Source organism: Schistocerca serialis, chromosome 12 (assembly GCF_023864345.2).
Source record: "Schistocerca serialis cubense isolate TAMUIC-IGC-003099 chromosome 12, iqSchSeri2.2, whole genome shotgun sequence".
Classification (NCBI taxonomy): domain Eukaryota; kingdom Metazoa; phylum Arthropoda; class Insecta; order Orthoptera; family Acrididae; genus Schistocerca; species Schistocerca serialis.
In genome coordinates, this window is record NC_064649.1 from 94,639,121 (window position 1) to 94,711,209 (window position 72,089).

The window sequence follows — 72,089 nt, forward strand, 5'->3', positions numbered from 1 at the left end:
ACCTATGGTACACCGCTGCAAGAAGGGGGGCAAGTTCCTTCGCGTACTCTGTGTAAAATTGAACTGGTATCCCATCAGGTCCAGAGGCCTTTCCTCTTTTGAGCGATTTTAATTGTTTCTCTATCCCTCTGTCATCTATTTCAATATCTACCATTTTGTCATCTGTGCGACAATCTAGAGAAGGAACTACAGTGCAATCTTCCTCTGTGAAACAACTTTGGAAAAAGGCATTTAGTATTTAAGCCTTTAGTCAGTCATCCTCTGTTTCAGTACCATTTTGGTCACAGAGTGTCTGGACATTTTGTTTTGATCCACCTACCGCTTTGACATAAGACCAAAATTTCTTAGGATTTTCTGCCAAGTCAGTACATAGAACTTTACTTTCGAATTCATTGAACGCCTCTCGCATAGCCCTCCTCACATTACATTTCGCTTCGCGTAATTTTTGTTTGTCTGCAAGGCTTTGGCTATGTTTATGTTTGCTGTTAAGTTCCCTTTGGTTCCGCAGCAGGTTTCTAACTCGGTTGTTGTACGACGGTGGCTCTTTTCCATCTCCTACGATCTTGCTTGGCACGTACTCATCTAACGCATATTGTACGATGGTTTTGAACTTTGTCCACTGATCCTCAACACTATCTGTACTTGAGACAAAACTTTTGTGTTGAGCCGTCAGGTACTCTGCACTCTGCTTTTTGTCACTTTTGCCAAACAGAAAAATCTTCCTACCTTTTTTAATATTTCTATTTACGGCTGAAATCATCGATGCCGTAACCGCTTTATGATCACCGATTCCCTGTTCTGCGTTAACTGTTTCAAATAGTTCGGGTCTGTTTGTCACCAGAAGGTCTAATATGTTATCGCCACGAGTCGGTTCTCTGTTTAACTGCTCAAGGTAGTTTCCAGATAAAGCACTTAAAAAAATTTCACTGGCCGGCCACCCGTTATGAACGTTTGAGTCTCCCAGTCTATATCCGGCAAGTTGCAGCAATCGTAACACACACCAAAAAAGCGAGACAAATGGTCATTTCTATGTACCTCATTTACATAAATAACATGACAGAATATAATTCACGAAGTACCTATATCAACTGCCGATTAGGCCTACTAGAAGAAAAAATTTTTATGAAACTTTCTGGCAGATTAAAAGTGTGTGCCAGATCGAGACTCGAACTCAGGACCTTAACAACATCCTTTCCTTCTACACTGCTAGTCTTGCAAGGTTTGGAGCTTTAGTGAAGACGATGTACTGGCTGAACTCCAGCTGTGATGACGGGTTCTGAGTCGAGCTTGGGTAGCACAGTTGGCAGAGCACTTAATCGCGAAAGGCAAAGGTCTCGTGTTTGATGGAAGACGTCTTCCTTCCTTGCTAAACCTGGTCTTTCTTCACGTATCTTTTGTTGCAATTTGTCTAGGAGGTTAGCATAGCATTCTCCAGTAAATTGCCAGGACGATTCACATGAGCGCAAACTCCACTGCAGAGTGTAAATTTCATCCTGGAAAAAGTTTTATCTTAGGAAATATTTTCACATTTCATTCATATGCTCCAGTTCCACAAACATGAGATCGAAAAGTAGTAGTGCGAAATTTGTATATAAATTTGGAATCGTCATGTTCTTCAATATAATATGTGCAATTTCCCCGTTTCTTATTATTCCTCGTTCTCAGAAACAATGTTGTCATAATTAATTCTGTAACTATTCCTGTCGTTATCAAAATTTATTCTCCAATTAACTTCACTAACCCTGCCTCCGGTTAGTCATCATTACGTGTTCGTAAAACGCATTTTCCGCGCTGTACTGAGAATAGAACTTAAGCGGTGACTGTACAACTGTCCCTTTGTAGTGTAGCGACGAGGCAAAAAATTTCTGTAAAACTTTCATTTTCTTGGATATACTAAAAAGATAATACGTAATATTTTTTGCCTGTTACTCTTGTTAGTCGTTTATTTCCACTCTGGTAGTCTGAATCTATGGACTTCGCTAATATAACAACGCTTATTACTGGCAGATCCAATCAACCAAATAAAGAAAGAGCAATTGGCATTCACCCGTTCAGGTTTATTCGGGTTAGTTCGTATATCCCCGCCCCTTTTGTCTGCGGGAATGTTTTTTTATTCCTTGATGCGTTGGGAATTCCCCTGGTAGAGACATCACGTATACTAAGCACGCATTCAGAAACCAACTTTGGATTCGTTCAGAAATAAACCTAGAATGTGTTCAAAAACTTTTAAAAACCAACAGGGATATGTTTCAAAATTATATGAATGATCCATAGACCAACGTACGATAGATGCTAGGTGCTTTGTGAAACAAGGTTTTATTCTTCAAGAATATGAATTTGGCGCCCCCTGAAATTACCAGATACCCCGGTTTGCCCCACACTACTTCCGGGCCTACAGTACTGGAATCCAGATGTCATTCAATTTCAAGCCCTCCTCCTTCCTACTGAAATTACTGGGCTATTCCACAATCCCAATGGCATCTCCTGTATGGTATCCCCTTGCATCTCCCAATACTTGAGTCCTGTCAAAATTGATGTGCTTGTCTCCTGGCTGCAAAGCATCTTCCGCAACAGCTGATAGTCCCACCTTCTGCAGTTGCTGTTATTTCTGTACTACCCATGTACACCTCCCCACAACTATACGGAATCCTTTAAATTACTGCTTTTTCAGCGTTTTGCGAACATTCTTGGCGAATTTTAGGCGATCATGTATCTTCCGAGGCAACGGCCTTGCCGCAGTGCGTACACCGGCTCCCATCAGATCACTACAGTTAAGCGCTGTCGGGCGTGGCTGGCACTTGGATGGGTGGCCAGCCGGGCCGCCTTGCGCTGTTGCGATTTTTCGGGGTGCACTCAGCCTGGTGATGCCATTTGAGGAGCTACTCGACCGAATAGTAGCGGCTGCGGTCACAAACAACCATCATAACGACCGGGAGAGCGGTGTGCTGACCATAAGCCTCTCCTATCTGCATCCTCAGCTGAGGATGACACGGCGGTCGGATGGTCCCGATGGGCCACTTGTGGCCTGCAGACGAAGTGCTATGTCTCTTCTGGGTAGGTTTGCCGATTAACGCGATGTTCCATTTTGTCAAAGAGGAAGAGGAGGAGGTGGAGGAGGGGGAAGGGGAGTGGGAGGGGGAAGGGGAGGAGGAGGGGGAGGGGGAGGGGAGGGGGAGGGGGAGGAGGAAGGGGAGGGGAGGGGAAGGGGGAGGGGAGGAGGAGGGGGGGCAGATTACTGTTAACAATCAGTTCGTTAGTGACAGAGCACAAGCTCGGATTAGAGAAGGATGGAGAAGGAAAGCGGCCGTGCCCTTTCGAAGGAACCATCCCAGCATTTACCTGAAGCTATTTATGGAAATCACAGAGTACTTAAATCAGGATGGCCGGATGCCGGTTTGAACCCTCTTTCTCCCGGATGCGAGTCAAGTGTGCTAACAATTGCGTTACCCTGGTCTGTTTTGTCAAGATGTTTACTATGCGGTCAGTAAAGCCAGGAAAACTTTCGATTTCACAGGCGCTTGTACTTTGCTATGACTTCTGTAACCATTCTTGAGCTTGGGTTGGTGATGAGTTTCAATTCCTCGTGAAGCAGCTCTGGTTCGCAAACGTTCCTTGCTCTATCCACCAACGTTTTTATGACTCCCCACTTTCTTCTCGTGACGACACTGAACATTGTGTTAGTCGACAAACCCACCGCGAAGATACCGGATGCCCCACAGTTGGCCAAGGACGCTCGCAAACCCCTGGAAAAAGCAGTAATTTATAGGATTCCGTATACTTATGGGGAGGGGTATGTGAATACTTTCGTGTCGTCACTGTAAGCTTATACCATGGGTGTCCGCCCCCAGTAGCTGAATGGTCAGTGTGACGGATTGTCAATCCTCTGGGCCCGGGTTCGATTTTCGGCTAGGTCGGGGAATTTTCTCCGCCCAGGGACTGGGTGTTGTGCTCTCCTCATCGTCATCCTATCATCGACTGCAGGTCGCCGAAGTGGCGTCAAATTGAAAGACCAGCACCCGACGAACGGTCTTCCCAACGGGGGGCCCTAGCCATACGAATAAATAAAATTATCCGTGGGAAGCAAGGAGAGGGTGTTGTTTGGTGGCAGCCAGTTTCTATAACACAAACTGCACGCGTATATTAATAGGGTTCTTTATTCACAAGAATGAGAAATTACTCATCTTTGAGCAATTCCATGTGGCACAAGCTCTTCTGTAATAGTCCACATTAGCCTCACTGTTGGTGACGTCCACTCTGCACACTACTCTGGTCGCTAAGTGCTGCCTGAGACGGAGACTCTGACTGCGCCTGCTAGTGACTGGGCTGCGCCTGAGGACTCGACTTGGTGAATCACTGGATGACTCACTGGCACCGAGTCTTCCGCTCCGTGGAGAGTGCGTTGGCGGCCCGTTGCCTGCGAGTCTGTCTCTGGCCTCTCTCCTGATAGGCACGTTGCTCGTGCCTGCTGTAGATCTTCTCACAACCTCTTTGCTGCATGGCATGCTGACGACAGCTTATGCCACCACACATACTACAAAAAAATGGCAAAAAAAAGTGACTAGAAGGGCACAAGGGCGACTGAAGAAGGGACAGATTGAGAGCTGTTGTGGAATATGCTTTGCAGCCAGGAGACCACCACATTCAAGTACTGGCAGCCACAAGCAGATACCACGGAAGGCTACATAGAGAGGACATAGTGGTTGTTAAACACCCCAGGAATTTTAAGTAGAAGTAGGGCGCGAAAACGAATTTCAGGAGGAAAGAGGAGAGTGTGAAATTGAATGACATCTGGATCCCGGTGGTGAAGAAGACGTGTACGAGTAATGACTGTTTCATAATGTGGGGCCACATTCATAACATATTTCTTTAAAATCTTTAAACTGATAAAACATAGCAGTAGGATTTTACCAGAAATAGTGGCCCTTAGACAATGTGTCTAATAGTGTACTTTAGATACGACACTGTGCCATCTTAGGCACTGTATAACATTAAAACACTTGATAATGGCATTTCAAGCCGAAATCATGATCGTGTAAATGTAACATTGCAAAAAAAAAAAAAAAAAAAAAAAAAATAAAAGGAAGAAGAAGTCTAATGGCGGTACTGACTTTAAAGACGTATCGGAGTCTTCCACCATGGAGTGTTGGCAACAGCGGACGACGACAATCGACAACAGCCAGTTTTACCCGATCATTCAACCCTACGCCACTGCATGGGATTACGCGTACACGGAATTGTGCAGCAGTCAGTAGCGAGCCGGGGAGTGGAACGGACACTGGCAGATGGTACGACTCCCCTTGAAATGCCTTCCGCTGGTGGGTACAAAACGTTGGGTTTTAACGTGAAATCCATTCTACCAAGGCGTAATAACCTGCAATATTTTATCAATATGCCACCTTTTTTCACGTTAATAAACTTTGTCAGAGACGAAAAAAGTGGTATGTGACACATAAAAAGCCTAGGATCACTGGGGTCGAACCTAACCAGACCTAACCTACGATTTCTAGACTTTTCGATTCGTAGTTTGATGCTTACATGTTGTAAGTAGGCTGTTTAGGTTTTTATGTTGGTAACGCCACTTAGCGCTCTGTATGAAAATAGTCTGTGCCTGGTTTGCATTGTTGGAATATTTGCTATTGTAGTGTTGGGCAGTTGGATGTGAACAGCGCGTAGCGTTGCGCAGTTGGAGGTGAGCCGCCCGCACTGGTGGGTGTGGGGAGAGAGATGTCAGAATTTTAAGAGCGGAAGATGTGGAATTGCGTCCGTCAGAAGAATGAAATTTGTAACACTGCATGTCATGAACTTTTGAACACTATTAAGGTAAATACATTGTTTGTTCTCTATAAAAATCTTTCATTTGCTAACTATGCCTATCAGTAGTTAGTGCCTTCAGTAGATAGAATACTTTATTTAGCTGGCAGTATTAGCGCTCACTACATTGCAATAGTTCGAGTAACGAAGATTTTTGTGAGGTAAGTGATTCATGAAAGATATAGGTTATTGTTAGTCACGGCCATTCTTTTGTAGCGATTATTGAAAGTCAGATTGCGTTCCGCTAAAAAATATTGTGCGTCAGTTTAGTGTTGATCAGAATAAGTAAAGAGATAAATGTCTGAGTACATTCAGTTCTGCTCAGCTGTTTGAAAATCAAATAACGTAAGGGGTTTACCAACACAGTAATTCACTAATTTTCCAAAGGGGACGTTTCACTGTCAAGTCACCGAATCTTTCTATTCGTTACGTGTGTACTACATAACTACAGTTTACTTACTGGTTATCCTTCGTCTCTTACTTGTATCGCCTGCCACATTGTGGCTCGCTGATTTCGAAACCGCTATTGCCGAGGCCAACCAACATGCCGCATACTGTTTTTATATGTACATGTTTTTTAATTACGCGATATCGCTGCAGCCGACAGCGCCTATCAATCGCGCTGCCAGTCTGCCGTGCGTGTGCGGTGCGCCGTGTGGTGAAGCACCCCCCTCCACACACCGCGGCCGCGACCTGCGGTCTGTCTGGCTGTGGCCGGAAGCTCTGTTGCGCGTGGCGCGTCGCCCGTGGCCTCTGCTGCCCTCTGTACCAGCCGTGATCCCCAGGGAGCTGGCCGTACGGTTCTGTCCGAAATATGCGCAGCTGCAAAATCCCTCTCGCCTAGACTGCCAGTGCTGACCTACTTTCTGAAACTCACTGCATTCTGTTAGAAAACTAAAAACTGTAGGACTAAATGTACAACAAACAACTGTTTCACGCTGTACATTAACGCAAGAACCATAAAACACAACAATAGAAATGACAGCTTCTTTTATGCTGACGAAAATGTTACAAAAAGGAGTTCCACAGGGGTCAACCTTGGGTCCAATAACGCTTCATATAAAAGAGAGTGACCGTCTACAAAAACAGCGTGCGTTGAAGATATACCTTAGACAAAAATAGAACAACGATGTACCACTAATGAATTATTCGAATGGGACCGAAGCCGGCAATTATAATGGACGCTACTGGCCATTAAAATTGCTACACCACGAAGATGACGTGCTACAGACGTTAAATTTAACCGACAGGAAGAAGATGCTGTGATATGCAAATGATAAGCTTTTGAGACCATTCACACAAGGTTGGCGCCGGTGGCGACACCTACAACGTGCTGACATGAAGAATGTTTCCAACCGATTTCTCATACACAAAGAGCAGTTGACCGGCGTTGCCTGGTGAAACGTTGTTGTGATGCCTCGTGTAAGGAGGAGAAATGCGCACCATCGCGTTTCCGACTTTGATAAAGGTCGGATTGTAGCCTCTCTACTTGGAGCGCTCCTCCGCTATAGACACCATTTTGAAGGCTACGTATAGCGCCGACACCCATCGGAATTTCATGAAACTATAGGTGCTGAGGCGGGAATATTCCACTACCTCCCACAAGAAATTTCGTATATTTTCATCTGAACTCGGCCGAGAAACGAAAAGTGGTTGCATTACGCCTATAGTAAATTTAAATGACTTCGCACTTTAGAAACATGCGTTGAATGTGTAGCAGGTAAATGTTACGCCCCGCCGAATTAGGCGAGGGAATGTCCTTTCAGATTAGCATGCTGCAAAGCAGATGGAGCACACAGTAGGGAATTTTCAGTTGCTGGTGGTCACACTGCCTAAAGAATTTTCTTTAGAGCTGTATTCTACAGTCTGAGCGAGGTGGCGCAGTGGTTAGACACTGGACTCGCATTCGGGAGGACGACGGTTCAATCCCGCGTCCGGCCATCCTGATTTAGGTTTTCCGTGATTTCCCTAAATCACTCCAGGCAAATGCCGGGATGGTTCCTTTGAAAGGGAACGGCCGACTTCCTTCCCCATCCTTCCCTAATCCGATGAGACCGATGACCACGCTGTCTGGTCTCCTTCCCCAAAACAACCAACCAACCTGTATTCTACATCTGTCGATCAGGCACGTCATTAAGCATCAGTGAGTAGTACATGTAGACTAATGGCCATTAAAATTGCTTCACCAGGAAGAAATGCAGATGATAAACGAGTATTCATTGCACAAATATATTATTCTAGAACTGACTTGTGATTATATTTTCACGCAGTTTGGGTACATAGACCCTGACAAATCAGTACCCAGAACAACGACCTCTAGCCGTAATAACAGCCTTGATACGCCTGGGCATTATATCAAACAGAGCTTGGATGGCGTGTAGAGGTACAGCTTCCCGTGCAGTTTCAACAAGATACCACAGTTCAGCAAGAGTAGTGACTGGCGTATTGTGACGAGCCAGTTGCTCGACCACCATTGACCAGACGTTTTCAGTTTGTGAGAGGTTTGGAGAATGTGCTGGCCAGGGCAGCAGTCGAACATTTTCATTATCCAGAAAGGCCCGTACAGGACCTGCAACATGCGGTCGTGCATTATCCTGCTGAAATGAAGGGTTTCCCAGGTATCGAATGAAGGGTAGAGCCACGGGTCGTAACACATCTGAAAAGTAACGTCCACTGTTCAAAGCGCCGTCAGTACGAACAAGAGACGACCGAGACGTGTAACAAATGGCATCCCATACCATCACGCCGGGTGATACGTCAGTATGGCGATGACGAATACACGCTTCCAATGTGAGTTCACCGCGATGTCGCCCAACACGGATGCGACCATCATGATGCATGAACCTGGATTCATCCGAAAAAATGTCGTTTTGCCATTCCTATACCCAGATTAGTCGTTGAGTACACCATCGTAGGCGCTCCTGTCTGCGATGCAGCGTCAAGGGTAAATGCAGCCACGGTGTCCGAAACGTCGTCGAACTGTTCGTGCAGATGGTTGTCGTCTTGCAAACGTCCCCATCTGTTGACTAAGGGATCGAGACGTGGCTACACGATCCGTTACGGTCATGCGGATAAGATGCGTGTCATATCGACTGCTAGTGATACGAGGCCGTTGGGATCCAGCACGGCGTTCCGTATTACCCTCTCGAACCCCCCGATTCCATATTCTGCTATCAGTCATTGGATCTCGACCGACGCGAGCAGCAATGTCGCGATACGATAAATGGCAATCGCGATAGGCTACAATCGGGCCTTTATCAAAGTTGGTAAAGTGATGGTAGGCATTTCTCCTCCTTACACGAGGCATCACAACAACGTTTCACTAACGCCGGTCAACTGCTGTTTGTGTATGAGAAATCGGTTGTAAACTTTCCTCATGTCAGCACGTTGTAGGTGTCGCCACCGGCGCCAATCTTGTGTGAATGCTCTGAAAAGCTAATCATTTGCATATCACAGCATCTTTTTGCTATCGGTTAAATTTCGCGTCTATAGCACGTCATCTTCGTGGTGTAGCGATTTTAATGGCCAGTAGTGTACATTACAATTGGCGGCTTGAGTCCCATTCGAATAATTCATTAGTGGTACATCTGTATCACGTCATCTTCATGGTGTAGCAATTTTAGTGGCCAGTAGAGCAATAATGGTGGGAAGTGTGGAGGAGGGAGGAGGATTTAGAGGGAGACAGTAGTGGGCGTAGGTTGCAGAGATTACTCAGAGATGAATAGGACTGAACTGGACGGAACAGTGTGGAGAGATGCGTCAAAACAGTGTTCCAGCTAAAGACCACAACAACAAAGGTAGGCCCTGAGCGTGTGGAGTAGTGTGTACGAGTTTTTGAAGAAGAGAGCAGGCCAGTGGCTCATGTCGAGGGTCGAGATGAAGGAGCAGTAAGCGGGCGCAGTGGGTGGGGGGGGGGGGGGGTAGAGAGGGGCAGAAGAGGGTTGAAGGGTGCGTCCGCGGATCGTTCATCTCTGAAGCAGCCATCAATCTCCCGCTGTATACAGCGCCGCCGCCTATCGCCGTGTAACAAATGCGATCACCCTGGCGCCTTGCCTCATACTCGAGCTGAGGGGTCGAAACCGAATTACTGCCAAGAGAGGGCGCAGGAGGGCAGAGGGGCAGAGAGGCAGGATCCTCTGTCTTAAAGCTGCAGTGCTAGCCCTGTCTGCAAGAGTTCACTCGTCCTTAGGATACGCGTTTTAGATTGTACTGTAAGGTGTCGAAGTTGAGTGACTGTATGAAGATAACAGACGACATTTCCGGTTGCTGCGATGAATGGCAGCTACTCCTAAAGGTGGAAAAATGCAAGTTAGTGCGGATGAGTAGGAAGATCAAACTGCATTACACAGTCAAGTCTTTTAAATATTTGGGCGTAAAGAGAGCAATGAGAGAAGCATTCAACGAATTCGAACATAAAACATTGGCAAACAATCTAAACAAGAACCCTAAAAAGTTTTGGTCATATGTAAAATCGGTAAGCGGATCTAAATCCCCTATTCAGTCACTCGTTGACCACGATGGCACCGAAACAGAGGACGACCGAAGAAAGGCAGAAATACTGAATTCAGTGTTCCGAAACTGTTTCACTGCGGAAAATCGTAACACGGTCCCTGACTTCAGCCGTCGCACGGACGCCAAAATGGAAAATATTGAAATAAACGATATCGGAATTGAAAAACAACTGCTATCACTTAGTAGCGGAAAAGCATCCGGACCAGACGAGATACCCTTAAGATTCTACAGTGATTATGCTAAAGAACTTGCCCCCTTTCTATCAGCAATTTATCGTAGATCGCTGGAAGAACGTAAAGTACCTAGCGACTGGAAGAAAGCGCAGGTCGTTCCCATTTTCAAGAAGGGTCATAAATCAGATGCGAATAATTATAGGCCTATTTCGCTTACGTCAATCTGTTGTAGAATAATGGAACATGTTTTGTGTTCTCGTATTATGACGTTCTTAGATAATACAAATCTCCTTCATCATAACCAACATGGATTCCGCAAACAGAGATCATGTGAAACTCAGCTCGCCCTATTTGCCCAAGAAATTCACAGTGCCGTAGACACTGGCGAGCAGATTGATGCCGTATTCCTGGACTTCAGGAAGGCATTTGATACGGTTCCGCACTTACGTTTAGTGAAAAAAATACGAGCTTACGGAATATCGGACCAGGTTTGTGATTGGATTCAGGATTTCCTAGAAGAAAGAACACAACATGTCATTCTTAACGGCTCAAAATCTGCAGATGTAAAGGTAATTTCGGGAGTACCGCAGGGAAGCGTGATAGGACCTTTATTGTTTACAATATACATAAATGACTTAGTTGACAACATCGGTAGCTCCGTGAGGCTATTTGCAGATGACACGGTTGTCTACAAGAAAGTAGCAACATCAGAAGACTCGTACGTACTCCAGGAGGACCTGCAGAGGATTAATGCATGGTGCGACAGCTGGCAGCTTTCCCTAAACGTAGATAAATGTAATATAATGCGCATACATAGGGGCAGAAATCCATTCCAGTACGATTATGCCATAGGTGGTAAATCATTGGAAGCGGTAACGACCGTAAAATACTTAGGAGTTACTATCCGGAGCGATCTGAAGTGGAATGATCACATAAAACAAATAGTGGGAAAAGCAGGCGCCAGGTTGAGATTCATAGGAAGAATTCTAAGAAAATGTGACTCATCGACGAAAGAAGTAGCTTACAAAACGCTTGTTCGTCCGATTCTTGAGTATTGCTCATCAGTATGAGACCCTTACCAGGTTGGATTAATAGAAGAGATAGACATGATCCAGCGAAAAGCAGCGCGATTCGTCATGGGGACATTTAGTCAGCGCGAGAGCGTTACGGAGATGCTGAACAAGCTCCAGTGGCGGACACTTCAAGAAAGGCGTTACGCAATACGGAGAGGTTTATTATCGAAATTATGAGAGAGCACATTCCGGGAAGAGATGGCAACATATTACTACCGCCCACATATATCTCGCGTAATGATCACAACGAAAAGATCCGAGAAATTAGAGCAAATACGGAGACTTACAAGCAGTCGTTCTTCCCACGCACAATTCGTGAATGGAACAGGGAAGGGGGGATCAGATAGTGGTACAATAAGTACCCTCCGCCACACACCGTAAGGTAGCTCGCGGAGTATAGATGTAGATGTAGATGTAACGTTGCAAAGCGATATGAGATGGAACGAGGACTTGGGAACTGTGGTAGGGGAGACGAATGGTCGACTTCGGTTTACTGGGATAATTTTAGGAAAGAGTGATTCACTTGTGAAGGAGACCGCATATAGAACGCTGCTGCGACCTATTCTTGAGTACTACTCGACTGTTTGGGATCTTTACCAGGTCTGATTGAAGGAAGATATCGAAGCAGTTCAGAGGCAGGCTGCTAGGTTTGTTACCAGTAGGTTCAAACTACACGGAAGTTTTACAGAGATGCTTCAGAAACTCAAATGGGAATTCCTGGAGGGAAGGCGACGTTCTTTTCGAGAAACGCTGTTGGGAAAAATTTAGAGAACTGGCATTTAATGGCGATTGCCGTACGATTCTACTGCCGGCAACATACAGTGGGCGTAAAGACCACGAAGATAAGGTACTAGAAATTAGGGCTTATACGGAGGCATACAAGCACTTGTTTTTCCCTCCCTCTGTCTGCGAGTGGAACAGGATAGGAAATCACAAGCAGTGGTACAGAGCACCCTCCGCCGCGCACCGTACGGTGGCTTGCGGAGTATCTATGTAGATGTACATTGAAAGTGTATGCCTATTGCTACATGTGGTCATGAGAATGCTTGAGGCGTGGCTACCGATATCTTTTTCCAAAAAAATTCTATAAAGCAATTTACTGAAGAGCAGTGTCGAACTTACGTAGCAACGGTTTACTAAGCCTGTCACCGTTTCGATTCCACAAGGTGTTACTCAACTGAGAATGCCATTTATTCGTTCACTTATCAAATAGTAAAAGTCTTAAATAATAAAATATTGCTAGATGGTATTTTTCGTGATCTTACCAAGACGCTCAATGATGTAGATATTGTTAATCTCTTACAAAAACTCAAACTTTATGGAACTGATGGCCTTGTGCATAGCTGGCCTGAATCGTACTAAACAAACACAACGCAATATGTTAACTGAATAATTCCAACAATGTCGGAAAGGTGGAAAAGTTTACTGACGTGGGAGAAATCACAAACTGAGTCCCACAGGGTTTAATTTTGGGTCCTCCCCTATTCCTTTATATGTGAATGACCTTCCACTTAACACAACACAAGGCTGGCCGGTGTGGCCGAGCGGTTCTAGGCGCTTCAATCTGGAACCGCGCGACCGCTACGGTCGCAGGTTCGAATCCTGCCTTGGGCATGGATGTGTGTGAAGTCCTTAGGTTAGTTAGGCTTAAGTAGTTCTAAGTTCTAGTGGACTGATGACCTCGGATGTTAAGTCCTATAGTGCTCAGAGCCATTTGAACCATAACACAAGGAAAATTGGTAGCAACTTTTTGCACGCGATACTAGTGTTACAATAAATCCCATTAGAGAGAAAGCAACAAAAGGATGTGGTAAATGGTATTTTCCAAAGAATTATAAAGGCGCTGTCAGGAAACTGACTCTCCTTGAATTTTGAAAAAAAAAAAAAAAACACACACACTGCATTCGGTTCAGTACAATAAACACTCATACCGACAATTGACGTGGCATATCAGCAGCAGTCAGTAACTATGGTAGAATGCTCCAAACTTTTGGGTGTACACAATGATGACCATTTGAACTAGAAGAAAAATATTTGTCCTCTCCTACCAAACTGATGAGAAGTCCTTGGGGGATATTGTCCCACTCACCTTTCAAGGCGATTTTCAGCTGTTGCAAGGCTCCGGGAGGGGAAGTTCGTTGTGCGACACGTCTGCCAAGAGCATCCCCAGCACGCCCTATGGGCTGTAGGTCCTGGGAGTACGTAGGCCATTCCATACGTTCAATATCTTCATTTTCCAGTGTGACCGATACCTCGGCGGTCCCGCGTGGGTGGGCATTGTCGTCCTTAAACAGAAAGTCGGGGCCTATCGAACCCGTAAAGCGACGGACACGATCCAGAATAATCTTCATGAAACACCTCGCACCTCGCGCTAAAATATGCACCGGTGTTAGGCCACTGTGCATAATGCCTATCAATACGATTATGCCTAGGCCATACCGATGATGTTCATGAACATACTGTTAGCTGCAACATGTTCCCCTCCTCTCCACGCTACTGATGGCCAGAATCACTTGCTATAGTGAAGAGGGATCCGTCGGAGAACATCACTCTGGACCACAACCAGTAAGCTCCCAACACCACCGACGATGGCGTGGTTGACCTATAGCTGGTAGGTTGTTGTGTAGCAATTGGAAGCTGTTCTTAGCAATTGTTTGGTGTTCCTTAACAGTTGTTATTATTAACATTAATGTGTTCATATGTGAGTGTGTTCATTAAAATTAACACTAATCACGTATACTTATCTCGTAAGCTTAATCACTGCAGATCATTTGGATAAAAGAATCTTAAACATGACCTATGGAACATGTCACTAACTAACTGACCAACCAACTAATCCTTAATGAGATTAACTGTACCTGCCTCGTAGGACAATGCTTGTAAGTTACTGTCCTAGATCCTACTGAAATTAATTTTGATCCTACAAGAAAGTCATTGAAACACGTGTAATTTAGGCACTAATGTGAGTTGAACTCGGCATTCTCTGAATGCACTTAACTTATTCTGTAGAAGATTAATCTTTAATTTGAATTTACTGACAGAATTACGCCTTGAAACTAAAAAGCCTTTTTTTATTGAACATGTGATTATGCGGCTTGTCCGCTCTGCATCTGGCGAAACGTCACCTTAGAAAAATTATTGAATTAGTGTGCTGATAAACCTCTTACATTATTTGATTTTCAAACTGCTGAGCAAATATGAACGTACTCAGACATTTCGCTCTTTACCTATTCTGATCAACACTAAACTGACACACAATATTTTTAGCGCAACGCAATCTGACTTTCAATAATCCCTATAAAAGAATGGCACTGACTAACATTAACCTATACCTTTCACAAATCATTTACCTCACAAAAATCTTCATTACTCGAACTACTGCAATACAGCGAGCGCCTCTACTGCCAACTAAATAAAAGATTGTAACTACTGAAGGCACTAACTACTGATAGGCATAGTTAGCAAATGAAAGATATTGATAGAGAACAAACAATGTATTTACCTTAACAGTGTCCAAAAGTCATAATATATATAGCAGTTCATCGCATCCATTCTTACAAATGTTTTGTTTCTGATGGACACACGTCCAGATCATCCACTCTCAAAAATCCGCCACCCAACCACAGACTGCACATAGCACAGCCAGTGACTTTCATACAGAGCGCTAGGTGGCGGTGGCGTTACCAATATAAGAATCTAAACAGCCTACTTACATAGCCCCCATGCTCCCCACAAAAAAATTTTACAAATTGTTTTGGGCACTGGCCAATACATATTTGTTAAAACTTTTTTCACAATTATAATAACAAAGATATCAAATGCACGCACTTATTGATACAAAGTTGGTCAAAAGCTAAAATTTTCTCACAGTCCATAAAGACAATCCTGATCATTCATCACAGTAAAATTGCATTGGTTTTCTCAACGTCTGAGCAGTAAAAGATAATGCACACGGAAGTAGTCGATTTCCATGCAGTCTGGAAGAAGTAGTGTTGTCCTTCAAACGGAAAGACAGTGCTGACTTTTGACATGCAGACAGGTAATGGGCCACAACAGAGCAAACCCACAGCAGAGTCAGTCAAAGTTTTGAAGAATACTGGTAGGTAGGTCATCACAGAGCAGACCCACTGTAGTCCTGGTAGAGATTATTGTATTGGGATGAGGCAATGCAGCAGCACAAAACAATTAATACAAACAGCAATGAGAAAAAATGCAAATTGGGAAAGCTAGCAGCAGTAAATCTAAATTAACAAAGCAAATGCAACATTACAACTAATATGAGCCAATGTGCAGCAACAAGAAAATTAAATCAGTAGTAAAACTGGCTTAACAGAGTAATACAAAATGAAATTTAGTAGCGCTATGCCTGGCAAACAGCAGCAGCAAATGCAATACTTATACTTAAATATGACATAGCTCAGGCAGAAACAATAGTACACTAAAGACAACAATGCAGATAAGGGAAATGTCTATTCACATCTTAATATCTATGTCATTAAAGTGGTGCTCCACAAGAAGTTATTCTACCAAAAAAATTACCAAGTAGTTGAAAAGAAAATTATGTATGCAGTAACTATTATTAATCCCTTCTTATTGTTCTTTCCTTTCCAAGTGCTCCTTTTTCGAAGAATGTGGATCATAAAATTATTATTTAATAGATCTGTTGACAGAAAGTGTTCACATTAGCAAATGCATTTAATTTTATTTTATATAACCAATGCTGTAACACAGCTGGAAACCAGATATCAAATGAAATAAGCAAATATCTAAAGCGAAGCATAATAATATCATTCAATAGTCATGTGGCATTTCATAAGTTAGTAGAAATTCTCTCAACTCTCGTAGAAAGACACTTGTCATAATCAGGTGTGCAGATGTAAGAATATTTCCCATCAGTTCTTAAGCATTTCAGTAAGTAACACAAAGTACAATATGTTTCCAAGTAATGAGCGTGTCGTATTTGCAATGCTTTCTACAAAGGGATGTCAATAGCGAGGATAATGGCCTCTTTTTTTTTTCTCCACCTGTGCCTCTGAACGGCACACACTAGTGGCATTTTTCCAGGCGACTGCCGCGCAGCTGGGTGCTTACAGTGCATTACGTCAAGGTGACCTACCTTCCTTACCGAAATATTTATGACATCAGTTTCCGCTACAGTGGCAGTCTGATACAAATAAGATTTCACAGGTCGAAATAGTTGTGTTACAAATCTGCAGAAACAAAATCTTATAAATATAACAGTGTCCAAAAAATTTTCGTCGGCATTGTGGTACATTCGCGCATTTACACACATTTCATAACTCTTAAAGTACGATTCTTGGTTTCCAACATCCTTTTTCACAAGTCAGAGTCCCTAACCACTACTCAGTATTCCTTACCTTATTACACATATACATATTCGTCAACACTTCTTCAATATTTCATCATAATAACTACGTAGCATAATCAAATTCCTCATATAGCATCAGCTTATTGATCATAAACATACCTCAACAGCATAATACACATTGTCATCGTACTAAGAACATCATAAAAACTCAGCCAAATCTCAAAAACATCGTAGATTTCAGCAATAAATTCAAAACCTAAAAAAAATTCTCTGCTCATTTCAATAGTGTCATCTACCTCAAACGTACTTTAAAAATCATGATCCCATACCAAATAAATCATTCAAAGCTCTCATAGTATCACAATGGTTCTGAAAAAATATGAACAGTCCACACACTACATACAAGCTCATAAGTGTGAAATTATCCAGCTGTGTAATTGCGTAAATGTATGTCACTGACGTAGTAAAAAAAATGTTTGTTTCTCTGTTAAATAATCAGATAGCTGTGTGATTCTGTGTTAGAGAAACATGGTACCGATGTGTAAAGTTGTATAAGCAAATACCATATTAGCTAGGGCTCCTTGTGCTTGCCAAACACATGGTACACAAAGTAAGCATGTACCCCCCTGAGAATTAATGTAATTATACCCTCAGGTGTTACAGATTACAGCAATGGAATGAAATGTATCACGGAAAACCTTCTTTGTAATTCAAAAATCTTAAAAAATAAATGGTTTAAGTACAAAATTAATCACTCAAATGCGTGTCCTGTAGCGCTAAATGTGCGTCTTGCTGTAAGATAATTCTGTGGAAGTGTCGTAGTTATCGTCCTCTGTAAGCAAAGTTCCGCTGAAGTCAATGTACTCACCTCATCATAAACAAAAGTGAAATGCTTTGCGTATAGATATCGTAGTTATTATGCTTATTGCCGTGATGAAGAAAGTACTGTACTGTAACATATTGTTGTACTACGGAAAAGGCTGTCTCATTGTAGCTATACCACAAAAGTTACTACTAAAACATGTTTTACTTTCCAGAATAATACATAAAGACTGTGCAGATATAAAACAGATACACAGCAAAAGCAACAATGTAAATTGTGTCACACATTAGTAGTGTTGTGACATAATCGTGTAGCTGTCAAAGAAATCAAATACTAAGTCATCTTTAATCTGACAGAAAGTACTTCAAATAAAGAATTTCTTTTCATCTAAATCAAAATGTTGCATTAAAATCTCATTAGCAGAATATGTTCTAAGTATGTAAGCCTTATAGTCGTTACATAATCGTGCAATTAACAAGCAAGAGTATACACACACAATAACACCATGTCCTCTGTTCACTATAACAATGCATTCGTAATTTCTGTTTAAATAAGTTCTCTTGGTTCTTGACTGGATATTTAACTTCAAACATTGTTGCATGTTAACAGATTCTAAGTCTGACAAAGCATACTAGTAACGTAAAGTGAAAAATTTTATAGCAAAGACTAAGTTAAAAAAACAGATTATCTCTCAATAAACGGTTTTACATGTGAAATGTGGTGCAATCCTTTACTTTTCCTAGTATGCAGAGTTTCAACTTCAACGCCATTATCATGTGGTATATGGTACATTGGTAAAGAATGCTCAAATTTTTCTCAAGGTTAGCGTCTACGTTATTTTTCTCTGAGCCAGCCGGCGCACGTGGCTGCCTCCGGTGCGAGTCATTATCTGCTAACTTCTACAAATTCACCTTGCCGAGACGGCCCAGCCCTGTTTGAATCCCGCCATTTCTGATGAAATTCAGGTCTGTCGCTATGATTATATCGTCTTTCGTCATGTCGGTAGTTCCTGTAGTTTCTTTCTTGTCGGTTTTGTGGTGGAGAATTTCTCCCAGAATCGTAACTGCACGCTGAACTGTTGCGTCTAAAGTTGTTCTGTCTCCCTTGATAATAATTGTTTTGATTCCCATATTGTCTGTTTCTCTGATTGTCTCTGTGATAGTCATTACTGCGGAGAGGTGATCTTTCCCTGTAATTATTACTATTTCTTTCATCGCGGAATTGTGACGGATGGGACCTGTAATTGTTGTGCTCCTGTTTTCCCGTTCCGCGATTGTCATTGTCAGTTTCCAATTCTTGTAACAGTCCCTGAAAAGCTTCAATGTCGGCTTTGCAACGTCCTGCCAAAATAATATGTCGCAAATGCTCAGGCAATTTGATTAAGCAAATGCGGATGAGTCCTGAAGGGCTGTAAGGGTTAGACAGGTACTGATTCTTGTGCAACATGTCTTCAAAATATTTCACAAGACTGGAAAATTCAGATTGTTCGAAATGTTTCATCATTATGATGCCATGTATTACTCGGTCTTGTGTGGCTTGAGACCAATATGCTGAGAGGAAGGCATGATAAAATTCTCCTTCACTGTGACAATCATGAATGACCGATCGCATTCTTACAGCTGGTTCATTCTCTAAGTAGCCACACATAAATTCTAATCTGCGCTCTAATGACCAGTTGGGAGGAAAACAATGAGAGAATTGGTGGAGCCACGCTTGTGGATGAATGTCGTTGCCGGAATTCTTAAATGTTTTGAATTTACGTGTAGTAATAAACAGCTTATAGTCAAAATCATCATGTCGGCGAGTCGCATGTCGGTCATTGTTACGTCGTTTCGGCGGTTCCATCTCAAAATTCGGTGTACCTTGCCAATTTCTTTCATAATTTCCGAAGTGCCCTGTGTTGTTATTTAGTGGCTGTTCCGTATTTCTATGTCCCTCTTCTCGTATTGGAGCACGAGTGTCCTCTGAAATATGTAATTTTTGTATTACCTGTGTCAACTGATCTTGTACTTCCCGGATTTCTCTTTGTTGTTGCTATTAATTTGATTCTGATTTTGTTTGAATTTCCTAATTTGTTCGTACTCTTCTGTGTCAGTGAAGGCTACAGGTCTTGTGTCATTCAGATCATCATCCATCTTTGTAGATAAGTTAGAGAACTGATCCGAAAGTTCGGCTACTTTCTCCGACAGTGAACTTATTTCCTCAGTGTGTTTTTCTGAACCAAGTTTCAGAGTGTCCATTTGTGTTGAAATCGTCTCTACTGTGTCCTTTAAGTTTTCCTGAGTTTTTGCAAGTTGCGTAACCGAATCGGTAGATGCAACTGAGTCAATTTTAGCTTGCAAGGTCTCATGATTTTCATGAACAATAGTTTGCAGTTCTTTTATGGCTTCTTCGTGATTCTGTAAGGCATTTTCATGCTGCGAAAAAATAGGTTGGAAATGCTCACAAATTTGTGTTTTTACGTCATTGCAGACTTTTTGACATTTCGATTCGATTTTATGTAACTCGGTAGTTAAATCTTCACGTGTTTGTTCAAGCGTGGTGTCTAACCTTTGAAGATTTTGTTCTTTTTGTCTAACTTTTGAAGATTTTGTTCCATTGTGTCTAACTTTTGAAGATTTTGTTCCATTGTGTCTAACTTTCGAAGATTTTATTCCATTGTGTCTAACTTATGAAGCTTTTGCTGTGTTTGTCCCATTTGTTGTATTAATTGTAATAACAATGCACTGGTGTCTGAAACATGTTCCTCAGTGCTTTTCGGCAGTGAATTTGCACCGGCAACATTCACATTTTGACAAGCAGAAAATGTATCTTGACTTATTTGAGAAAATGGTGAGGACCCAAAACCTGAATCTACAGTATTTGCGAGATTGTGTTCTGTCATTTCGGATTCCTGAGGCGAGTTGTTGCCGACCGACCGATCGATAATGCTTCCCTGTTCACTAATTGTTTCACTGTCTATGCCATTATTTGCCACCTGCTCCATTTCCCTATGCACAGTTACCAAATTACCATGTTGAATGTCTGTTAATTCATTACACAGTGGTGCTGATAAGCTACGCTCGGCGTCACTATTATTTCTCAAATTACTTTGAAGCCTAGTGTTACGTTTTTCACACGCCATTATTGTCACAATATTTCACACGATAACACAGAAAAGCACAATTTGAAGAGGAAAATACGGAATCACATTAACATAGCACTGAAAATAATATCTAGTTAATTGCAAGCGCAGCTGCGAAATACTTGGTGCAAATCTACATGCATGCTACAACTGTTTTACTGTACAACAATGAAAAACTACAACTACAAAGGAGATTCTCTCTACAATTATGCGCTAGCAATAAACAAAAAGCTACACTAATTACACAAACTATAAGGAAAAAAATCAGAAGATTCCAGTGAGGTATCCTCGGCTAAGGGTCGACATATGAAACGTCCCCTTAGAAAAATTAGTGAATTACTGTGCTGGTAAATCCCTTACGTTATTTGATTTTCAAACAGCTGAGCAGAACTGAACGTACTCAGACATTTCGCTCTTTACCTATTCTGATCAACACTAAACTGACACACAATATTTTTAGCGCAACGCAATCTGACTTTCAATAATGCCTACAAAAGAATGGCCCTGACTAACATTAACCTATACCTTTCACAAATCACTTACCTCACAAAAACCTTCGTTACTCGAACTACTGCAATACAGCGAGCGCCACTACTGCCAGCTAAATAAAAGATTCAAACTACTGATAGGCATAGTTAACAAATGAAAGATTTTGATAGAGAACAAACAATGTATTTACCTTAATAGTGTTCAAAAGTCATAATGTAAATAGCAGTTCATGACATCCATTCTTACAAATGTTTTGTTTCTGATGGACACACGTCCAGATCATCCGCTCTCAAAACTCCATCATCTCACTTCCCCACATCCACCACTGCTGGCGGCTCACCTCCAACTGCGCAACGCTACGCGCTGTTAACAGCCAACTGCCCAACACTACAATAGCAAATTCCAACAATGCCAGCCAACCACAGACTGCACACAGCACAGCCAGTGATTTTCATACAGAGCGCTAGGTGGCGGTGGCGTTACCAATATAAGAACCTAAACAGCCTACTTACACTAGTAGAATCGCACGGCGAGCAGTAGCTACTATCTGCTACCCTGAAAAGGAACAGGTTGGTATTTACACACGAAGCGCGTGGAGCGTTAGCTGCCGCAAGTGTGTGTTATTACAAGCTTCGGGGTCCATGGGAGGTAATATAGGGAGGGTTATTAGCTTGGATGTAAGAAACTATAAAAATCACGATATCTCAAGTTAAGAAGTGGGAACTACAATTAAACATAACTGTTTCCTCTTACTAAAGGCATCCGTTGTGTTATTGAACTTACAAGCGTAACGATCTCACATATTAGTTGTAATTAAAAACCGCACTAAGAAACACTTCGAAAGAGAGCGTAAGAGGCTACAAAGAAAGAATGTGGGAAACAAGGACGTCTGAATATGTGTCGAATCACACATTACCCTTATGGACTTCAAGATTCAAGTGTGAGAGCCGGAAACCCTAATGATCGACCACTGCACGGCCAAATTGTGGCGTTAATCTTGACTGATAATTAACACCAGTATGGAGCTCCGCAACACAGCTCCATGTGCTTGTCGTGAGGCCGCTGACAACAAGTACATCGCGATACTAAGTTCGTAACACCAAAAAACTCTGCATTGAGTGATAGCTTTTAAACTGTAGGTAAGCTGAAGGCCTATTCGTGGATACATTACACTTTCCCAACTGACGCCATATGAGGGAACGTCCAGCATTGTCCAACATAATCGTTACCAGTAGGTCATTTTTGGTCCTTTCTGCATGCCATCCTACCCACTGTCAATCCCGCCCCTGCAATTAGTAGGGGTTAGTCACTACAACAGTATCTCTGAACAAATAATGAATCACGTACAGAGTTTTGACAAAAATATGGAAACAAAGCGAGAAATTTGATTGAAATTGCTCCACACGCTTCTGAATTAAAGCCTCTATGTTACCCTCTTGTTACTGCTGCCACCACGGACGTGAGCAAAACGGCTCACCAAAATTTGATCGTAATGGTGTAGAACGGTACTGGACCGCGTAGAAGGGAAACAAACAAGTTCAAAAAAGGTTCAAATGGCTCTGAGCACTATGCGACTTAACTTCTGAGGTCATCAGTCCCCTAGAACTTAGAACTACTTAAACCTAACTAACCTAAGGACATCACACTCATCCATGCCCGACGCAGGATTCGAACCTGCGACAGTAGCAGTCGCGCGGTTCGAGACTGCAGCGCCTAGAACCGCACAGCCACTCCGGCTGGCAAAACAAACAAGAATTCACTTTATGGATTCCGCATGTCAGTAAGTAAAAACGGAACCCTTACAGGATTACTTTGTTGTTTGTTTGTCTGTCTATGTGTTATCTCCTTTTTCACAGAAAGGGCTGGAGCTATGTAGTAGACATTTATGTCAAATGCTTCAAAAGCTTCTAAGTGAGCGAGTAGCACTCGAATTTTTTTATATGGTAGATTACGTGACCAAAAAAAAAAAAAATGGTTCAAATGGCTCTGAGCACTATGGGACTTAACAGCTGTGGTCATCAGTCCCCTAGAACTTAGAACTACTTAAACCTAACCAACCTAAGACATCACACACATCCATGCCCGAGGTAGGATTCGAACCTGCGACCGTAGCAGTCGCACGGTTCCGGACTGCGTGCCTGGAACCGCGAGACCACAGCGGCCGGCTACGTGACAAAAGCCATACAAGCATGGAAAGGTGGCGGAGGACTTGGGGGGACAATTAGCAAACCACAGAACTTGTAGAACAGGATTTTCTTCCTCTCAGCGGCGCAAGTCATTAGTCACAGTTAGCGGCGAAAACGCGTGGTTTCATAGCTCGGCGGCAACACCCTTGCGTCATCAGTTAATTACGGCAGGCCACCGCATGTGGCCCCTCCCTGGGGAACTCCACGTGTGTGTGTGTGTGTGTGTGTGTGTGTGTGTGTGTGTGTGTGTGTGTGTGTGTGCGCGCGCGCGCGCGCGCGCGCGCGCGCGGTGTGTGTGTGAGGTTGGGCGACGGGCGTGCTGCCGTGTATCTACTCACACGAGCACACGCGCCGGGCCCCATGCAGTGGTTTCAGGCGCCGACACGGCTGCAATTGCAGATTCACTCGCGCCGTCCAGATACAATTATAACCTCTCTCCTCGTCGACAATTGTAACGACCGCGAAAATTCTTTGTTGCACGAGTGTTTTGTGATAACGCGCGACACCCCTTTATCAGTCGCCCTCCCCTCCTACCCTCCCTCCGCTGCCATAACCCCTCCCCCAACTCCAGGCTTCTCCCCCTCACGGCCACTGCCATCCCCACCACCTCTACGCGACCGTGACGTAATAGGGTCCGTCGTGTGGTGGGGGAAGGCGTTCCGCACCAGAGAACGGCAGTCGTGCGGTGGTGGGGGGAGGGGTAGGCGGGGCGAACACTGGGAACCGCGTGTTCGGGAGCCGACGAAAATTAGCTCCCGGCCTGCCCCTAAGTAGATTACGTACTCGCGAGCGCAGACGAGAAATTACTCGAACGTACGCCCGCGGGGGTTGATCTGAATAAAATTTGCGGACGAAATACGCGACCCGCATCGATCTCCGGCGACTGCACGCGTTGCGCTGCCGTTCTCACGTACACGTTCTAGTCGGCGTGTGGCGGGTGGGGGAGGTGTTGGGAACCAGGATTTTTAATTACTTAGTCGGCGCAGGGTTTCGCGAGGAGGGGTTTTTGCGTCACGCAAAACAGGTGCCGTGGGGTCGGTTGTTTTTCTCTCGCAAATTGTTTTCCGCCGACTCCGGAATTGCGTGTGAGTGGATTAGCTTCGTCACGCAATGCAGGGGATTGAAGAGGGGCTCCCCGATATTGCGAAATCACGTAGTCAGCTGTATGCCGTAGACGAGGACAGAAACGCCGCTTAAACGTTGCGTGATTCTGTAAAAGTAGTCAGATTACGGAAAATTTCTGTAGTGAATATTCTAAGTTTGGATGGCTATAGATTCACACCTGTTGTACCTTGTTCAGTCTTGCTCTGCAGATGACGAAGGAATTGAAGAAATGTATGATGAAATTAAAGAAATTTTTCAGATAGTGAAGGGAGACGAAAATTTAATAGTCATGGGTGACTGGAATTCGAGTGTAGGAAAAGGGAGAGAAGGAAACGTAGTAGGTGAATATGGATTGGGGCTAAGAAATGAAAGAGGAAGCCGCCTGGTAGAATTTTGCACAGAGCACAACTTAATCATAGCTAACACTTGGTTCAAGAATGATAAAAGAAGGTTGTATACATGGATGAAGCCTGGAGATACTGACAGGTTTCAGATAGATTATATAATGTTAAGACAGAGATTTAGGAACCTGGTTTTAAATTGTAAAACATTTCCTGGGGTAGATGTGGACTCTGACCACAGTCTATTGGCTATGAACTGTAGATTAAAACTGAAGAAACTGCAAAAAGGTGGGAATTTAAGGAGATGGGACCTGGATAAACTGACTAAACCAGAGGTTGTACAGAGTTTCAGGGAGAGCATAAGGGAACAATTGACAGGAATGAGGGAAAGAAATACAGTAGAAGAAGAATGGGTAGCTTTGAGGGATGAAGTAGTGAAGGCAGCAGAGGATCAAGTACGTAAAAAGACGAGGGCTAGTAGAAACCCTTGGGTTACAGAAGAAATATTGAATTGATGAAAGGAGAAAATATAAAAATGCAGTAAATGAAGCAAGCAAAAAGGAATACAAACATCTGAAAAATGATATCGACAGGAAGTGCAAAATGGCTAAGATGACATGGGAGATATGATACTGCGTGAAGAATTTGACAGAGCACGGAAAGACCAGCTTGTGAAAGTTAGGAGAAATTAGGGCTCTTACAAAGGCTTATAGACAGTCGTTGTGTCCTAGCTCTATTTGGAGTGGAACAGGAAAGAAAATAACAAGTAGTGTTGCAAAGTATCCTCCCCCATGCACCATACAGTAGTTTGATGCCAATGGACGAGGATGTGTATGTAGATACGAGGGACGGGTAGTGACACCGCAGAAAATCGGGAGATGTGCGACGCCCTGTTGCAGTCTACTGTGCGATGACAGCAGGGGTGACGCGAAGCGACCGCTCGCTCGCATTAAAGAGAAGCGGAGAGCAGCAGGCGCCACCTGGTGGAAGTTTTCGAGTTCCACAAGACGGGTCGCGCGGAGCGAGTGGCGGGGGGGGGGGGGGGGGGGGGAAATGGAAAAATAAACAGAAAAGGAGTAAAGCAAAAGGTCGCAGGCGGAGTCGAGTCTGCGCCGCCGTCGCTGTCGCCGTGGTCGGGACGCGAGCGACGCGTCGCAGCGGTGATGAAGCCGTGGTCGGGCCCTCAGCCCTTTATGCCCGCGAGAGCAGCCCGGCCTGGGATCTGTTCTAATTACGGCCGAGAGCATCTGGCAGCCGCCGTCCGCCACCCACCCCGCCCTGTCACCGTCTCTGTGGAGCGGCGGCGAGTGGAGGCAGGAAAAGAAAAAAAAAGGGGGGGGGGAGGCAAAATAAAAAAGAGGAGAAGAGGCCAGGGGAAGTAGCGAGGACATATCTTACCCGCATTCCTGCCCGCCCCTCCACACATCTCTATCTGTGCTCCTCCTCCCTCTCTTTCTTTTATTCCTACGTGTGTGTCTGTGTGTATCTCTCCGGTTGTACGATAAATCCGGGGACCGTAGGCAGCCCGCCCCCACGACCGGCGCGTCAACAGAATGGAGGGCAGAGTGCGTACCATCCCAGGGGACACACGCTGCCATATGCGCTCCGGGGCCTTCCGCCACGTGACCGCAAAGCGCCTTCCGCTGCTTGCACCGAACAGTCTGTTCCTAAACTTCTCGCTCCCTCTCTCTCTCTCTCTCTCTCTCTCTCTCTCCCTCTCCCTGTCTCTCTCTATACGAGGCCCTCTCAATAACTACTGCCCCACATTTTCTAAAAAGCCATTAATATAGACTACTGGCCATTAAAATTGCTACACCAAGAAGAAATGCAGGTGATAAACGGGTATTCATTGGACAAATATATTATACTAGAACTGACATGTGATTACATTTTCACGAAATTTAGGTGCATAGATACTGAGAAATCAGTACCCAGAACAACCACCTCTGGCCGTAATAACGGCCTTGATACGCCTGGGCATTGAGTCAAACAGAGCTTGGATGGCGTGTACAGGCACAGCTGTCCATGCAGCTTCAACACGATACCACAGTTCATCAAGAGTAGTGACTGGCGTATTGTGAAGAGCCAGTTGCTCGGCCAGCATTGACCAGACGTTTTCAGTTGGTGAGAGATCTGGAGAATGTGCTGGCCAGGGCAGCAGTCGAACATTTTCTGTATTCACAAAGGCCCGTACAGGACCTGCAACATGCGGTCGCGCATTATCCTGCTGAAATGTAGGGTTTAGCAGGGATCGAATGAAGGGTAGAGCCACGGGTCGTAACACATATGAAATGTAACGTCCACTGCTCAGTGTGCCGCCAATACGAACAAGAGGTGACCGAGACGTGCAACCGATGGCACCCCATACCATCACGCCGGATGATGTGCCAGTATGGCGATGAGGAATACACGCTTCCAATGTGCGTTCACCGCAATCTCGCCAAACACGGATGCGACCATCATGATGCTGTAAGCAGAACCTGGATTCATCCGAAAAAAAATGACATTTTGCCATTCATGCACCCAGGTTCGTCGTTGAGTACACCATCGCAGGAGCTCCTGTCCGTGATGCAGCGTCAAGGGTAGCCGCAGCTACGGTCTCCGTGGTGATAGTCCATGCTGCTGCAAACGTCGTCGAACTGTTCGTGCTGATTGTTGCTGCCTTGCAAACGTCCCCATCTTTTGACTTGGGGATCGAGACGTGGCTGCACGATCCGTTGCAGCCATGCAGATAAAATGCCTGTCACCTCGACTGTTAGTGATACGCGGCCGTTAGCATCCAGCGCGGTGTTCCGTATTACCCTCCTGAACCCACCGACTCCATATTCTGCTTACAGTCATTGAAACTCGACCAACGCGAGCAGCAATGTCGCGATACGATAAACCGCAATCGCGACAGTCTACAATCCGACCTTTATCAAAGCCGGAAACGTGATGGTACGCATTTCTCCTCCTTACACGAGGCATCACAACAACGTTTCACCAGGCAACGCCTGTCAACTGCTGTTTGTGTATGAGAAATCGGTTGGAATCTTTCCTCATGTCAGCACGTTGTAGGTGTCGCCATCGGCGCCAGCCTTGTGTGAATGCTCTGAAAAGCTAATCATTTGCATATCACAGCATCTTCTTGCTGTCGGTTAAAGTTCGCTTCTGTATCACGTTATCTTCACGGTGTATCAATTCTAATGGTCAGTAGCTTATACCGAGTGATCAAAAAGTCAGTATAAATTTGAAAACTTAATAAACCACGGAATAATGTAGATAGAGAGGTAAAAATTGACACACATGCTTAGAATGACATGGGGTTTTATTAGAACCACCCCATATTGCTAGACGAGTGAAAGATTTCTTGCGCGCGTCGTTTGGTGATGATCGTGTGCTCAGCCGCCGCTTTCGTCATGCTTGTCCTCCCAGGTCCCCAGACCTCAGTCCGTGCGATTATTGGCCTTGGGGTTACCTGAAGTCGCAAGTGTATCGTGATCGACCGACATCTGTAGGGATGCTGAAAGACAACATCCGACGCCAGTGCCTCACCAAAACTCCGGACGTGCTTTACAGTGCTGTTCACAACATTATTCCTCGACTACAGCTATTGTTGAGGAATGATGGTGGACATATTGAGCATTTCCTGTAAAGAACATCATCTTTGCTTTGTCTTACTTAGCTACGCGAATTATTGCTATTCTGATCAGATGAAGCGCTATCTGTCGGACATTTTTTTAACTTTTGTATCTTTTTGGTTCTAATAAAACACCATACCATTCCAAGCATGTGTGTCAATTTGTACCTCTCTATCTACATTATTCCGTGATTTATTGAGTTTTCAAATTTATACTGACTTTTTGATCACCTGGTATATATATATATATATATATATATATATATATATATATATATATATACGAGGGCCTCTCAATAAATAATGCCCCACATTTTTTAAAAAGCCATTAATATACTGAAACACGTATATAACATAGCAGCGATGGCGAGGCATTGTAGCATCTGTGACCAGAGAGTATGCGCCTGACCGCGCGAGTGTTGCGAGCGGTTCTCAGTCTGTCAGTCAGTCGTTGCGAGTCTGTAGCTCTGTCTAGTTGAGGGCAGTACTCTGTCAGTAGTCGTCGCGAGCAGTAGCTCTGTTCAGTGGCGGGCAGTACGCCAGTAGTCGTCATGCAGAGCGGTCGGTCAGTGGTAGCAGCCCAGTGGGGTTGCGTGATGTGGTCTGGCGACAACACTGGTCAAGATGCTGAATGAGGTATACTGTTAATTCAGATAATCATCGGATAATGTAAAGTTTAATTATTGTAACTAATTTTCAACAAGTGCCCCCAATAATAACTTTGATTTCAAAAGCAATTTTACATAAAATTTTCATTTAATTGAAGTAACTATTTCGTTCCACTTCCCCTAAACAAAAGTTTCAGTTTTCAATTAGATTACAAAAGAAAAAAAAAAGGGAATATTATTATTTGCAATGCAGTTCCTCCAAGCGGTGCGCAAGAACAAGAGCAGAAATTTGACTAGGTGTTGCAATGAGGTAAGAATTTAATTTTGATTTTTGCACAGGGCCAAAGACCGATATTTCGGTTTAATTGAATCATTATTATCACTGAGATTTTCTTATCACTGAATGGACTTTAATTTTTATGAAGAACTTATATTTGAGTCAGATTGCGATTCTCACTTTTATTGTCATTAAATTTAATTGCTAGGGAGGTTACGTTTGGCTCCTATTCATTTATTATTTCTGTCTTTAAAATTTCAGTGGAGAGGTTATACTTAGCGCAATGTCCATTGGCATTCCTAAATAATATTACTGTCTTGTAAATTTTTGTGGGGAGGTTACAATACATAGACAGACGTCGTCGTTGGTGCTTCACATTTGATGTTTGTTCTGTGCGCCGGTCAAAATTAGAACCCCTCTGGCACATGGCAGAGCCGTAGTACAGCGCCAAAATGGCGTCTACATACAACTCACGTTACAAGCAGCGTGCTGTTATTGAATTCTTGTGTGCAGAAAAGGAAACCGCGGTGAATATCCACAGATGTTTGTGTGCAGTGCATGGCGATGCTGCAGTTGATGGGAGTACAGCTGGGCGATGGGTAGAGATAGTCACAGCCTCAGGAAATGCAGAAACAGAGCTCCACGATCAGTCACGCTCCAGACATGGTGAATCGTGCGGACGCCATTATTCGTGCCGACCGGCACATCGCAACTCGACAACTGGCTCTACAGTTGTCAGTTAGCACTGGAAGTGCGTCTGCAATGATCGAGACTCTCGCACATTCAGAGATGGGTTCCACGAACGGTCACAGCGGAGCACAAGATTCAAAGGGAGGCCACTTCGTCTGTATTGTTGGAGCGTTTTGAGACCGACGGAAAGGCCTTTCTGTCACGGATCGTTACGGGGCACCACTTTGCGCCGGAAACAAAAAGGCAGTCGATGTAGTGGCATCAGCATCATTCACCGTAAAAGAAAAAAATTCAAGACAATTCCATTTGCCGGAAAAAGTCATGGTGACAGTCTTCTCGGATTGTGACGACGTCATTCTCGTGGATGTGATGCCAAGAGGTCAACCATCGGTTCAGAGGCATACTTGAAGACTCTGAATAAATTCAAGTACCGTGTCAGACTTGTTCTATCGGACAAGAATCCAGCAGAAATCTTGCTCCTACACGATAATGCACGCCCACATCCAAGTCTGAGAACCCGGGAACACATCGACAGATTGTGTTGAACATCATTGTCTCAACCACCCTACAGTCCACATCTGGCAACCTTTTGCTTCCATGTCTTTGGGCCGCTTGAAGAATCTCTACGGGGAACACACTTTGAAGATGACGACAGTGTCAGTCGTGCAGTGAAAACATGGCTACGCCTACAGGAGCTTTTACCAGCAGGGAATAAATGCTCTTCATCAACGCTGGCGTTCGGGCATAGAACGTGATGGAAACAACGTAGAAAACAGGACATGGACAACACATGTTGACGTTTATTGCCGCAAAATTCTGACTTTTAACAATAAATATGTTCTGAGAAAAAAATGTGGGGCATTACTTATTGAACGACCCTGGTGTATATCGGTGAAGAGAACGTGATGCCAACCCTGAGCGGTCCATTCGACATGTTGTTGGGCCCATCTGTACCGCGTTGCATGGTGTCGTGGTTGAAAAGATGGACTTCGCCGTGGTCGTCGGGAGTGAACTTGCGCACCATGCAGCCTATTGCGCACAGTTTGAGTCGTGACACTAGGTCCTGCGGCTGCACGAAAAGCATTGTTGAACATGGTGGCGTTGCTGTCAGCGTTCCTCCGAGCCAGAATCCGTAGGTAGCGGTCATCCACTGCAGTGGGTGGCCAGTGCGATGTATGTCATCGACAGTTCCTGTGTCTCTGTATCTCCTCCATGTCCGAACAACATCGCTTTGAGTCACTCCGAAACGCCTGGACACCTTCCTTGCTGAGAGCCATTCCTGGCACAAAGTAACAATGCGGACGCGATCTAACCGCAATATTGACCATCTAGGGATGGTTTAACTACAGGAAACACGAGCTGTGTACCTCTTTCCTGGTGGAATGACTGGAACTGATAGGCTGTGTGAGCTCCTCCGTCTAATAGGCGCTGGTCATGCATGGTTGTTTACATCTGCCCGCATCTCGTGGTCGTGCGGTAGCGTTCTCGCTTCCCACGCCCGGGTTCCCGGGTTCGATTCCCGGCGGGGTCAGGGATTTTCTCTGCCTCGTGATGGCTGGGTGTTGTGTGCTGTCCTTAGGTTAGTTAGGATTAAGTAGTTCTAAGTTCTAGGGGACTGATGACCATAGATGTTAAGTCCCATAGTGCTCAGAGCCATTTGACCCATTTTTGTTTACATCTTTGGGCAGGTTTAGTGACATCTACAAATGGTTCAAATGGCTCTGAGCACAATGCGACTTAACTTCTGAGGTCATCAGTCGCCTAGAAATTAGAACTAATCAAACCTAACTAACCTAAGGACATCACACACATCCATGCCCGAGACAGGATTCGAACCTGCGACCGGAACGGTCGCTCGGCTCCAGACTGTAGCGCCTAGAACCGCACGGCCACTCCGGCCGGCAGTGACATCTCTGAACAGTCAAAGGGACTGTGATACAGTATCCACACACAAAGGCCATCATGTAACAAGATTAAGATTGTGGTCACATGACTGCAGCTCCCTGTGGCGGTAAGTTAGTCCCTGCGAAACGACAGCAAGCTCTTTGGTTGATGCATGTTTCCCGCGATTTGTAACAGTTTGTGTATGTGTGAGCGCAGAAAAATACACGGTATGCTCCTAACAATTGTACAATGGCCTGTAAACCATAAGACGTGCTGTGAAAGTTGTTCTTGTAAGCTGATTGGTAGGTGCGAGACCTTCCAAATTTTACAGAAGCTCCCTCTTCGCAGGAGAGCTTCTGTAAAGTTTGGAAAGTAGGAGACGAGGTACTGGCATAAGTAAAGCTGTGGGGACGGGGCGTTCAAAGTAATGTTCAAATGTGTGTGAAATCTTATGGGACTTAACTGCTAAGGTCATCAGTCCCTTACACACTACGTAACCTAAATTATCCTAGGGACAAACACACACACACCCATGCCCGAGGGAGGACTTGGACCTCCGCCGGGACGGGGCGTGATTCGTGCTTGGGTAGCTCAGTTGGTGGAGCAGTTGCCGCAAAAGGCAAAGGTCCCGAGTTCGAGTCTGGGTCCGGCACACAGTTTTAATCTGCCAGGAAGTTTCATATCAGCGCACACTCCGCTGCAGAGTGAAAATCTCATTCTGGATCCTGCGGGCTGTTCATCGTTGAGACAGTGAGAAGGGACAATATCGTACTCTCGACCACAATCACACCGTGAAGTCGTAATTTCGACTCGGAGGAAAAATAGTCTAGGAGCGACAAAACTAGTTTCTTCAGGGAGACATCTACCTGCAACGACATGAAACCGCAACTTAGAACTGGCACCAAGATAAACATTATTTCGGTTCTGAGGTTAAAAGCCAACCCAAGTTTCATGTCGTCAGTAATGAAGTTTTCTGAAATAGGATAGAAATACACTGTATTACTCGAAACAATGTGTCCAAAATGTATTGTTACTGGGAATAAATGAAAGTAAACAAATATGTCTTATGCCTCATTATAATATTCTATGTTCAGTAAGGATACGTATTTATTTTGCTATTTTACAATGTACACTTCGTCATACACAGTTGAATGGCTGTTTACATTTTTAGTAATAAACCAACTCCGACCTCTTCCTTCCTTTTTTATTTTAGTGTGTTTAGGCTACCAACAACGTCCTGATTTATAGGTATATACAGGGTGCTACAAAAAGGTACGGCCAAACTTTCAGGAAACATTCCTCACACACAAAGAAAGAAAATATGTTATGTGGACATGTGTCCGGAAACGCTTACTTTCCATGTTACAGCACATTTTATTACTTCTCTTCAAATCACATTAATCATGGAATGGAAACACACAGCAACAGAACGTACCAGCGTGACTTCAAACACTTTGTTACAGAAAATGTTCAAAATGTCCTCCGTTAGCGAGGATACATGCATCCACCCTCCGTCGCATGGAATCCCTGATGCGTTGATGCAGCCCTGGGGAATGGCGCATAGTATCACAGCCGTCCACAATACGAGCACGAAGAGTCTCTACATTTGGTACCGGGGTTGCGTAGACAAGTGCTTTCAAGTGCCCCCATAAATGAAAGTCAAGAGGGTTGAGGTCAGGAGGGCGTGGAGGCCACGGAATTGGTCCGCCTCTACCAATCCATCGGTCACCGAATCTGTTGTTGAGAAGCGTACGAACACTTGGACTGAAATGTGCAGGAGCTCCATCGTGCATGAACCACATGTTGTGTCGTACTTGTAAAGGCCCATGTTCTAGCAGCACAGGTAGAGTATCCCGTATGAAATCATGATAACGTGCTCCATTGAGCGTAGGTGGAAGAACATGGGGCCCAATCAAGATATCAGCTACAATGCCTGCCCAAACGTTCACAGAAAATCTGTGTTGATGACGTGATTGCACAGATTGCATATTCTCGTCAGCCCACACATGTTGATTGTGGAAATTTACAATTTGATCACGTTGGAATGAATCCTCATCCGTAAATAGAACATTTGCACTGAAATGAGGATTGACACATTGTTGGATGAACCATTCGCAGAAGTGTACCCGTGGAGGCCAATCAGCTGCTGATAGTGCCTGCACGCGCTGTACACGGTACGGAAACAACTGGTTCTCCCGTAGCACTCTCCAAACAGTGACGTGGTCAACGTTACCTTGTACAGCAACAACTTCTCTGACGCTGGCATTAGGGTTATCGTCAACTGCACGAAGAATTGCCTCGTCCATTGCAGGTGTCCTCGTCGTTCTAGGTCTTCCCCAGTCGCGAGTCATAGGCTGGAATGTTCCGTGCGCCCTAAGACGCCGATCAATTGCTTCGAACGTCTTCCTGTCGGGACACCTTCGTTATGGAAATCTGTCTCGATAGAAACGTACCGCGCCACGGCTATTGCCCCGTGCTAATCCATACATCAAAGGGCATCTACCAACTCCTCATTTGTAAATATTGCTCTGACTGCAAAACCACGTTCGTGATGAACACTAACCTGTTGATGCTACGAACTGATGTACTGTATTTGTGCTAGTACTGTAGAGCAAAGAGTCGCATGTCAACGCAAGCACCGAAGTCAACATTACCTTCCTTCAGTTGGGCCAACTGGCGGTGAATCGAGGAAGAACAGTACATGCTGACGAAACTAAAATGAGCTCGAACATGGAAATTAAGCGTTTCAGGACACATGTCCACATAACATCTTTTCTTTATTTGTGTGTGAGGAATGTTTCCTGAAAGTTTCGCCGTACCTTTTTGTAACACCCTGTATACACTGCTTAGTGTGCCTCCGTTTATTCGTTATTTTACCAGGTGTTTCATAATACCACCGCCATGCTAGTACATAGGATGCTTTATCGGCATGATGCTTCACAAGCGATGATCTACCCCCCCCCCCCCCACCCCTCCCTCCACCATTTCTCTCCAATTTGCATTTGTCTTCTAATATTTACAGTTCTCCATCACATTGTACCCTTTTCAGTATTCCTTCATGTCAGGGGTCAACTTATTACGTCAATTATTGGGCCTCTTATACATTCATAATACTTTCTTGAAGCGTTTTTGCTTTGACACAGTTGCTTATTCACGTACAAGTGTTTCTTGTGCGTTTTTGCTATGTTTGTCTGAGCCTTCTGCCTCTTTATAAACCGTATGACTTTAACGATACACACTGGACTCGCCTTCGGGAGGACGACGGTTCAATCCCACGTCCGGCCATCATGATTTAGGTTTTCCGTGATTTCCCTACATCACTTCAGGCAAATGCCGGGATGGTTCCTTTGAAAGGGCACGGCCGATTTCCTTCCCCATCCTACCCTAATCCGAACTTGTGCTCCGTCTCTAATGACCTCGTTGTCGACGGGACGTTAAACACTAATTTCCTCCTCCTTTAACGGCACGCTTTTTTACACCTCTTCCCCATTCAACTTTTAGTTGATACGTTAATTCTAGTAAAGAATAACACACAGGCTACTCATTGCGGCTACACGCATACGGGATGCGTAGTAGCGTCATCTACCAGAGGCACAAGTAACTAGGTGTGAACGTGGCATTCTTACACTCTGTAGTATCCGATGCCACGTTTTAAGTTTAAATGTCGTATATTTGTGTACACAAATATTTTAAATGTCGCACTACACGTTGTTGGATCAATTGTCATACATGTGGTATTTTAAAAATTTTATGACGAAGCTCTAAAGCAGACAGCTATTACTTTAAAACCATGTGCTTTAAATTGCGGTTAACTGGATGACAGGCAAGCGTGCTAGTCAACGTCTCCCACATTGGGTATAGATAATATAAGATCCTTCGTGAGAATGTTTCACCTAAATTATTTGTAAACACTTCTTGTAAATTTGTTTATTACGATGATACCATATCTGTTCAATAGACAATGCCGTAATATTTGTTAAAATATCTTCTGACGATGACAGTTTTAAAACTGTCGAAACCATGGTAAATGTTTGGTAAAGTAGTGTTTCACAACAAGTTGGTTGTTATTTGCAATTCACTGAAATTTGGAGACTGTCAAGTTTGAAACATGCCCCGTAATAGGCTGTAATGCGATGTTCAATTAATCGTGCGATTAGCTAATTTCGACTAAACGTCGTTGTCAAGCACATTTGTAACATGTGTATTTCATGTCATTTTCAAATCACTCTTAAATATAAGTAAAAATCAATCATATTGCGCCGGCCGGTGTGGACGAGCGGTTCTAGGCGCTTCTGTCTGGAACCGCGCGATTGCTACGGTCGCAGGTTCGAATCCTGCCTCGGGCATGGATGTGTGTGATATCCTTAGGTTAGTTAGGTTTAAGTAGTTCTAAGTTCTAGGGGACTTATGACCTCAGATGTTAAGTCCCACAGTGCTCAGAGCCATTTGAACCATTTTTTTTCAACCATATTGCGTCAGATGTTACAAATGTGCTAGACAATGACCCTTATTCTAAAGTAGTTAATCGCACGATAAATAAACACCGCATTACAGCCTACAACGGACCATGTTTACGTTTATTAAGCATCTGGAGGCTGTGGATCCCTAAAAATACAAAATCTCGAGACTGAAACGTATTTTGTTCGGTGTTCAACTGAACCATAGAAATTGATAATCATCTGAGAAATTCTACAAAACACATGGGAAATTTGTAAACGTAAATGAATCGTTCCTGATTCAAGTATGAAAGAAAGGAGGAAAGGAAATGATCATGCTCCTTGTTAAACAAATAACCGCTCCGTTTTGAATTCACCCTCCCGATTTCGCATCAATCTTCCCTAAAAAATTCATTCACAGTTTGTATAGCAGTCCTTTGCCTTTCTCCGAGGGGGCAGAAATATTATTAACTGAAACCGCCGCCAAAAAGAGCTATCTGTATTATTTTTTTCCGCTCTCCCTGTTTCCACTGTCCATTCCAGCAATTGGTTATGGGCCGTTAATTGCGGCTATAACTTACGGGACATAATTACCTGAGAAAGCACGGGAGCGGAAAAAAATGTATTCTGTAGTGCAGGTGCTTTTTACGAGCTGTCTGAGGTTACGATTATACGCGTGGCGGAATTCTGAAATTAATATGCTGGCGGAATTTATAGGCGCAGTTGTAGCGCGTCGCGCCGTTAGGGCACGACTGAAATGGCTCCCCGGGCGCACACACAGTCGACGACAAACGCAGAACCGCCTCATTATTTGGTGTTGTGTTGTCCAGGGCGCGCTGTGTCATTAAACCTGCAGCGAGATAAAACAGATGGCAATCTCTTATCGCAAACATTCGCCGGAGTATTTAATTTTGACGGACCGCCATGTGTAATTATGGTAGTTACGATTTTTGCCTGCGGTAATGAAATATTTAATTAACTAGTGTATCGCCACCTGGAAAAATTCTATTAAAAGTTTGTCCCATGAAACAAGTGTAATAACGATAGAGGAAGAAAAAGTGAGTGTTGACCTCAAAACACCGATTAAGCATCGCTGTAAATAAACTTGAAACCGGGAGGAAAGGAAGCTGAATTTAGTTATTATTGTGTATAAAAAAATGTAATCATATGTTACTTATGGACTGCGATGGTCCGTACTTGTACAATGAAGCGTCACTGAAACTGGTATACGAGGGTAATCCCAAAAGTAAGGTCTCCTATTTTTTTATAAGTACATAGACCTGTTTATTTCTGCAATGGTTTACATCAGCTTACAGCTTGAAAATTTAGCTATTTTTCGACATAATCACCATATCTGTCGATGCATTTTTGTAGACGCTGTGGCAGTTTTTGTACGCCCGTGTCATACCACCTCGCCGCCATGCAGTTCAGAAAGTTATGAACTGGCGTGATTGTTGCTTGGTCTCGGGTATGCCCAGGTTTCGTCACCCGTGGCAATTGAGTCCAGAAAGCTGTCCTGTTCGCTTGGAAGGCGGTGAAGAAATGTGCGGGAAGCATCAACTCGTTGCCGCATGTGGTCCAGCTGCAAACTCTCTACACCACTTACGAACATTTTTGACATCCATGCACGACTCACCATACACATCCGTCAATTGGCGATAGATTTCAATCGGCGCAGTACCCTTTGCGTTCAAAAACCGAGCAACTGCACGCAATTCGCACTTGGCGGTAACATCCAATGAGAGCTCCATTCTCAACGGCTGCCAAGCCAAGACTGAGCGCCTCAGCGCGGCGTGCGCATGTTTACACACAGCGCGTGTAGCACTCTTCATGATAATGTGACCAACTGCCACACAAACAGAGGTCTGTACTTATAAAAATATTGGAGACCTTACTTTTGGGATTTCCCTCGTATGAATGGGTATTAAAATACAGAGATATGTAAACAGGCAGAATACGGCGCTGCGGTCGGCAATGCCTGTATGAGACAGCAGGTGTCTGGTGCAGTAGTTACGTAGGTTACAGGTGCTACAACGGCAGGTTATCAAGATTTGAAAGTGGTGTTATAGGCGGCGCATGATGGGACGGAGCATCTCTGAGGCAGCGATGAAGTGGGGTTTTTTCGGAAAGACCATTTCACGAGTGTACCGTGAACATCAGGAATCCGGTTAAACATTAAATCTTCGACATCGCTGCGGCCGGAAAAAGATCCTGCAAGAACGGGACCAACGACGACTGATGAGAAGCCTTCAATGTGACAGAAGTACAACCATTCCGCAAACTGCTGCAGATTTCATTGCTGGGCGATCAACAAGTGTCAGCGTTAGAACTATTCAACGAAACATAATCGATATGGGGTTTCGGAGTCCTAGGCCCACTCGTGAACCCTTGATGACTGCACGACACAGATCTTTACGCCTCGCTTGGTTCAAATGGCTCTGAGCACTATGGGACTTAACTTCTCAGGTCATCAGTCCCCTAGAACTTAGAACTACTTAAACCTAACTAACCTAAGGACATCACACACATCCAAGCCCGAGGCAGGATTCGAACCTGCGACCGTAGCGGTCGCGCGGTTCCAGACTGTAGTGCCTAGAACCGCTCGACCGCCCCGGCCGGCACGCCTCGCTTGGGCCCGTCAATACCGACACTGTACTGTTCATGACTGGAAACATGTTTCCCGGTCGGACGAGTCTGATTTCAAACTGTGCCGACTGGATGGTCGTGTACGGGTATGGAGACAACCTCATGAATCCATGGACCCTGAATGTCAGCAGGGGACTGTTCAAGCTGGTGGAGGCTCTGTAGCGGTGTGGGACGTGTGCAGGTGGAGCGAAAGGTCTAGATTTGACTCTGGCAGGTGACACATACCTAAGTATTACCTACATTGGTTCATGTCCATTGTGCATTCCGATGGACTTGGGCAATTCCAGCACGACAATGCGATACCCCACGCGTACACAATTGCTACAGAGTGGCTCCAGGAGCACTCTTTTGAGCTTAAACACTTCCGATGGCCACAAAACTCCTCAGATATGAACATTATTGAGCATATCTGGGATGAAACGTGCTGTTAAGAAGAAATCTCCACTCCCTGGTACTCTTACTGATTTACGGACAGCTCTGCAAGATTCATGGTGGCAGTACCCTTCAGCACTACTTCAGACATTAGTCGAGTCCATGCTACGTCGTGTCGAAGCACTTCTGCGTGCTCGTGGGGGCCTACATGATGTACCAGCTTCGTTGGCTCTTCAGTGCAGAACTTCCCTGACGAAACTCTGTATCGCTGACGCAAATAAGAATGTTTTAGACTCTTGTTCTGGAGGCGAAAAGTAGCAAACGTAATGTCTGTACGGCGCATGTATGTAAGTGCTGCTGCGCAGTATATGTATTACACGTCATCGTGTGTTCCCTTATTTCGTTTCCCTCATAGGAATGGAGGTTATCGCTGAATCAACCTGTTTTCTGCTATAGCTGTTTTTTCATCCCCAGTCTAACACAACTGTTAAAACCGCTCAAAAAATCGGTTTCTGAAATATCCTATATTCGCCTTTTAATTGCTCTTATTTGCAAGAATAAATGTAAACATCAAACAAAGATTCGAAGACTCGCTCTGTTTTTCGGATTATGCGTTGCAAGATGTTTAGAGTAAAAATAAAAAAAAAAATATATATATATATATATATATATATATATATATATATATATATATATAAATAGAAGAAAAAATAGCCCATGCGTAGTTCACTCCTGTTGCTGAAAACCAGTGAGGTCTGAATACCACAGAAAAGTTCTCAGTATTCTCCAATCGATTCTAAATTTTTTTAAACCCTGCCTACAAATCATATTGTAATCGAGGATCGTGACACTGTTTGCGTTTTACGAATTTTCAGTGTGAAGAAGTGAAAACGGAAACGGGAGAACTGTATTTTTCATGTATAGTTTGCTGTGTGGGAGGGCTACAAGCACATAAAGGCATGAAACTTCCTGGCAGATTAAAACTGTGTGCCCGACAGAGACTCGAACTCGGGACCTTTGCCTTTCGCGGGCAAGGGCTCTACCAACTGAGCTACCGAAGCACGACTCACGCCCGGTACTCACAGCTTTACTTCTGCCAGTACCTCGTCTCCTACCTTCCAAACTTTACAGAAGCTCTCCTGCGAACCTTGCAGAACTAGCACTCCTGAAAGAAAGGATATTGCGGAGACATGGCTTAGCCACAGCCTGGGGGATGTTTCCAGAATGAGATTTTCACTCTGCAGCGGAGTGTGCGCTGATATGAAACTTCCTGGCAGATTAAAACTGTGTGCCCGACCGAGACTCGAACTCGGGACCTTTGCCTTTCGCGGGCAAAGGTCCCGAGTTCGAGTCTCGGTCGGGCACACAGTTTTAATCTGCCAGGAAGTTTCATATCAGCGCACACTCCGCTGCAGAGTGAAAATCTCATTCTGGAGATAAAGGCATGTTATGTCGACACAGCAGATCAGCTACCTCCAATTTTTATTGTAAACTACGGGGGCGGAAAGCACGGCGAGGCCCATGCACCACGGTTAGGAACGCGGACTTGTTTTCAATACAAGTCGGCTCGTTGAACGCCGACCGGAGATTCCACCGTCACACGTTCACCCGGAAAACCGCCGGGGGAGCAGTCAAAGATAGCAGGACAGCCGAATATCGATATCAGCGATGCAAGTTGAACATCCTAGCGCCAGCCGCCACGGCGCAATTTCAATGCGCCATATCATTCCCCACTCTTTTGGCTACAAAACCGTATTTTACAACGTAATCTATGTTCAATGCAACGGCCTTACGCCATCTTACTGGCAGGTCAAATGTTCCCGCGTGGTACCACTCTACTCGCCGACGTGGGAGCAAACGTCTTTTTGTATCAGTAACCTCCGCACCATTTAAGTACTGCTTCTTGTGGAGTGCATCCTTCATTGAGCCAAACAGATGGAAGCTGCGACATCCAGGCTCTAGGATGAGGAAGAACTATGAAATGGAAATGAGCGTTTGGCGTCATTGGCTGGGAGGCCCCTTGCGGGGCATTACATTCGGCGCCACATCTGGCGACCTGCGCGCCGGATGGAGATGAAATGATGATGAAGACAGCACAACACCCACTCCCTGAGCGTAGAAAATCCCCCACCCAGTTGGGAATCGAACCCGGGCCCGTAGGACGGCAATCCGTCACGCTGACCACTCAGCTATCGGGACGGACAGGAAGAATTATGCAATGAAGTTTTGTGAGTTCTTCTCGACAGCGCAGACTTACGTGAGACATTGCGTTGTCATACAGACGGAGAAGTTCGTTTGCAATTTTATGGTGACGAACACGCTGCAGTCGTTTCTTCAGTTTCCTGCGAGCAGCACAGTAAACTTCACAGTTGATCATTGCACCATGGAGGACATGAAACAGTATAAACCCTCCTGTGTCTTTACCTCTGAGGGTGACGCTTTGCGTAGGATCAGCCGAGCGGTCTGAGGCGCTGCAGTAATGAACTGTGCGGCTGGTCCCGGCGGAGGTTCGAGTCCTCCCTCGGGCATGGATGTGTGTGTTTGTCCTTAGGATAATTTAGGTTAAGTAGTGTATAAACTTAGGGACTGATGACCTTAGCAGTTAAGTCCCATACGATTTCACACACATTTCAACATTTTGAACATTTTTGGTGACGCTTTGAACTACTTCTTCGGACAGGTGGTGTGGCGCGACTCCATCTATGGCCCTTTTGTTTCTGGTTCGAAGTGATGGACCCATGTTTCATCGACTACGACAATGTTCGACAGATACGTGTCATCATCAGCCTCGAAAGGAACAAGCATTGGTCATTCGTTGCTCTTCACGGTCTTCTGTTAGGCGGATTTCCATCCAGCGGGCACACACCTTTGAGTACACCAAATGGTGGACGACTGCGTTAGCACTTCCAACAAAGGCGTCCAGTTGAGCAACAGTGGTCCATCAGTAACCTCGAATGAGAGTGTCCGCACGTTTCAGAATTGCAGGAGCCACAGCTCTGAGCGGCCGGCTGGCACGTGGGAGTTCGGACAGGTTTGCGCGACCTTGTTGACAAACGCCTCACTCAACGGCTCACCTTGCTTTTGTTCAGTGCCAGCTATTCTCCAGGAGCCTATGAATATGAATATGTACGATGCTCTGGCTTTCCTCCAACAGAAAAACAGTTACAGTTCTCTGCTTCGAACGGACTTCTGTTACGGACGACATTTTGAACGCTACGTACAGCGCCGCCAACAGTCGGAATTTCATGAAACTATAGGAATTGAAGAGAAAATATTTCACGAAGTTCCTTAATCAATTGCACATTTTCTCCGACTGAGATTTGCGGAGAAATAAAAGTGTTGCAGCCGGCCGGAGTGGCCAAGCGGTTAAAGGCGCTACAGTCTGGAACCGCGCGACCGCTACGGTCGCAGGTTCGAATCGTACCTCGAGCATGGATGTGTGTGATGTCCTTAGGTTAGTTAGGTTTAAGTAGTTCTAAGTTCTGGGGGACTGATGACCTTAGAAGTTAAGTCCCATAGTGCTCAGAGCCATTTGAACCATTTTTTAAAAAGTGTTGCATAACTTATTGAACGCCCTTCGCAGTTTCCTTACAGAGTCACGTGCCTGCAGTGCCAGTGAACAGTGGTCGAAACGCTTTGTCTCGTCAGTGCAAGAACACACAGAGGCGCCCAGCTAATATAAGGTGGGCAAAAACATTTGGAAACGTGTAGGAGCAACATGCATGGTCACAGCAGAAGAGTGCAGTGTGTGGCGATGTGTACTGGAGGCCTTAATCTGGGCATAAAATGGCCAGTGATCCTGGCACTGATGATGATGATGATGGTGATGATGTTGACGATGATGATGATGATGTTGGTGATGGTTGTGATGATGGTGGTGGTGGTGGTGGTGGTGGTGGTGGTGGTGATGATGATTAATTATGATGATTATACTGATCTAAAAAATACTAGTCGCCATAACAGCATTAGATAGCTGAAGGTCTAATGTGACAACCACTCACGTCGTACCCCGCTTCGCCCTTGGGTTTGCAGTGTTGCCATATAAGATGCATGCTCCTTAGCTGTCACTATCTGGTACATCCGTGTTTAGTGAACGTTCAGCTTTAGAGATATGATACTGACTGTTCTAGAGCTACATTTTTGCAGACTGTGGATTTACAACATATAAGGGATAACAGGCCAGTGTTTTATCGGTACGGAACTAGGGTTTTGCAAAAAAAATACGTACAAATACAGGGTGTGCCAGAAGGGATGAGGAATATTCTTGGCTATGACAGAAACGATCGTTAATAGCAAAACTATGTGGTAAGCCTGGGCTCTAAAATCCATACCATAAGGGCTGTGAGCACTTCCTCATGTTCGGTAACATGAAACGCATACCTTTTTACTGAACAAGTCCTCACAGCTCTTAATGTATGCGGTTTTGGAGCCCATGTTTTCCATATTGTTTTGCTTGTAATAATCGTTTCTTTCATATCCCTGAGTATTGTCCATTCCTCCTGGGGCTTCCTGTATACCCCTCCCACGTCTGTAAGGAAAATGGTAGCATAAACGTACCTATAGGCACATTGGTATAGCATATATTTGGATTTTTGGTGAGAGGTATAGTGATGAAGAGTCAGTTACAAATATAAGCTCTTCGGTTGTTGTTGTTGTGTTCTTCAGTTCTGAGACTGGTTTGATGCAGCTCTCCATGCTACTCTATCCTGTGCAAGCTTCTTCATCTCTCAATTCGTACTGCAGCCTACATCCTTCTGAATCTGTTTAGTGTACTCATCTCTTGGTCTCCCTCTACGATTTTTACCCTCCACGCTGCCCTCCATTACTAAATTGGTGATCCCTTGATGCCTCAGAACATGTCCTACCAACCGATCCCTTCTTCTAGTCAAGTTGTGCCACAAACTCCTCTTCTCACCAATCCTATTCAATACCTCCTCATTAGTTACGTGATCTACCCATCTAATCTTCAGCATTCTTCTGTAGCACCACATTTCAAAGGCTTCTATTCTCTACTCTTCGGTAGTTGCGGAGTATTCTCAGTCCTGTTAAGGCGAGCCGTCGGAACGAGAATTCTGTCGGCGGTAACCAAGTCCTCGTTTGCGGAGTTTGTCGTAAGTAAATCGCTTCCCTAACCGACACGGTATAATATTGATGTCACAGATGTTACCAAAATTAATTTTATACTTTTCTTAACAATGTTCTCGCTGGAAGTTTCTGCGATGTCAAACAGAACGCAAATTCATGAGCGACGACACTTTCCATTGTACAAGTTGAAACGAGTTCAGGCCTTTTACGGTACTTACCGTTTATCTAGGAATAATTTTATGTTTTTACGATAAAATATGTATCGCTTGGATCTATAAAAGTTGAAACTATTTACACATTTTTTTTCCAATTCAGATATGTTGGACTTTCTGTATTTTTTCACAGGATGAAGGAAAAACAATATCTGCCGAAAATTTCTTGTAAAGTTAGTTTTTAATTTCTATCATAACGATTTACAAGAATATTGATTTGGAAATCATGTTCTAGATTAAAAATCGAGGTGTCTCATATGGTTTTCAGAATTTTTATTAACATCTAAAATTATCGGTAACTGGCAATACTGTATCAGAGATGAGTCTGCGATGCTGACTTTCGTGGCTAGCTGTTCAGGGTCTAACGATACAATGATCAGAGAGAGTATTATTTTTCATTTAATTTAACGGCGTGACTAATCTGTAACTGCACCTTTATTGTTTCTTTCCCGAGAAAATCCTGTTTTAGCCTCCCCCCCTCTCCCCGGCATAAGTACCCCTCCACGACCACAGAGCATAGAAGGATATAGAGCGGCCTTCGGACGGCGCGGGATGTGCCAGGTAAACCCGCCTCCCTGGGCACCTACCGCGATGGGGCCCTGCGCTGCCATTCCCGCATGGGTACCGTTAATTCTTTCCTTTATGCGAACAGGTATACAGTCTAGAGCTTTTCGTTGTTCAGTCCAGTGTTGGTTCGGTGTAGAGTCGGAGACGAGTTGTTATTGTGTGAGATTTTGCTGCTGTGCGCGAAAATTTTCCTGCTTTCGGATGGGTGGATGGGTATGTGTGTGTCGTACGGTTGTAATAACCGTAGCAATATATATAGAGAGAGGAGAAGAATTTCTTTCCACCGCTTTCCTGACGATCCAGAACTGAAGGAGAAATGGATTCGAGCGATCAGAAGAGACAACTGGAAACCTTCAACTCACAGCCATATCTGCAACTGTCATTTCAGCGAGGAAGTCTTCGAGAATTCTTCACCTTTTCGAAGATATTTGAAAAAAAGATGCAGTTACATCGATATTTAGTTCACTTCCACCACATCTACAGCCATCAACATGAGCTTCGAAGGTAAGAAGAGTTCTCAAACGTGTTACTTCGCCTATTCCATCGTCATTGCCCGAAAAAGTACCAAAAACTGAATAACGATAACTAAAAAAAAAACTAGAAAAGACCCAACAAAAACTAAATGAATCTAGAAAAAAACTGCGGAATATGAAACTGAAACAAAAGAGACTGCAATTAAAATTGACTGGTTTAACAGATGTCGTTAAAGAACTAAAATGAAAAAGTCTTATTCAGTCAGAGCACGGCGATTTGTTGTGCAACATTTTTCCAACATCATTGTTTCTTGTGCAGAGAGAGAAAAGCGTGTGAATCCAAACACGAAAAAACAGTACAATGACTACATACGGAATTTCGCCACGACGTAGCATTTCCTCTCTCCTAAGGCTTACAACTTTGTACGACACACTTTTCAGACTTGCCTGGCGCATCCACGAACAATTGCTAAGTGGTCTTCTTCCATTAATGCTGAACCGCGTTTCAGCTCAGAAGTCTTCCGAGTACTGAAAGAAAAATGCAAACTTCATCATGGACTTGTGTGCAGTTTGATATTCGATTCAATGGCCATTCGACAGCATATTGATTGGGATGGAAAAACGTTGTATGGATACATGGACCTCGGATGTGGAAATACGGACGACGGAGTCCCAATTGCCAATGAAGTGCTCGTCATTCATCCCGTGTGCATCAACTCACTGTCGAAAATTCCTCTGTTTTACTTCTTCAGCAAAGGGATCACTTGCGAACAAATTTATTGTCTGATTTCTCAGTGTTTGCAACTTCTGTCAGACATAAACATAAAAGTCGTCTCATTCACCTGTGATGGTACTTCATCAAATTTTGCGTATTTCGGAAAATTTGGTTGTAATTTCAAAGACCCAAAGCAGCTGGTAACGCATTTCGAAACAGGACCTCATCATGTCAGTGTGTTTTTCGATTCATTACACATGCTAAAGTTAGTACGCAATTGTCTCTATGACGTGCAAGAATTGGTGGACTCAGATGGGAGAGGTATATGCTGGAAGGTCTTCGATAAACTGTTACATTTGCAACAAATGGAAGGTATGAGTGTGGCTGATAAAATAAAAAACAGCATGTCTGGTTCAAAAATCAAAAAATGAAAGTGAAGCTAGCAGCTCAGTTGCTTAGTAGGAGTGTGGCGGATGCACTGAAATATAGGGTGATTCAAAAAGAATACCACAACTTTAGGAATTTAAAACTCTGCAACGACAAAAGGCAGAGCTAAGCACTATCTGTCGGCGAATTAAGGGAGCTATAAAGTTTCATTTAGTTGTACATTTGTTCGCTTGAGGCGCTGTTGACTAGGCATCAGCGTCAGTTGATGCTAAGATAGCGACCGCTCAACAGAAAGCTTTTTGTGTTATTGAGTACGGCAGAAGTGAATCGACGACAGTTGTTCAGCGTGCATTTCGAACGAAGTATGGTGTTAAACCTCCTGATAGGTGGTGTATTAAACGTTGGTGTAAACAGTTTACGGAGAATGGGTGTTTGTGCAAAGGGAAAAGTTCTGGACGGCCGAGAACAAGTGATGAAAATCTAGCACGCATCCAGCAAGCATTTGTTCGCAGCCCAGGAAAATCGACTAGCAGAGCTAGCAGAGAGCTGCAAATTCCACAATCAACTGTATGGAGAGTCCTACGAAAAAGGTTAGTTATGAAACCTGAACGTCAACTACCCGAGGCGATGGATCGGCCGCCAGGCAGCCCGTGACAGAGCACTTCATCACTGGCCTCCAAGAAGCGCTGATCTTACCCCTTGCGATTTTTTCTTATGGGGGTATGTTAAGGATATGGTGTTTCGGCCACCTCTCTCAGCCACCATTGATGATTTGAAACGAGAAATAACAGCAGCTATCCAAACTGTTACGCCCGATATGCTACAGAGAGTGTGGAACGAGTTGGAGTATCGGGTTGATATTGCTCGTGTGTCTGGAGGGGGCCATATTGAACATCTCTGAACTTGTTTTTGAGTGAAAAAAAAAACCTTTTTAAATACTCTTTGTAATGATGTATAACAGAAGGTTATATTATGTTTCTTTCATTAAATACACATTTTTAAAGTTGTGGTATTCTTTTTGAATCACCCTGTATTGTAAAATGAAAGGCATTCCAGGCTTCGAAGACTGTGATGGAACTATCAAATTCGTAAATATTTTAATGATTTATTTAATGTACTAAATTCCAGAACTATTAGAGCAAAATATTTAAAACAAGCAATAAATGAAAATAATGAACTTGATGTTTGTCTAACTTTAGAGAGAGCAGAAACTTACATTCTGCAACTAAAAGAAAAAAACAGCAGATTAGTACTTAATGGTCCCCGTAAAACTGGTTTTATGGGTTTTCTGATGTGCATCAACAGCATGCGCAAAATGTATGTCATACTTATAAAAGAGGAAAAGTTGGCTGGCTGGCTGTTTTTGGGAAAGGAGACCAGACTCCGGGCGATCGGTCTCATCGGATTAGGGAAGGACAGGGAAGGAAGTCGACCGTGCCCTTTGAAAGGAACCATCCCGGCATTTGCCTGGAGCGATTTAGGAAAATCACGGAAAACCTAAATCAGGGTGGCCGGACGCGGGATTGAACCGTCGTCCTCCCGAATGCGAGTCCAGTGTCTAACCACTACGCCACCTCGCTCGGTGAGAGGAGAAGTTGCTGAAATATATACCTACGTATAAAATAAGTAACGACCATTTGGAGAGATTGTTCTGCTATATCAGAAGGAGAGGAGGAAACAACGACAACCCAAGTGCTTACAAGTTTTGCCGCTTGTTCAGGAAAATTATTGTGCATAAGCAGTTGCATGAAATTGATGTTAGCAGTGGAAATGTAATACCACTTGATAAAATTGACCTTTTGGGACTTGGAATTGGAACTAATTTAAGCATTGAAGATAAAAAAAAGTGTCTACGCCTAAATAAAACTTGTTGGACGTAGAAGTTTATGGGGAAGTGATGAAGAAGATGAACCCTTCTTACCATTGGAGCCAGTTTTTCCACGTTAAGTATGGATGTTGTGGAATACAGTGGAGGATGTCGTGCGGAGCCTAGGGCGGATAATAAAATGTGAAGAATATTTGGTGGCAATCAGTGGACATAACGAAAATATGCCGTTGAACTTAGCTGTCAATTTGGTTTCAATTAAAAACTGTGGAGGGTTGGTGCAGCCTTCGTCTGATGTGAATCGCATATGTAGGATTTGTGAAAACATTTTTAAGACAAGCACATTGAAAGGGAGACCAAAGAGCAATCTTACCTTTTATTGCAACAGTTTGCTCAACCAGTGCTCAAATCTCAATTTATTTGTCGACTCGCCACACTTTTCAAATGGTGGGGAAGACGATCACAGAAACTGGATGATTGACAGCATTGGGAAAATTTATTTTAGTATTAGAAGCAAGAAATATATATGTGTGAAAAACCAGAATATTGAGAAACAAAAGATTATACAAAAACTTAAAAAAAATGTTCATTTCAAAGGCCAATAATAAAAATTGTTAGAAATAATTAATCTTACTCCTTTATTTATTTACTCATTTTAATTTATGCTAATGTTCAAATTAATAAGACATTAATGCTGGATTATGCTAGGATTAAAAAACAACTTTTCCGTTATGATTTCTACGAAGAGAATGGTGCAGAGAGACAATGAAAAAGAATGTTGCACAACCTATTTGCTTTTCCGTTATTTCTTTTGTGAAAATATTAAACATAACAATAATCTACAGGTAATTTTGGATGCTTATTGCCGTGCGAAAGTAATAAAATTAGCAAGCAATTGTAGTATGTGTTAACAAAAGTAAGTTTTTCAGTGAAAGTAATGCCATGCAATTTGATTTGTTTTTAAGTTTTTTTATCTCGCTGCCTATATTATTTAGTTTATTTGTTCATCTCCATGAATACGTTAATAACTAACAACTAGAGATCAGAAAACCAGGTGAGATAAGGTAGTAAGCAAAAAAATTAGGAAGGAAACAGGAGCGCAGGCTGTGCGCAGGCGGACAGGTAGGTGCCCAGAGGGGCGTGGCAGGCGAGCACATGCCGTGGGGAAGGCCACTCTATATCCTCCTATGCTCTGTGGCCACAACGGAAGCCACTCGGACCGGGGCTACCCTAAAAGACACGAGGCACGAACCCCAACAGCCTTGTTCGCCTGTGACCTACATACTAATGGCAGATACAGAGACAGTAGTGGCATCATCTACAGGAATTTGACCTGAGGTTGAAGGGAGTGCAGACCGAAGAAAGCTTATTTAACGTTTTGGGGTTAGCAAGAACAAAGCCGTCATTCTGTAGATTAGTGCGGAGCAACGGAGTGTAGCCGAAATCTGAACTTGCTCGTGCGCCTGAGAGAGCGTTTCGTGTGGTAGGAATGAGTTCGTCTTCAGGAGCAGCAGTTGTTGGATAGCAATGGAACGAGACGGGCGCTGAGAGACAAGGCCACGGAGCGCTGTGATGGGGGGGGGGGGAGAGGGGGGAGGGGGCTATTGATCAGGGGTGCGTGGGTGGATCTGGGCTGACGGGACAGCCCTGCCTGCTGTGCTCCCTCTCTGACCCTCCCTCCCTCCCTCTCTCCATCCCTCTCCTCTATTCTCCACTCTTCTTCTTGATGAGTTCAGTGCCAAGTTCAGGGAGCTTACGAGGTTCCCTTTTATTCAGTTCCGTTCCGCTAAACGAGGACTGAAATAAGCTCTAAGCGGTACCACCGTTTTTGCAAAAAAAGACGATGTGGTTCCACCGAGGCTGTATGTTATTCCAGTAAAACCTTTTATTCTTCATTGTTTTCGATTTTCGACAACGTGCTCACCATCAGCTGTCATGTGTATTTGATCACACTTGACGGCAGAACGTACGGGCAGTCAGAAGGGAGGAAAGAAGACGCAGCCTTGACCCAGATGGCTGAAAATCGAATTACGAAACGTAATACCAAGTTACTTTGCATACATCTATTTCCAAACAAAATGCGCAACAAAAAACCGTTTTCTAACAGTTGTGATGGTCTAAATAATCACTCATATGTGCATGGTAGTTAATAATGAGTGTTCGGATGGACTGGCCAATAGTGACCAATAAAACATAATTTTCATGTAACAGATAGCCTCATGCCGAAGCAAAACTTCTTTTACCAGATGTCTGATGGCTATGGAGCAAAGAACAACAAAAACAATGTTTTTAACTTTATAGTTCGCACCTGGACAACATTCACGTAGGCAGCTCTTAATGTATGAAAACGGAACATAACGTTTCATTGTAATGTAAATCCAACATTGTAGAAAATCACAAACAAAACACATGCGTGTTTGTTTGTTTGTTTGTGTTTTGTTTGTGCTTTTCTACAATGTTGGATTTATATTACAATGAAACTTGATATAGGGTGAACCAGATCACCACCGATAAACTTTCTGAGGTGCCAGTATGGACCAAAAACAAGGAAAAAAACGTCGAGTAAACATGGGCTCTAAAATGCATACCTTAAGAGCTACAAACACTTGTTCAGTAGTAGAGATGTGTTTCACAATAGTGAAGATGGAAAAGTGCTCATAACTGTTAAGGTAATCAGTTTACAACCCGTGTTTCCTGACCTCTTTTATTCTTTTGGTCCGCACTACTATATCTGAAAATACGTTAGAGTTCTGGCTCATCTTGTAGTGACCCAATATGCCTTTCCGAATGACGAGATCGCACAGGGAATCCAATAAAAACATTTCCTCCCTCCTCCGGTCTACCTGTCATAGAAAATTGCAGCTTTAACCATTTACACACACACGCGCGCACACACACTACTGCTGTGAACATGTACAAAGTTATTGGCATCTGACCATGTCTCCTGAATGCTTCACTTTCGTTGGGCGGTATATATTGGAACTTTAATAGTGGCAACTATTTATTTACAGATTGTACAAAATAGATACGCGTTTCAAAGATTTACTGACCTTCAAAGTAGTCACCAGCGTTGTGTATAACCCGTTGCCAGCGATGTGGAAGTCGTAGGATACTCTTAGCAGTGCCAGTTGTGTTGAAAGTGAGCGACGCGGCCTATTGCCCGAAGAATTTGTAGCAGTTCTGAAGCGAATGCCGTGAAGTGTTTCCTTCAGTTTAGTAATCGAGTTGAACTCACGAGGGCTCAAGTCAGGGGAGTGCTGTAGGTTGTACAGCAGTTAGCAGCCCCATCACTCAAACAAATCATTGTCCTGCAGAATGATGGTCAGGTCCTGCAGAAAGTGTCATCACTCCTGTCTCTAGCCTGGCCCAAAAATGAACGGCATAGAGACAGAAGTAATGAGTATATTGTGACAGCATATTAAGCGATTGAATTCGGTCGCTGTTTACGTGGAATACTGAAAACCAAACTTTTCTTGTCGTTGGAAGACACTCGATAGGCAACCTAGAACTGAGTCTGGATAGCGGTATAGCTGCTGTTTTTGCGTTTGTGGATGTTGTTCGTCGTCCAACAAAACCTATTTAACAGTGTTGTAGGGGACTCTATGTAATTCAGCTGCTTTATATATGGTCATATTTTCATATTTCACCCGTCTAGCTGCTGCCAAGAGATATGGAGGTTCATAATTTTCCTTTATTCGTGATTTTCACACACTTACCTTGATTATGAATCGCTTCGTCTTACCTACTTCGAAATGAGACGCAATGGTGAAGGGTTGAAACTAGATATTAATATCGTCGCAAGCATTTACGATCTCAGTTAACACCAGGGCATGCTGAAAAGTAGAGCCTCCGAATTTTTTGCGAGAAAACTCTTAAAAGTCCTTTAAGTAAAACAAACTTCATAACGTTCTACATCTATATTCTTCATGTCTACATGTTTATTTCTCAACATAGTCACACAGGCGACGAACCCATTTCTGCCAACGAGAGACTAGTTTGCTGATATCGTTTATGTAGAATGTTTGACTTGGTGACGGAGCCTCAACCTCATTGCTGCTCGCAAAGTTTCATGACTAAAGGGAAGTCCTGGAAGGTGTTCTTCAAGTTCCTGACACAGATGATAGTTGGAACGGGCCAAGTCCGGACATTAAGGTGGATGATCGATGACAGTGAAACCCGAGGCGTTCGATTGTTGCAGATGTGGCAGCGTTCGTGTGTGGTGTGGCATTGTCGTGCTGAAGGAGACCGTGCTCCACGTGTGGACGAATTCTTCGAATTCGATATTCGATTACAGCTCTCTGTTTCCCAAGTACAGACATAGTTACTTTACACACTTCTATATTACACGCTTCTGTATTACACGCAATGCCGGCACGGTAGCTCAGCGTTTCGGTCAGAGGGTTAGCTGCCCTCTGTAATAAAAAAATTGAGTTAATGGATCAACAATCAACTTGAACAAGCGTCATGGGACGTCCGCCCCGATGAAATACAACGGATAATGTCGAACAAAATGAGGTCAACAAAAAAAAAAAAAATAAAAAAAAATGGTAAGACAGTCGCAAGGGAAAACGGAAAATGCAGGTTCGAGTCCAAGTCTTTCGAAATGCCTTCACAAAAGAAGACGAAGTAAATATTCCAGAATTCGAATCGAGAACAGCTGCCAACACAAGTAACGTAGAAGTAAATATCATCGGAGTAATGAAGCAACTCAAATCACTTAATAAAAGCAAGTCTTCTGGCCCAGACTGTGTATCAATTAGGTTCCTTTCGGAGTATGCTGATGCATTAGCTCCATACTTAACAATCATATACAACCATTCGCTCGACGAAAGATCCGTACCCAAAGACTGGAAAATTGCACAGGTCACACCAATATTCAAGAAAGGTAGTAGGAGTAATCCACTAAATTACAGGCCCATTTCGTTAACGTCGATATGCAGCAGGATTTTAAGACGTATATTGTATTCGAACATTATGAATTAGCCCGAAGAAAACGGTCTATTGACACACAGTCAACATGGGTTTAGAAAACATCGTTCCTGTGAAACACAACTAGCTTTTTTTTCACATGAAGCGATTTCAGGTCGATTCCGTATTTCTGAATTTCCGGAAGGCTTTTGAAACTGTGCCACAAAAGCGGCTCGTAGTCAAATTGCGCGCTTATGGGATATCGTCTCAGTTATGTTAGTGGATTTGTGATTTCCTGTCAGAGAGGTCACAGTTCGTAGTAATTGACGGAAAGAAACGAGTAAAACAGAAGTGATTTCTAGCGTTCCCCAAGGTAGTGGTATAGGCCACTACTGTTCCTTAGCTATGTAAACGATTTTGGAGACAATCTGAGCACCCGTCTTGGGTTGATTGCAGAGGACGCTGTCGTTTATCGACTAATAAAGTCATCAGAAGATCAAAACGAACTGCAAAACGATTTAGAATTAATATCGGAATGGTGCGAAAAGTGGCAATTGACCCTAAATAACGAAAAGTGTGAGGTCATCAACATGAGTGCGAAAAGGAACTCGTTAAACTTCGGTTACACGATAAATCTGTCTAATCTAAAAGCCGTAAATTCAACTAAATACCTAGGTATTACAATTACGAACAACTTAAATTGAAAGGTACACACAGAAAATGGTGTCGGGAAGGCTAACCAAAGACTGCGTTTTATTGGCAGGACACTTAGAAAATGTGACAGACCTACTAAGGAGACTGCCTACACTGCGCTTGTCCATCCTCTTTTAGAATACTGCTGCGCGGTGTGGGATCCTTACCAGATAGGAGTGACGGAGTACATCGAAAAAGTTCAAAGAATGGCAGCACATTTTGTATTATAGCGAAATATGGGAGAGAGTGTCACAAAAATGATATAGGGTTTAGGCTAGAAATCATTAAAAGAAAGGCGTTTTTCGTTGCGACGGAATCTTCTCACGAAATTGAAGTCAGCAACTTTCTCCTCCGAATGCGGAAATATTTTGTTGACACCGACCTACATAGGGAGGAACGATCACCACGATAAAATGAGGGAAATCAGAGCTCGTACGGAAAGATATAGGTGTTCATTCTTACCGCGCGCTATACGAGATTGGAGTAATAGAGAATTGTGAAGGTGGTTCGATGAACCCTCTGCCAGGCACTTAAATGTGATTTGCAGAGTATTCATGTAGATGTAGATACAATTCGTAGCCCTCTACCGGCAGAGGGCTGAAGATACGTAAGTATAGAATGGTAATAACGTTTCTTTTATTTAAAAAGCTTAAAGAGTTTTCACACCAAAAATTCGGAGGCACTAATTTTCATCAAATATGTATTCATAGATATGATTTGAAGATTTACAGAAAGTTTCGATATTCTCCAAAATTCTGAAAGTAGCAGAGATGAAATACATACTGAAGTTACAAGAATCGCAGGACATGAAACGGAAATGGTACTTTAGAAGGGAATGAGACGGAGTTGTGGCCTATTGCCGATGTTATTCAGTTTGAAATTGAGCAAGCAGTAAAGGAAGTCAAAGAAATATTTTGAAGAAGGAATTAACATTCATGGACAAGAAACAAAAACTTCAGATTTGTCGAGGACATTGCAATTGTTTAAGAAAGAGGAAAAGATTTAAAGAAACAGTTGAACGGAACGGATAGTGCCTTGAAAAGGGATGGGCATTAATGAAATATATGTGTCTGTGTCTGTGAACTGACACTACAATTTCAAAAATGCCAAAATTTTGGGAATAATTTTAAAGGTGGTAAGGAAGGTAGAACGAAGCAGCTGTTAGCTTACTTTTCAGAGTGTTCGCCTTTTTTGTGCTCCTATAGGAGTAGGTTTCCGCTACAATAGGGTTTCCCACTCATATGGAAAGAAATTTACGGATCACTAAAATTTTGATAATTTATGTAGATGTACACCTCAGTCAGGATTTTACGTGCACGCACTTTTGCATCTGCTTCAGTACTATAATATAGGGTTCCCAGACACCTTCTGATGATAACCGAGACAGGTTTCCGCCTCACACCAGATTTTACATACATTTAACGTGTAGAGCTAGAGTAACTTTGAACCTATCTCTGAAGCAGATAAAAATGTGGAGAACATTTTCAAGGTTGTTCGCAATCGGGATCCTAGGACTTAGTATCGTAAAAACTTCAGCCTTCTGATGGAATTCGCTGTTCGGTTTCGGTTGCTAAACTACCATTGTTTTGGGTTGTTAATCGATAACAGATGCACATTTTTGAAATGGGAAGATGGCACTTCTAGATAAGTGGTTGGAGCATATATCGTTAAAACTGGAGCAATTTGCTACGGTTAGTTATTTAGATATCCGCTGCAGATGGCGGAAAAACGGTGAAAATCGGTTTTATCGGATTTTCTCAGGAACTGCCGACACAGTAAATGGTGGCGCCGTAAATTCTTTCAGGCCCACCGTATATCATATCTAACGCAAAAAGAACTAACTGATTGGTTTCATTTGCATAAGCTAGAGAAAGTGTGTAATATTCAAACTTTGACCCTGTATTGCAGGATAATTACAGTAAGACGTTCCTTCTGTTGACTACATAAATGGTCCTTGGCCTATGGCTACCCAAAACATTTGACCGACCATTTTTATGCCCAATAGAACCCAAGGTATTGTCCCCGGAAAAATCCCGTTCTTATCTGCATGTACATTTACGTTTATACTCTCAAACCATGGTGAGGTGCATGGCAGAGGGTACCAGTTATAAGGGTTTCTTCCTGTGCCATTCACATATTGAGAACAGGAAAAAGTGATTGAATCCCTGTGTGCGTGCAGTAATTATTCTAATCTTAACTTCGCGGTCCTTGTGAGAGCGATACGTAGAGGTTGGAATGTATCTAAACTAAACTAAACTCCTCCATCACAAGCCATGAAGGCCCAACGGTACCGACTGGCCGCCGTGTCATCCTCAGCCCACAGGCGTCACTGGATGCGGATATGGAGGGGCATGTGGTCAGCACAGCTCTCTCCCGGCCGTTTAGTCAGTTCCCGACACCGGTCCCGCTACTTCTCAGTCAAGTAGCTCCTCAGTTTGCCTCACAAGGGCTGAGTGCACCCCGCTTGCCAACAGCGCTCTGCAAACCGGATGGTCACCCATCCAAGTGCTAGCCCTGCCCGATGAAGCTTAACTTCGGTAATCTGACGGGAACCGGCGTCATCACTACGGCAAGGCCGTTGGCATGGAATGTATCCTTATCATTTAAAGCCGGTTCTTGAAACTTTGTTAACAGACTTTCTCGGGGCAATTTATGTCTGTCTTAAAGATTCTTCCAGTTCAGTTCCTTCAGTATCTCTATGACTTTCTCCCACGGACTAAACAAACGTGTGACCATTTGTGCTGCTCTCCTCCGTATATGTTTCGTATCCCCTGTTAATCCTATCTGGTGCGTGTCCGACATACTTCAGCAATATTCTAGAACTGGTCGCATGAGTGATTTGTAAGCAATCTCTTTTGTAGACTGATTGCATTTCCCCAGTATTCTACAATAAACCGAAGTCTACTATCTGCCTTACCCACGACTGAACCTGTGTGATCATTCCATTGGTATGAGTTGGCCGATTCCGAAAGTGACTCATTGATATTATAGTCATATAACAATATACTTTTTTCGTTTTGTGAAGCGCAAAATTTTACATTTCCGAATATTTAGAGCAAGTTGCGAATCAGTGCGCCACATCTGACTGCATATTTGTCCAGCTTCTCGTAATATGCCCTGTTAGCCCTATCTGGTGCAGTTCCCACAGACCTGAGTATTCGTCTAGAAGCGGTCGTATGAGTGGTTTTTAAGGAATGTCTTTTGTAGACTGACTGCACTTCCCCAGTATACTACCAATAAACCGAAGTATACCACCCGCTTTACCCAAGACTGCACATATGTCATCATTCCATATCCCACAAAGTGTTCCACCTAGGTATATGTATATGTATGATTCCAACAGTGAATCACAGATATCATAGTCATAGGATACTACGTTTTTCCCCTTTCGTGAAGGGTAAAATTTTACATTTCTGGACATTTAGGGCAAGTTGTTAATCTTTGTAAAAAAAATGGTTCAAATGGCTCTGAGCACTATGCGACTTAACTTCTGAGGTCATCAGTCGCCTAGAACATAGAATTAATTAAACCCAACTAACCTAAGCACATCACACACATCCATGCCCGAGGCAGGATTCGAACCTGCGACCGTAGCGGTCGCTCGGCTCCAGACTGTAGTGCCTAGAACCCCACGGCCACTCCGGCGGGTAATCTTTGCACTACTTCGAAATCTTATCATGATCTGCTCTATGCGAGACGTTTTGGAACACATTAGGTTATGCATGTTGCCGCATGCTTACCGATATGCACACGGGTTGCTTATTTGGGAATGTAGAAATGTGTGTTCATGGGTAGTCTTTTATTTGCCGAAGATAATAGTTAGGTACATCTGAAAAAGTTGAATGCTCCGTAAAACTGATCGACACACGAGTAGAATTGGTACTTGTACTGCTATAGCGCCGCTCTGGCTGCTGCACCATGGCACAGAATCCGCGGCCACCTGGCGAGCGGTAGTCGTGAGCGGTCGGCGTGAACCGAGCCGGTAGCGTGCGCGCCCCGTGGCTGTGGCGGCAGCGCGGCTTTAAACCACTGTGCGGGGGTGGTGGTGGGGGCGGCGCGGGACCCCGGACCGCCCCCACCCCTGCCGGCCGCTCTCAGAACGCCGCAGCCGGCCGCCACCGGCCTGTCTTCTGTCTGTGTGTGTCTGTCTGTCTGTCTGCGCCGCCACCTGTACTGCCACGACAGGCGGAAGGCGCGTGGCTGGGCAGTGTCGACGCCAGCAAAGCTCCGGTTCCTTAACACGACCGACACCCATGTATATAGCAGATTCAGACATCTGGTTACTTTACAAATGAGTTAGTGTGTTAAATATTTGACACTGAGCATGCAACCGAGAAAAAGTTTAGGAAACCTTTCAAACTATGCTTAACCTTCTTTGGAAGTGACTAAGTGATGACCCGTGGTCTAGGGGTAGCGTCTTTGATTTATAATTAAAAAAAAAAGTCTTCGGTCCCGGGTTCGATCCCCGCCACTGCCTAAATTTTGATAAATAATCAGCATTGGCGGCCGAAGACTTCCGGCATAAGAAGTCAGCCTCATTCTGCCAACGGCCTTGTCAAAGAGAGCGGAGGAGCGGATAGAGGTTCAGGGCACTCTCTTGTCCTAGGGGTGGGAAATTGCCCCTAAAGGCGGAAGAATCAGCAATGATCAACTACATGAGGATGCAGAAGGCAATGGAAATTACTGCATTAAAGACACGTAACGTGTATCCACAGGACATGTGGCCTGTAATTGAAGAAGTGTCATGATGATCTCTCCATTGGCAAAAGTTTCCGGAATAGTCCCCCATTCGGATCTCCGGGAGGGGACTGCCAAGGGGGAGGTTACCATGAGAAAAAGATTGAATAATCAACGAAAGGATAACGTTCTACGAGTCGGGGCGTGGAATGTCAGAAGCTTGAACGCGGTAGGGAAACTAGAAAATCTGAAAAGGGAAATGCAAAGGCTCAATCTAGATATAGTAGGGGTCAGTGAAGTGAAGTGGAAGGAAGACAAGGATTTCTGGTCAGATGAGTATCGGGTAATATCAACAGCAGCAGAAAATGGTATAACAGGTGCAGGATTCGTTAAGAATAGGAAGGTAGGGCAGAGGGTGTGTTACTGTGAACAGTTTAGTGACCGGGTCGTTTTAATCAGAATCGACAGCAGACCAACACCGACAACGATAGTTCAGGTATACATGCCAACGTCGCAAGCTGAAGATGAACAGATAGAGAAAGTGTATGAGGATATTGAAAGGGTAATGCAGTATGTAAAGGGGGACGAAAATCTAATAGTCATGGGCGACTGGAATGCAGTTGTAGGGGATGGAGTAGAAGAAAAAGTTACAGGAGAATATGGGCTTGGGACAAGGAATGAGAAAGGAGAAAGACTAATTGAGTTCTGTAACAAGTTTCAGCTAGTAATAGCGAATACCCTGTTCAAGAATCACAAGAGGAGGAGGTATACTTGGAAAAGGCCGGGAGATACGGGAAGATTTCTATTAGATTACATCATGGTCAGACAGAGATTCCGAAATCAGATACTGGATTGTAAGGCGTACCCAGGAGCAGATATAGACTCAGATAACAATATAGTAGTGATGAAGAGTAGGCTGAAGTTCAAGACATTAGTCAGGAAGAATCAATACGCAAACAAGTGGGATACGGAAGTACTAAGGAATGACGAGATACGTTTGAAGTTCTCTAACGCTATAGATACAGCAATAAGGAATAGCGCAGTAGGCAGTACAGTTGAAGAGGAATTGACATATCTAAAAAGGGCCATCACAGAAGTTGGGAAGGAAAACATAGGTACAAAGAAGGTAGCTGCGAAGAAACCATGGGTAACAGAAAAAATACTTCAGTTGATCGATGAAAGGAGGAAGTACAAACATGTTCCGGGAAGATCAGGAATACAGAAATACAAGTCGCTGAGGAATGAAATAAATAGGAAGTGCAGGGAAGCTAAGACGAAATGGCTGCAGGAAAAATGTGAAGACATCGAAAAAGGTATGATTGTCGGAAGGACAGGCTCAGCATACAGGAAAGTCAAAACAACCTTTGGTGACATTAAAAGCAATGGCGGTAACATTAAGAGTGCAACGGGATTTCCACTGTTAAATACAGAGGAGAGAGCAGATAGGTGGAAAGAATACATTGAAAGCCTCTATGAGGGTGAAGATTTGTCGGATGTGATAGAAGAAGAAACAGGAGTCGATTTAGAAGAGATAGGGGATCCAGTATTGGAATCGGAATTTAAAAGAGCTTTGGAGGACTTACGGTCAAATAAGGCAGAAGGGATTGATAATATTCCATCAGAATTTCTAAAATCATTGGGGGAAGTGGCAACAAAACGACTATTCACGTTGGTGTATAGAATAAATGAGTCTGGCGACATACCATCTGACTTTCGGAAAAGCATCATCCACACAATTCCGAAGACGGCAAGAGCTGACAAGTGCGAGAATTATCGCACAATCAGCTTAACAGCTCATGCATCGAAGCTGCTTAGAAGAATAATATACAGAAGAATGGAAAAGAAAATTGAGAATGCGCTAGGTGACGATCAGTTTGGCTTTAGGAAAAGTAAAGGGACGAGAGAGGCAATTCTGACGTTACGGCGAATAATGGAAGCAAGGCTAAAGAAAAATCAGGACAGTTTCATAGGATTTGTCGACCTGGAAAAAGCGTTCGACAATATAAAATGGTGCAAGCTGTTCGAGATTCTGAAAACAGTAGGGGTAAGCTATAGGGAGAGACGGGTCATATACAATATGTACAACAACCAAGAGGGAATAATAAGAGTGGACGACGAAGAACGAAGTGCTCGTATTAAGAAGGGTGTAAGACAAGGCTGTAGTCTTTCGCCCCTAATCTTCAATCTGTACATCGAGGAAGCAATGATGGAAATAAAAGAAAGGTTCAGGAGTGCAATTAAAATACAAGGTGAAAGGATATCAATGATACGATTCGCTGATGACATTGCTAACCTGAGTGAAAGTGAAGAAGAATTAAATGATCTGCTGAACGGAATGAACAGTCTAATGAGTACACAGTATGGTTTGAGAGTAAATCGGAGAAAGACGAAGGTAATGAGAAGTAGTAGAAATGAGAACAGCGAGAAACTTAACATCAGGATTGATGGTCACGAAGTCAATGAAGTTAAGGAATTCTGCTACCTAGGCAGTAAAATAACCAATGATGGACGGAGCAAGGAGCACATCAAAAGCAGACTCGCTATGGCAAAAATGGCATTTCTGGCCAAGAGAAGTCTACTAATATCAAATACCGGCCTTAATTTGAGGGAAAACCGGAACAGAAGAGAATCGAAGCATTTGAGATGTGGTGCTATAGACGAATGTTGAAAATTAGGTGGACTGATAAGGTAAGGAATGAGGAGGTTCTACGCAGAATCGGAGAGGAAAGGAATACGTGGTAAACACTGATAAGGAGAAGGGACAGGATGATAGGACATCTGCTAAGACATGAGGGAATGACTTCCATGGTACTAGAGGGAGCTGTAGAGGGCAAAAACTGTAGAGGAAGACAGAGATTGGAATAAGTCAAGCAAATAATTGAGGACGTAGGTTGCAAGTGCTACTCTGAGATGAAGAGGTTACCACAGGAAAGGAATTTGTGGCGGGCCGCATCAAACCAGTCACTAGACTGATGACCAAAAAAAAAAAAAAAGTAGTCTAAATTTGAAAAAAAAAGATGGATCCGAATATTCGGGATAATTTGCGCGTCATTTAAGCAGAAGCTACTTCTTCATCAAATGTCAATGGCTGTCGATGAAATATTGGCTAAACTGTGTGATTGTTAATATCACCTTTGTTCGCTATGATGTGACCTGTATGTGTCCTAAGATCCGATGATGACGGATTTAGTTTCACCGAAACCGGTAATCATGGAATAAAAAGAATTCCTGCAATGTTGGCTACCAATTTATTGTGGTACAAGCATCTAGATCGCTCCCACATGGGCACAATGTGCTCCCTACAAAATCATCATTGGAGCTACATAAGAAAATAATTCTGAGTAAAAGTACTAGTCTGGGTTGTTAACACAAACGGCTAACTGAACAATACGCATGGTTTGTTTGAAAAACTGCAGTAGTTAGTGCCCGATAAATAAATACTGTTTGGAGAGAGACACACGATGTAATCACCTATGTAGCTGTACTATTATTCTCAATGTTACATACGCTTTTTATTAATCACTCACCTTTTATAGTGTTAATTATAATTTGAGTAATATTTACGGCAGGCAACGGCCTTGCCGCAGAGGATACACCGGTTCTCGTGAGATCACCGAAGTTAAGCGCTGACGGGCATGGCCGGCACTTGGATTGGTGGCCATCCAGCCGCCATGCGCTGTTGCCATTTTTCGGGGTGGACTCAGCCCCTGTGATGCCACTTGAGGAGCTACTCGACCGAATAGTAGCGGCTTCGGTCAAGAATACCATCATAACGACCGTGAGAGCGGTGTGCTGACCCCACGCCCCTCCTATCCGCATCCTCCACCGAGGCTGACACGGCAGTCGGATGGTCCCGGCAGGCCACTCATAGCCTGAAGACGGAGTGCTTTTTTTTTTTAGTAGTATTTACGGCAGTGAAAACATTTTTACCCATCAGCGATTTACTCATAAGCAACTCTGAGCCTCCTATGATTATTTATTTCCGTTCGTTGCGTCCATTTAATGAAAACTTCACTACAAGAAATATTTTTCTCTTCTCGACAGCAAAAATGCTTAAAATATTTTTTCATGTTATCTCGCTGGTGAAGCCCGAAAATCATGTGGTTAATTATACTTCATGTAACGGCTGCCAGTGCCCACTACGACAAACAAACGAATGGCAGATGGCCAATGATAAAACTTGAATTCTAGCGATAGTTAATTATTTCCACGTAACTATGAAAGATATGAAATCAGATTAAAAGGACAATATATAGTCACAAAAATTACGTTCAAAAGTTAAGTACAATTAATAAAATCGTGCCTTCAGAGGCAACCTCTTACACAATCGTCTAATAGGATACAGTGTTCACATCAGAGTGGTCATGTTATTTATCGAAGTCTTTATCCCACAAATATAGAGAAATTCCGTGACATGATGCTCTCAGTCTCTGTCATTCTTAGTATTTGTTATACAGCAATATATCTGTTATTAATATTTTCATGTTCAAAACAAGTAAAGGTGGAGTGTTTTCTCCTTCCAAAATAATATTTACCCGTTGATAGCACATTCATATACATCAACACGAATAGTTTTATTCGTTATTGACACAGTTCACTTGTTGTTATCGTAACATTTTAGTACGTCTTTTAGAAGGCTTTTCAGGAGACGGCCGGCCGGTGTGGGCGTGCGGTTCTAGGCGCTTCAGTCTTGAACCGCGTGACCGCTACGGTCGCAGGTTCGAATCCTGCCTCGGGCATGGATGTGTGTGATGTCCTTAGGTTAGTTAGGTTTAAGTAGTTCTAAGTTCGAGGGGACTGATGGCCACAGATGTTAACTCCCATAGTGCTCAGAGCCATTTGAACCCTTTTTTTTTTCCAGGAGACGAAACAGGTTGCATTTAGTAGTGTACACGGATACTGTCTACACACTATGTTGGCAATAGAGTTAGTATTAAACAAATAGTGAATTAAAATGTCATTCATGATGCGGTGTGAACAGCGAAAAATGTTTCTAAAAGTTTCGGTAATTCGTGTAAATTTAGTTTGAAGTCGTTAATTCCCATTATTCTCAAATACAGAGTGAATAAAGTCCGGGTATTTGGTCGGAATCAGTTGCGCTGCCTGAAGACAGATGGCTCTAAGTACTATGGGACTTAACATCTGAGGTCGTCAGTCCCCTAGGAACTTAGAACTACTTAAACCTAACTAAGGATATCACACACATCCATGCCCTAGGCAGGATTCGAACCTGGGACCGTAGCAGCCGCCTCAAGACAAATACAGTTTCTAACTATAGTGGTTACTTTATTCTGGATGACGTTTAACGTATTGTATTCCTAAATGAGGAACTTATTACAGAATTTTTAAATTTTTAAATTAGGTCAAACGTTACACGAAATACTGAAAATATGAGTTTTGCTCCTGCAAGCCGTTAGGTAGGCAACCCTTGTACTTGTCCTCCATTGCGGGTTCCGGGATCGTCACTAAGGGGACCCGGACGTGAAATGACTGAAATTTTCGAAAACATTTTTTTGTCACCATCTGAAAGACAATTTTATCTCGTCTCAAAAAATGTAATTTTTATCTACTTTTCAGTTGTTGATTTGGTCTTAAACACTCTTTGAACAAATGTTTGTAAACCAGCCACGTTCATGCGACATGCAAGGAATATCACCATAAACATTTCTTGCCTGCCACATCACGCAAACAATAAAGCCAATATACACGGACCTTGCAGATACAAAATTGCTTAGCTAATGTCCACATGGCGGTACACAAAACCCTAATGAGAGTTTCAACAGCTGGGTGTGGCAACGAGTACCAAAAACAGTGTTTTTCGGATGGACAGTACTCAAACTGAGTGTGATGGATGCTGTCGTCTGTTTCAATCACGGTGTAATCAGCAGGACAAAAGTAATGGACAAATTAGCCATCCAGCCAGGAAGTAATATGATAGCTGTTCTGACTGCCATACATAGTCAGTGACTATTTGAAGCTGAAAGGGCTGTGGAAGCCACCACTAAAGAGTCCAGAGTACGGGAAAGTCTCCTGAAGAAGTCTACAGAAGATAAAGAAGCAGCTGGCCAGCAAGATTATGCTGCTAGAATGTTCTGAAAGAGGCACACGGTGAATTAAAGACACTGTGAACATTCTTTTCTCATGTTCTTTAAACTACATTTTCAGAACGTTAGGTACGTATAACTTCACAGTGGTTTTATCCATGTTCACCATATTTCTCTCAAGTGAATAATAAGATAGTACCTTTGTATTATGCCTAATACATCGCAGAAATGATCTATGTTTGACATTCTGTACATAATTTTAGCGGTATTTTTTAGACAAAATAGTAACGCGGTATAATAAGGGTTTTTCTATTTCCTCAGATATACTCCAGACTACAAAAGGTGATGCATAATGTGTTCCAATGAATGTTGACAGCAGCCTGCCACAGTCTGTATGCTATTAGACTGATGATGGACCAGAAAACGGTACCAGAGTGGGAACGTGTATTATAAAAACATCTATTAGGCAAAATACTGTAATTCTTAAGTATAACAGATATTTCAGTAAATTTTCTTTTACAACTTAAGTTAATGTCATTCATTGTTGGCAAAAAACTACAACTTCCTCCGCATTGTAGATCAAGAGTAATGTGCGCTGAGAGCGAGGTATAAAAATGCAGCCCCTTCAAGTCCAGGTCCCCTTAAGGGGTTCTCACACACTCAGTAATTTATTGCGCAAAAATATAGTGTCAACACAGTATGCGAAAGTGCGAGGCCAAGAACAGTATTATTGCTCAATATTTATGCAATGGACGCGTTGGTTAGAAATGTGTTTCCGTAGCGAACATGTAGGTGCTGCAAAAAGAAAGAAATACTAAGAGGAAGTGGGCGAAAAAGTGCTTTCCAACTCTTTGTACTTAGGACCACACTAACACTCTAAGGGAACTTCCAACAGAACCGGGTGATATGAATGCGTGGTGTACACCTCGCATTCAAGTATTTGATTCGCCTCGATGGGCAACGAATCCACAACCTTCGATACGGATGCACCATAACATTCGGTCTCCAGCGGGAGTCTAAAATAAGCGAGCATGGAGGCATGGATAGGTGGCATTAAGTAGGAATGTGAGTCGGTGAGGGAGCATGCCGAGATAGTCCGTGCATTTCTGAGAAACACTGTGCGTCGGTGGCGTAATGGTTAACGCAGGTGCTTAGTAATCAGAAGATGCCGGGTTCGAGTCTCGGGCCGGCACGCATTTTCGCTTGTCACCGCTTATTCCGCATGAAGTACCGACGTAGTTGATATCATCAGTTCTTTCCCTCTTCTTTCCTTTCTTTTCTCCCCTATCCGCCGGCCGGAGTTGCCGTGCGGTTCTGGGCGCTACAGTCTGGAGCCGAGCGACCGCTACGGTCGCAGGTTCGAATCCTGCCTCGGGCATGGATGTGTGTGATGTCCTTAGGTTAATTAGATTTCATTAGTTCTAAGTTCTAGGCGACTGATGACCTCAGAAGTTAAGTCACATAGTGCTCAGAGCCATTTGAACCACTTGAACTCTCCTATCCACCTTCCATTTACATAATAACGATCCAGATGAGTATAGGAACTTTTTATGGTTCAAGGATGAATCTTTGAATGAAATAATGAACTTTTATGCAACTTCTGTACAGTGGGAAAATACTGTTTACGGACTCGTCGGGGCTGGCCACGGTGGCCGAGCTGTTCTAGGCGCTTCAGTCTGGAACCGCTACAGTCGCAGGCTCCAATCCTGCCTCGGGCATGGATGTGTGTGTGATGTCCTTAGGTTAGTTAGGTTTAAGTAATACAAAGTTCTTGGGGACTGATGACCTCAGATGTTAGGTCCCATAGTGCTCAGAGCCATTTGTACTCCTCGGCTTTCACTTTCACAATGCTTAAAATGGTCTGTATACCTGAGAAGTGTAAGATACATTACTCTACAGGATCCGTAAGTAGCGCTGTTACATATTTCTGCAATACATAATTCAAGCTTCTGAAATGCGCAAATAAGCAATTGCAGCGCTATTTTCCTGCACTTAATTACTTTTGTTGTAAGTTTCTACAGCAAATTACTGAATAAGTATTAAATATGTAATCAAACTAGTCCCCAGAATGTTGTCCAACTCATGATTCCTTTCTGCCGCGCGGGGCAGCCGCGCGGTCTGGGCCGCCTTGCCACGGTCCGTACGGCTCCCCACGTCGGAGGTTCGAGTCCTCCCTCGGGCATGGGTGTTTGTGTTGCTCATAGCTTGTTAGTTTAAGCTACATTAAGTAGTGTGTAGGCTTAGGGATCGATGACCTCAGCAGTTTGGTCCCTTAAGACCTTACCAAAAATTTACAGTTTACATGATTCGTTTCATGTATCTTTTCTGGTGTATTCACTATCATACTGCATCGCTGTATCGGTTGTCTGCATTTCCGTAAATGGTGAAGTCACGGTATTGACTGCCATATGTTGCACAATCCACGGTATAGTATATTGCGCACATATTGAGCAACCGTCAATATTTTAAAGCTGTGCAGTCTCCTTCAATATATTGCGCAAACCGTCAATACCACTCTCAACAGGTCAATAGTTTTGCCTGTACTAAGTATTGCCTAATAAACATGGAGTGTGTGAGGATCCCTTTGGTACTATAGATTTGAGCAATCACAGCGCCTGTTCTCTTCTGGGGACCACGTTCAATTTGAAGTCATTAATGCATAACGTAAACGTTAATGGCCCTATCACACTCCAGTTTCCTACAGATGAAGTCACTCCTGCCTCTGTATTCTCCATTTTGTCTGCAGCTGGCGATCTATCGAGCATCTGGCCCGCACTGTAATTAAAATAAAAAAGAAAAATTAATCCCGAGACAAGTTTCCATTGATGAAATTTGTAAGATGTTAGGCCACCTCTGCACAGGACTACTGGCGAAAAGCCTCACTCAAACAGAATCGAAAGAAAGAGGACAAAAGAAGTGAATAGCGACGCTGGCTCTAGGTCGAAGCTTCCCTGGTTCGACTCCCGACCACGGCGGAGATTTCCTTCGCCCCGGTTCTGAGTGTGTTGTCCTCACCATTTCATCTCACATTCGTCACAAAGAAGTGGCTTTAAATAGAAAGACTTACAACAGTCGGCCGAACAAGCAAACGGTCATTTCATTTCTGTGTCCATTTTAACCTCCCTCCCGTAATATACTGCCGGTTTCTTTGCGGCAATCGGACATCGGCAACGGTTGGTTTACAGAGAGAACACGCCTTGTACAAAACTTGACCGCGTTGTGTTAAACGAATAAGTGTCTCATTTCTTTAGGAATATTGCATTCATCAGGTCTTCGTTTTAGAAGAAAGAGTGGTTTTGAGAGGTTGACAGTTTACACAGTCATTTATCACGTTCGCACCTAAGAGAATAGCTAAAAAAGATTCGTAGGAACCTTGTGATATTACCAGTTAAATTTAGTTCCCCTGTCACACGGAACTTTTCCCACTGCCGTACTGCTTTTCCAAATTAAACTGTTACGTGATAACAGTTCACTTTAGCCTCAATAGAATGGTACAAATACACTCCTGGAAATTGAAATAAGAACACCGTGAATTCATTGTCCCAGGAAGGGGAAACTTTATTGACACATTCCTGGGGTCAGATACATCACATGATCACACTGACAGAACCACAGGCACATAGACACAGGCAACAGAGCATGCACAATGTCGGCACTAGTACAGTGTATATCCACCTTTCGCAGCAATGCAGGCTGCTATTCTCCCATGGAGACGATCGTAGAGATGCTGGATGTAGTCCTGTGGAACGGCTTGCCATGCCATTTCCACCTGGCGCCTCAGTTGGACCAGCGTTCGTGCTGGACGTGCAGACCGCGTGAGACGACGCTTCATCCAGTCCCAAACATGCTCAATGGGGGACAGATCCGGAGATCTTGCTGGCCAGGGTAGTTGACATACACCTTCTAGAGCACGTTGGGTGGCACGGGATACATGTGGACGTGCATTGTCCTGTTGGAACAGCAAGTTCCCTTGCCGGTCTAGGAATGGTAGAACGATGGGTTCGATGACGGTTTGGATGTACCGTGCACTATTCAGTGTCCCCTCGACGATCACCAGTGGTATACGGCCAGTGTAGGAGATCGCTCCCCACACCATAATGCCGGGTGTTGGCACTGTGTGCCTCGGTCGTATGCAGTCCTGATTGTGGCGCTCACCTGCACGGCGCCAAACACGCATACGACCATCATTGGCACCAAGGCAGAAGCGACTCTCATCGCTGAAGACGACACGTCTCCATTCGTCCCTCCATTCACGCCTGTCGCGACACCACTGGAGGCGGGCTGCACGATGTTGGGGCGTGAGCGGAAGACGGCCTAACGGTGTGCGGGACCGTAGCCCAGCTTCATGGAGACGGTTGCGAATGGTCCTCGCCGATACCCCAGGAGCAACAGTGTCCCTAATTTGCTGGTAAGTGGCGGTGCGGTCCCCTACGGCACTGCGTAGGATCCTACGGTCTTGGCGTGCATCCGTGCGTCGCTGCGGTCCGGTCCCAGGTCGACGGGCACGTGCACCTTCCGCCGACCACTGGCGACAACATCGATGTACTGTGGAGACCTCACACCCCACGTGTTGAGCAATTCGGCGGTACGTCCACCCGGCCTCCCGCATGCCCACTATACGCCCTCGCTCAAAGTCCGTCAACTGCACATACGGTTCACGTCCACGCTGTCGCGGCATTCTACCAGTGTTAAAGACTGCGATGGAGCTCCGTATGCCACGGCAAACTGGCTGACACTGACGGCGGCGGTGCACAAATGCTGCGCAGCTAGCGCCATTCGACGGCCAACACCGCGGTTCCTGGTGTGTCCGCTGTGCCGTACGTGTGATCATTGCTTGTACAGCCCTCTCGCAGTGTCCGGAGCAAGTATGGTGGGTCTGACACACCGGTGTCAATGTGTTCTGTTTTCCATTTCCAGGAGTGTAAATTGCAGTCTTTCAATGGATGCTACAGAATAAAAATGAAAATACTTAATTACTCATATTAAGGATTGATAAAAGCCTACTTCTTACTTCTTTCTTTTTTTTAAAAGAAATATTGGCTTCAGGAACGTACCCATATAACCATCTCAACAATAGAAATGTTATATTACAGTCTGTTTTGACAATTTAGAATAACATTACTTTAAGAACTTCCAGCATGCTGCAGTAACTTGCGTCAGCAACTTCTGTTAATTAGTAGAACGAAAAACACATCCAAGATGCAAATTTTTACTTTTTTTATTCATTCGATGACAAGTTTTGGGACGAAACCCATTTTCAAATAATCATAACGAAGTCGAAAATTGCATTGCCGGAGATGTCAAAAATATGCGATGAACATTTACAGTTCACACAGTTAACGTTACTTTAAGTCGTACCCTGATACGAAGTTACGTAGGCTTAACGAAGGGCAGAGTGCGACATTGCTCCTAATCGTCTCGTTGTTCAGCCCGTAATGCGTAATTCTGCTCAAGAGGAAGCAGAATTCGCTCAGTTTGCTACTACGAGGTCTGCAGCTTTGATGTCAGGTTTATTTTTAACACTACAGAAATGAAAATAAAGAGTGTGATTAAGTGACTAGGATGATGTTACATCTTTCCCACACATACCATGGTATTATGGATAGTGATCGATAAAAATTATGGCATGAACTTTTTTCAGAATAAAAATAACCCATTGAGTGGAAGTTATATAAAAAATCAATCTCTACTTTTTTTTTGGATAGTTACAGTAGTCTAGGGCCTGAAATGTAAATCCACATTTCCTAATACACTAGAGAGCCAAAGAAGCTGGTACCCCTGTCTAATATCGTGTAGGGCCCCCGCGAACACAAAGAAGTGCCACAACACGACGTGGTATAGACTCGACTAATGTCTGAAGTAGTACTGGAGTGAACTGACATCATGAATCGTGAAGGACTGTCCATAAATTCGTAAGAGTACGAGGGAGTCGAGATCTGTTCCGAACAGCAAGTTGCAAAGCATCCCAGATATAGTGTTGTTGTCTGGGGAGTTTGGTGGGCAGCGGCAGTGTTTACACTCAGAAGTTGCTCTGTAGTGGGCGTCGCAATGTCCTGCTGGAATTTCCCAATTCCGTCGGAATGGACAATAAACATGATTGGATGCAGGAGATCAGACAGGGTGCTTACGCACATATCACCTGTCAGTCGTATCTAGACGTATCAGGGGTCCCATATCACTCCAACTACACACGGCCCACACCATTACAGAGCCTCCAACAGCTTGAATAATCCCGTGCTGAACGCAAGGTCCATGGATTCATGAGGTTGTCTCTATACCCGTACACACACATCCGCTCTATACAATCTAAAAGGAGTCTCGTCCGAGCAGGCAACGTGTTTTCCAGTCATCAACAGTCCAATGTCGGTGTTGATAGGCTCATTAAGGGTACACGAGTGGGCCTTCTGCTCCGAAAGCCCATATCGATGATATTTCGTTGAATGGTTCGCACGCTGACACTTGTTGATGGCCCAGCATTGAAAGCTGCAGCAGTTTGAGGAATAGTTGCACTTCTGTCACGTTCAACGGTTTTCTCCAATCGTCGTTGGTCCCTTTCTTCCGACCGCAGCGATGTTGGAGATTTGATGTTTTACCGGGTTCCTGATATTCGCGGTACACTCGTGAAATGGTCGTACGGGAAAGTACCCACTTTAGCGCTGCCTCGGAGATACTGTGTCCCATCACTCATGCGCCGACTATAAGACGACGTTTAAAATCACTTAAATCTTGACAACCTCCGATTGTAGCAGCAACGACAGACCTAACAACTGCGCCAGAAAGAGTTTTATATGGATGTTGCCGACCGCAGAGCCGTATTCTCTCTGTTCACATATCTATGTATTTGAATCCGCATTCCTATACGAGTTTCTTCGGCGCGTCAGTGTATGGTGGTCCGGGTTTCTCATTTAATAACGACTGAGAGACATTTTGCATATTTATCTCAGCGATTTGCTGTGTTAATTTCCGCTTAGACACTTGTAAAAACAATTATTTCTTCACGAACAGA